The following is a 72,089-nucleotide window of genomic DNA, read 5'->3' as shown; positions in this document are numbered from 1 at the left end:
ACATTTTTGGGGAGTTTACGGCCAAGACTTGTTCTTAGGCCGTAAACTCCATTTAATCCATCCAAATGGTTGTTTTAATGGTACAACATGGTCTCATACACCTTAGATAAATCCTATAAGGCCTAAAAATGAGTTTTGGAACAATTTTGGCATGAAAATTGGGGAGTTTACGGCCCAAGAATATCCTTGGCTGTAAACTCTTCATTTGGTATCAAAATGAGATGTTTAATGGTACAACACACCTCCAAAGGCCTTAGCTAAATTCCTTACATGCATTTGAGTGGTTTAGGGACTTGTTTGACACAACTTTTTGGGTGTTTACGGCCCAAGCTTAAGCTAGGCCGTAAACTCCTCATTTTGTCCTCAAATGGTGTTGTTTGATGTACTTAAACGTTTACTAGTGTCAAGGCTAAAATACTAAACACCCTAGATGAGTTTTTGGGACTTAAATCCAATATTTTTGGGGTGTTTAAGGTGTTTACGGCCTAAGCACAAGCTTGGGCCGTAAACTCCTTTTTAAGCAACAAATCCTTGTGTTTTAGTGTCCAAACTCTTCTAGATATATGCCTTAATTAGTATACTAGCTTGAAAGGGGAAAAAACTTGATCTTTGGCATGATTTTGGGGGTTTACGGCCTAAGGAGCTTCTTAGGCCGTAAACTCCTTTTTGGTCCTTGATTTCTATGATTTTGGCTTCTAAATTCAGTAAAGTATGTCTAGATTAAGATAGGGGATGAGTACTTACGTTTGGAAGTCGGAAATTAGCGGAATTGGGGTCGATTTCGGGTCTAGAGAGAGAAAGTAGTGAGAGAGAGTGAATGTGTGGTAAAAGAGTGTTCAAATGTTGTGCACACTCATTTCATATGTCTCGGGTATCGCACCCGATACACGGCTACCCGATGCTTAAAGTTAACAGGGTTAAAACTTTTTACCCGGGTGAAGTGGTTGGAAAGGTAATACAACTCTATTAGGTTAAACGGGGTTAACACATACGAGTTATATTTCTTATGATAATATCAAGCCATGCATAAGTTTAGATATTCGGATATTGACGATCCCAAATATTACATAATATAACGTATAGTGACACGTTCCGTTAGTGAAAACGGGATTTGTAACGGGAATAGATTTGGGGTTGTCACATGGAGTCTCGTATTTACCTTTTTCTACTTTTGATATAGACGAATCTCATATCAAACAAATGTAAATATTCATATTATAATGTAATGGTTGTGTTTACTTTGATTACTATGATGCAATTGTTGTGATACTACATATGACGTCATCCACCTCCGAACGTTTCCGCCTTTTGTTTTACGGTTCGGGGGTGTGACAATATGCAATCTACTTATGATAATCCTTAGCGTATGACCCTTAATCAATAGTCCTAATTTTTATAATTTTGATTCTAAACCGCTTAAGGAATTATGGAGTTAAATAACATGATGTTATAAAATAAAATTAGACAAGAATTATTAGATCATCCTGTCGATAAAAATTTATAAAATTTTCAAAACTAAATTTGTATAATATGTCTAAACTAGCATCTTTGAATAATTATCTTTTAGTTATTAAGATAAATAAATGGTATGTTGATAAAGAATTTTTTTTCATTACACTATATATATATATATATATATATATATATATATATATATATATATATATATATATATATATATATATATATCATAACATTCATATATTTTGGTTTCTCTAATGAAATGAACAACAGTAGTGAATAATTACACACATATTTCTTAAGGATGAGGATGTTTCATAGAAAATACAAACTTCTGTCGATACATATATGGAACACACACGTAATTAAATTCTAGTTAGAGTTTGTCAAAATAATCATGCGAATATTATGAAGATAAAGTATATAATTACTTGACAATCTCAATTGTGTATATAAATATAATAATTGAATCACTAGTTTTTGAGTCGCGATTTTTGTCTCAAAAGTTTCCGCACTGTTTGGATCTGAAAATCAATACTGATCTTCAGTTTTGATTCGATTATGCAATCGAATTGTGTAATCGAGTAATCTACTTTGAATTTCTAATCAATTCATACATTCATCTGTGAATTTTATCAAGTTTTTCTGAAAATCATGTCCGTACTTTCATGGCGAACTTCAACATGAATACGATGACGTCATTTTCTCATCTATTATGATCTTCAACAAAGATTCCTATGCTAATTCCAGATTACTATGATCAGTAGGCTGATAGAATCTGAATGGATTGGATGAGGAGCTCTGGAATTTCATCACAAGAAATGTTCAACCTCCAACAAATGTTCAAAACATTGGTTCATCAGGTTCAACACAAGCTGTTACTGATCAAACTACGAGATTATAGAACAACGAGAAACAATGCATGAGGGAATTGAGAGGTGCTTTGCCAACTGTTGTTTACAATTACGTGCGTGGTTATAAATCATATAAAGAGATTTGGAACACACTTAAAGAAAAGTTTCAAGGAAGCGAGAAGACGAATATAAATTCGGTGAAACAATATCTAGTTGAGCTAAAGGAATTCAGACAAAAAGAGAATGAATCCATTGAAGGTTATTACGATCGTCTGAATGAACTCATTTACAGATGTAATCGTCATGGTATCACAAGGTCATCTATGGAGTTTAATCTCACTTTTGTGATGGGACTTCGTAAGGAGTGGCAAAATGTGAGCACGATGGTGAAAAGTTAGCAAAGTTTTAATACTTCGTCCTTGAATGATTTATGCAATCTATTGAAAACTCACGAAGGAGAGGTGAATGAGATGGTAGAGGAATCGAAACTAAGTTTGGGAGGTCCTTTGGCACTTGTTTCGAAAATTTTTGAGAAGGAGTTGATTGAAAAAGAAGATTCTGAAGAAAAAGGATTTATTATGAATTTGGATGATGAGGGTTTTGCCTTATACTCTAACAATAGAGTTAAAAAGTTTTTCAAGAAACCAATTAATCCAAAGATGAAGCAAAGTGATCTTAAGGGAAGTTTCATCAACAAGTCAGTGGGTGAGGAGAAGAAAAAGTTTGAGAAGAGTGATACGAAGTCAAATGAGTCCAAAATTAAGAAGAAACTCAAAGGAGATTCGGGAACTGATTTTCATTACTGCAATGGAGCAAATCATATGGCAAACTATTAAATGCTTCGTAAGAAGGACAAAAAGAAGAATAAAGTTAAAGACGGAGCGTATTATGTGGAACGCTTGGAAGAAGTCTGTGCTAAGGCTAAGGGAATGTATTTAGTTGCAAAGGGTAAATGCGAAGAAGATGTTACCTATCAAATCTGGTTGTCTGGATCAGATGATGAAGAAATGCTAAATCCAACTCATGATGCCATGTTTGCTGAGTTTACTAAAAGTGATGAAGATGTTGTAACTGGTAGATGTTTTATGACGAAGGCTGGGGACAAGTCACCAATGACTACCAAGGTACGTTTTATTCTTTAGTCTTTTAACATTCCTTTAAAAGCTTATGATTTTGAAATAACTGCTTTTGATGATATTGTTGCTTACTTTGATACTATTGTTGTGTCTGCTAGTAACGAAGCGAAAAAATTAAGTACTTAATTGCTAGAGACACAAAAGATATTGGATACGAAAAGAAGCAAAGTAGAATACTTAAAACTTCAAATAAAGAACATTAATAGTGATAGGAATATTTTGGAAACTGATGTAAACATGCTTTTAGCACAACAAAACATCTATTGTAACTCAACCGAACGACTTTATGCAAAATTAACTGCTTTACATCATTCATCAGATATAAGTAAAGAACAACATAGGAAGCTATTGCCTTTTCTAACTTTCGAAAGAGAAAAGATTGATAGCATATCTTATGACTATGAAAAGACCATAGCAGAATTTGATAGAGTCCCTGATAATCGATTTGCTTATGGTATTGTTAAGATAGACGAATATATGAATGCTGATGAACTTGTTGAGATTGTGAATGATACTTTGACCATGTGACAACCCAAGTTGTCCCGTTGCATTTCCCCGTTACCGTTAACGGAATATTCCACTGTATAAAAGTTCCGTTAATTAGAGGGCATCAATTTAATAAACATGACCATTGACTACCTTTAACATGCCGTTAAGTCGTGATAAAAGGGAATAAAAACACAGGACACACATTTTCATTCATTTAGAAAATGTCAAGTTTTATTATTGCGACCACTAAATCGGGTGCGACCAAAAGCCCCGTTTAACGGCAGTATCGGGTAAAATTCCACTGAGCCCCGACTGTGAAACCTATATATGGTTGAGTGGAGTCCATTGGAGACTTTTTACACTCTCTCTTTATACTCTCTCTTTAGGCTCGTTTTCGACTCAAAAATCGCGATTTACGACTCCTAAACGTAAGACTATTAACCCTAACTTGTTCTATGTCTACCTTATTGTCATTATAGCCTAAAAATCACAAGATTGAGATATGAAAAAGGAGTTTATGGCCTAAGTGCCTCCTTAGGCCGTAAACCCCCAAAAGATGGCCAAAATGACCCCCAAATGTCCTTAAAGGCTTGGAAATAAATTAAGGTATTAGCCTAGGGGTGTTTTAACACTAAAATGCATGGATTTAGGACTCAAAGAAGAGTTTACAGCCCAAGCACATGCTTAGGCCGTAAACTCCACAAGTTATGGTCCCAAATGTGCACCAAACTCATCCTAGGGCTTGTTACATAATTTAGGGACTTATTTCTATGAGTTTGAGACACTTGAACACTACAAAATGAATTAAAGAAAAGAGTTTATGGCCCATGAATAGTCAAGGCCGTAAACTCCCAAAAATCATGCCCAAAAGTGTGATTTTGCCCCCCTAATGGCCTTAGACATTTACCATAAACTACTAGGAGGGGATCTAAGGACTTAAACCCAAGAAAATGGGACATTTCTTGGAGTTTACGGCCCAAGCATTATCTAGGCCGTAAACTCCCCCAAAACCCCCTCAAATGTTGGTTTTAATCACCCAAAATGGCATCACACTTCATTAGAAATCACTAGAAAGGCATTAGAGGCTTAAAACTTCTCTAAACTCAAAGATTGAGAGTTTACGGCCGTAAACTCCCTTGGGAGAGTTCCTAGGCTGTAAACTCCTATAAAGTACCCTTAGAAGCCTCAAATCCAATCATGCCTTTGAGGAAAAGTGCTTAGAATAATTCTATGAACAAGCTAGAAGCATCAAACACCCAAGAAATTGACCTTGGGAGTTTACGGCCGTAAACTCCCTTAGGTTGGGTCGTAAACTTCTTGTTTGGTCCATATTGATGCTTTAAACCCCTTTACACACTAGATATGTGAGTATAGCAAAGTCCCACAACTAATAGGAGACCCATAGCACCCTAAAACGCTACCCGGGACCCCAAACACTCAACCAAAAGTGTTTTCCACTCCTTTGAGTGTGTATAATTGTTTAATTAGTATATTATATGCTAATTATATGTGAACATATGTTATCATATGTTTAAATAGGTCCTTGTGTGTGTTCAAGTCCTTGCGTGACCCCGAACGCCTAAACGGCACTACCGTCGGACCTACTTACACCAGGTGAGTTCATACCCATGAATGAACCTTTTAAATGCTTTTAAATGTTTTATAGGGGGGATTACAAGTTAAACATGCCAGTTATCATATCAATCACATGTGATTGATAACCCGCATGCACAAGATTTTACCACTGCACACTGTTTTACCAAGTAGGACACTGTAAATGGCTTTCAAAAAGGGTTGTTAAATTGTTCAAGTTCTTACTTTCATAACTTATCAAAGTTTCATTTCCAAACTGGTTTATAAAGATTCCCAAAGATTTCTAAGGGTTTTCACACCTATTTTATCAAAGAATACAAATGATATTTCCTGAGTAATAAAGTTTTTCAAAGGTTTCATGAATACTCTTAATTGTTAATTACTGCTGCTTCGCTTATACTTATTTTATACTCGTACTCTGTAATGCTTTCGCTTATACCTGAAGTCACTTATACCTGGTGACGCTTATACTTATTCACCCTTTTACTTAGTGATACGAGTCTACTTCACTTATACTTGATACGCTCTTACTTCACTAAGTGCCGTCTCCATTTCACGATGCACTTATACTCATTCGACACTTATACTTCACTTGCGACCGCTCTTACTTCACTTAGTGCCGCCTCTACTTCGCGATGCGCTTATACTTGTTCGACAATTATACTTCACTTGTGACCGCTCTTACTTCACTTGATAGACACTTCTACTTCACAAGGATCACTTCTACTTGAAACGCACTCAGTCTTAGTTAGATGTATGTCCGTATTTATATAAGTATATATAAGTAATGATTGAAAGACTTAGGAAGGCTCGGCTGCCCTATTTCCTTTTCTTCGTTGAGATGTGGTCTGGTGGGATCGGGTAGCCGTCCGAAGGTCGTTTGGTTCATTAGTTATATATTATGTATATGAGTATGGACATACAGGAAATTCTCTAGTCGAGTCAGTTAAGAGTCTCTACCTCTATTCTACACTTACTTAGAAACACACTACCCACTGTTGGAAGTCTCTACCTCTAGTATATCACTTTCATTAGAAACCCACTATTTGGGATGCATCTTCAGGACACGACCTTCTCCGTCGTCTAGTTGGTAACCAGAGTCTCCTGTAGGGAGAGCGGACATTGTGTGTATAGATCTATACGGGATTGACAACCCCGCACCCTGACTGCTAGCTACAGTCCACGGCCCACTAAGCCAAGGGGTGACAAATGTCACATTATATAGACGCTTGTAGGGCGTCTGGAACTCTAGTCAGTATGGTTACGAGTATCCTGGGTTGCCTTATAATTCATGGCTTTAAGGTAACGGTATGCCGTCAGCAATTCACACTGTATGCTGATGCCACTTTTCAGGTTCACACTGTTACGACCTTGCTAGCTGTATCCTTCATTTGATACTGTCTGGGGTCTATATTCTCTGTTTTGACCTTACTAGCTGTATCTTACATTTGATACTATCTAGGGTCAATAGTCTCTGTTTCGACCTTGCTAGCTGTATCTTTCATTTGACACTGTCTGGGGTCAATAGTCTCTGTTTCGACCTTACTAGCTGTATCTTTCATTTGATACTGTCTGGGGTCTGTAGTCTTGGTTTGACCCTGTGAGATGTACTTTTCATTCAGTATCGTCTCCGGTCTATATTCACTGTTTTGGACCTTACCTGTTGTACCTTTCATATGGTACCTTATGGGGTCTGTGTCTCCACTTTGTTAGACCGAACCAGGCGTGTCGTTAATTCGATACCCTCCTGGAGTCTATGACTCCTTGTCTTAGTCAGCAGTCCTCACATTGCTGAGGCATATGTTATTCCCTGATGTCACTTGCTTTCCTTAATAATCAAATACAGAATTTTGATAATAATAGCAAACAAGGGAAAACTACCTCTTACCTCAACACACTGACCAGTCTTGGTAGAAGGCTGCTTTATTTAAAGAAAATATAGGATTTTCTGGGAAAAGACTCTAATACACTGAAACCTCTTAAACTATTTCCTTATTAAGTTATTTGAATGAAATGTCACTAAATGCTTATGAACTCACCAGCATTTGTAAAAATATTGATACTCGCTTTTCAAATAACTTGTAATCTCAGGTCAGCAATTAGACAGGTACATCCCCCGGGAGCTGCTGATGAAGATAGCTTAAGTACCTTGTTACACTTTCTATATTATGTTGTATTACTTTGATACTATGTAATGTAACCATGTAAAATTAATACTATTAATGCAATGTTTTGTTGTACTTTGATTACTATATGCATGTGTTGTGATACTTGACATGACGTCATCCACCCCAGAACGTTTCCGCCGTTCCGGTTTTGGGGTGTGACAGACCAAAAGTGAACAAATAAAAATTTTAAAAAGAACCGAGAATTTGAAATTTGACTCTCAATCTAATTTTGCTGATATCGAAGATAATTCTGATAGTTTTAGCAAAATCAGTGAAATTTATGAGGAGGAAAGTGTCGATTGTGATGGGTTTTGGCTATAAGAACATCCTATGTGCTCATACAAGCCCTAATGCTTGGATCTAGGTTTCTCTATTGTACATGCAAGTTATCCAAGACTATAAACCCTAGATCTAGCATATGATAATCAATATAACATATAATTAGGGTTTAGATCATACCTTGATTGTTATGTAGCAATAACAATCTCAAATCCTTCTTGTATTGACTTTAGAAAGCTTAGAGTCACAAATGTCACTCCTCTAATGGCTCACAAACACCAAGAGCAAGAGGATGAAGAAGAGAAGAGAAGGAGGCTGCCCAAAACATGTGAAAACCCTAGAAGGAAGCTTGTCCACGTTTTTGGGGCATAAGGGCTCTATATATAGTGAGGCTATTAGGGTTATCTAACAAGGAAACCCTAATTTGGATGCTTAAGCCCTAAGCAACCCATGGACTCCTTTCCTTAAAGGCCTTGGACGATTTCTAATGGGTTTCCCCATAGAATTCGTCCACTCCTTAATATAAGGCAATCCATAGCCCAAATTGCAATTATCTTATAATTACAATTCCAGTCCCTTGAGTTTAATTAATCTCTTTTAGTCACAAACTTAATTCTTATTAATTCTTGACTAATATTAATTAAACAATATGATTTCTCCTTTAATATATTATTCTCATAATATATTAATAAATCATATTTAATCCTTTCTCTCCATAATTCATCCTATCAAGTTGCTTTGGTAAAGGTAACCCAATAGGACCTAGCACCATCGGGTCAAGTACATACCAAAATAGTTATGGACTTAGACACTAATCCAACAGATTGTTCTCAGTTATCTATCATTAATGTCACATCTAATTCAAAAGGTAAATAAATTTGTAATGATTCGACGGTTAAGGATGAAGCTGATAGACCCTCTACTTCGAAAGTCTGTGACTTTCATCATGTGAGCGTTAGAGACAGTCAAATTGATAGTAGTGATGACGAGGATGAAGAAGAAGTTTCGAACAATTATGAAACATAACAAAATGTTTCGAATGAAACAACCATTCCAAGAATTGTTGTTAATCAAGTGTATGGAGATACTGAACATTTCGACAAAGTGTTATCTGAAAAAGGTGCTCATTATCTGGAAACAAATACTGTTGTGTATCCAAATTTTAAGTGCACAGATGATGTTATCTTTCCGAATCAAGTGTTTGTCACAGCTGGGAATGTTGATAACATCAAACCTGAGTTCAACAAAATGGTTGAAGAAGATAACACAAAATTCATATGTTTTTCAAAGACAAAAACCACAACGAAAATGGGTTGAAAAAAGGGAAAATTCAAAATAGATTTCAAAACAAGCTTTTATTGAAACAAATCAAAGTGTGAAACTCAATTCACAAGATTTTAAGGATTTTGTTGAAAAATTTTCGAAAGAAAATGGAATTTCGAAAAGACAGGCAAGAAAGAAAATTTTCTGGCAAGTTGTGGAAAATGAAAAGAAATCAACTGAAACAACAAAGAAAAAGTCTGAAAAAGTGATGTCTAAATCTGTTCAAACAAAGTTTTTAACTCACTCAGATATGAAGAAAAATCCCACTCAATCAACCACATATGATTCTCAAAGTTCAAATCAAATAGATCATACAAAGAAGTTTTCAAAATCAACATCATCAAGGACTTTTAAAACAAATAATCAACAATGGTTTTCAACTCCAAATTCATTCTCTCAAAAAACAACAAATTTTTAAAATAGATTTTCTTCAAAAAGCAATTTTTATTCAAATGCATCATATCGAAATTTTGAAAATGTTCATCAGTTTGCAAATGTTCGAAAATTTGATAATGTTCGAAAACTTGACAAGGTTCGAAAATTTGAGAATGTTCGAAAATCTGCGAATAATCAAAAATTTGAGAATGTTAAATCAAATCCAACTGCTAAATTTACTCCACAAAAACCAAACTTTCCAAATCCATCCGAACACAAATCTACTAAAGTTTCATACACAAAGGGTTCTTCTGAAGTGCACACCATTAATCATTGGTTTGAGGGTAAAGGGAAAAAGTATCAATCGGGAAAGTTCTCTCAACATCAAATCAAGAAAGCCTATGAACAGTATTTGAATGAATCTTCATCTGGAAGTTCATCTTTGAAAGAATCAAATACTCCTGTTCAAAAATGGAAACCGATCCCAAAAGTCAAACACGTTGAGAAGCACGAGGTGAAAGTTAGTGAAATTCCAAAACTATCGAACAATTATGTTTCAATATCTTTAACCGATGATGTGGATTTAATTGATACTCTCAAATCCAAAGTTCGAAATTAGGTTTTAGGATCTAAATTTCATTTACTTTTTCAAGCTAATGACCAAGGACCCAAACAGCCTTGGGTAACTAAATTCTTTTAATGATTGCAGGTAATGTGTGATGAGCAATATGATGAGAAATGGTATATTGATAGTGGTTGCTCATGTCACATGACTGGAAGGAAGGAAAACTTGAGAGATTTTCGAAGTTCGGACAATGCAGGAGTAGTGAAGTTTAGAAACAATCATAAGTGTCAAGTGAGATACGGAAAAGTAACGAATGGACAATTTACTATAAACCGTGTTGCTTATGTCGAAGGTCTTCAACATAATTTGATAAGTGTTTCGCAACTTGTTGTGGGCACTGGCAATCAAGTTGTGTTTAACGAAGAAGGAAGCATCATTTCGAATCTTGAAACGAAAGAAGTTTTGTTGAAATCCAAAAGATATGGAGATATGTTTACTCTCGACATCAAACCTATTGTTGGGAAACCCTCGGTTTGTTTTCGAAAGCTCCAACTGATGTTAGCTGGTTATGGCATCGGCAACTTTCTCATTTAAACTTTCGAAATCTGAATAAATTGGTGATAGATGATCTTGTTCGAGGGTTACCTGTTTTAAAGTTTGACAATGATACTTTATGTGCAGCTTGCGAACAAGGAAAACAGCATCGCAAAGGGCATCCAATTGTCATAGATTCGAAAATTGTTGAACCGTTGGAACTTCTTCATATTGACCTTTGTGGACCATCAACTGTTGAGACACTCAACAAGAAATGATACATCTTGGTTATTATTGATGATTTCTCACGGTTTACTTGGGTGTATTTTCTCAGGTTAAATCCTGAAGTCGCTCAAATAATGATTGAATTTATCAAGAAAATTGAGATAAGCCTAAAGAGGAAAGTTCATAAAATCAAAAGTGATAATGGTTCAGAGTTTCAAAACATTGCCCTTGATTCATTCTTAACAGAGAAAGGAATTTCGCATAATTTCTCTTCGCCATATACGCCACAACAAAATGGTGTGGTTGAAATAAGGAATAGGTCTCTTTGTGAAGCAGCAAGAACTATGTTGACATATGCAAATCTTCCTCAATATCTTTGGGCAGAAGCAGTTTCGACAGCATGTTTTACTCAAAATCAATCCTTTATTCATCGTCGTTTCAACATAACTTCGTATGAAATTATAAATAACCAAAAACCTAATGTCAAATTCTTTCATGTTTTTGGTTGTAGGTGTTTTATTATGAATATCAAAGATAATCTTTTGAATTTTCAAGCTAAGGCTGATGAAGGAATATTTTTGGGATACTCAAATAACTCGGTTGCATATAGAGTGTTGAATAATTGAATGAGAAAAAGTTGAAGAAACATTTAATCTCACTTTTGATGATTATCACGAGAAACAAGTTGAAAAACATTTTGAACAAAAACCAATTCTTAATGAATCAAATGATGAGTCTGAAAGTTATAATTCATCTGATTTTGATTATGATTTAATTTTTGGTATTCCAGACAGGCCTGATGATGCTGAATTTCATGCAGATAATGAAACTCTTGAATCTTCGAAACATTCTGATGATTTGATAATCACAACTAATACAACTGCTAATGGCGAAAGTATTCTAGATGCACAAGTGGAAGCGGAGCACTTTAATATACCTTCAAATGTTGACGGGGGCATCCTTTCGAGGGGGAAGAGAAGTATGGATGGTGTTTTCAAGGGGGAGCATCAGAATGATAATTTTGTCGAGGGGGAGCATAATGATCTTAATATTGCAAATTTTGATCAAAATGATGAATTTCATGAACTAAATGATAATATTTCTGTTAGAAGATCAGAAAATGAAGAAATTTACGAAGATGCACCATTGGATTTTGATCCAACATATCCTCCAATGGAAAAATGGACAAGAGATCATCCAAAAGAGCAGGTCATTAGAAATCCTCAAGATGGAGTATTGAAAAGAGCTCAAATTCGTGCAAAGAATGAGGAACTTAATGCTCATCAAGAGTTTTGCATGTTTAATGTTTTTATTTCCAAAATAGATCCTAAGACAGTCAAGGTTGCAATGGAACACTCAGATTAGGTTGTAGGAATTCAATCTGAACTTGCTGAGTTTGAAAGAAACAAAGTTTGGAGGTTAATTCCCAAACCTGAAAATGTTTCGATTTTCGGATTAAAATGGATTTTCAAAAACAAAGCCGAAAAAGATGGAAACATTGTTCAAAATAAAGCAAGACTAGTTGTTAAAGGATATTCACAACAAGAAGGTATTGATTACGAAGAAACCTTTTCCCCTATCGCAAGACTTGAGGTTGCTCGAATATTTTTGTCTTATGTAGCTCATAAAGATTTTGATGTCTATCAAATGGATGTGAAGTGTGTTTTTCTCAACAGTGAACTCGAAGAAACAGTTTATGTTGAACAACCTCCAGGTTTCATAAATGAAAGATATCCTAATCATGTTTATATATTAGATAAAGTTGTTTATGGGTTAAAACAAGCACCAAGATCCTGGTATGCAACTTTTACCAATTTCTTAAAACAGTCGAAATTTAAACAAGGATCAGTTGACCCCACGTTATTTTGAAAGAAAGTTGGGAATCATCTAATGCTTGTTCAAATTTATGTTGATGATATTATTTTTGGCTCTATTGACCCTGCTTTGTCTAGTGAATTCGAAAATTTGATGAAAAGCCAGTTTGAAATGAGTATGATGGGCAAAATAAATAACTTTTTGGGCGTAAATATTCGTCTAAGCAGGGAAGGCATTTTCGTCAATCAAGAGAAATATACCAATAATTTGCTCGAAAAAATTGGAATGTCAAATAGCACGAAGTTAAGAGTACCAACGTCGGTTGGAACAAGGCTAACACATTCGTTAGATAAACCTGCTGTTGATCTTACTTTATAAAGGAGCATGATAAGTTCATTTCTTTATCTTACTACAAGTCGACCTGGTATTATGTTTTATGTATGTAATTATGCTAGGTATCAAGAAAATCCAAGAGAACCACATTTAACTGTTGTGAAAAATATTTTTCAATATTTTAAGGGAACAATTTCGTTAGGATTGTCATATCCTTTGAAATCAGGATTTTTCATTCAAGCATTTTCAGATGCAGATCTGGGAGGATGTAATCTTGATCGAAAAAGTACAAGTGGGGGATGTCAATTGTTGGATGGGAAGCTTGTGAGTTGGCAGTCGAAAAAGCAAACTTGTGCTGCAATTTCAACTGCTGAAGAAGAGTATGTTGCAGTTGCTGCTGGCACTTCGCAAATCATATGGATCCAAAGTCAATTGCATGATTATGCAATCAATATGAAAAAAATTCCATTGTATTGTGATTCACAAAGTGCTATACGCATTTTTCATAATCCAGTAACATTTGAAAACCAAACATATTGCACTTCGTTATCATTTCATTAAAGATCATGTGGAAGATGGAAATATCGAAGTACATTTTTTAAAGACAACTAATCAGCTTGCTGATATCTTTACAAAACTATTGGATGAATAATCGTTTGTTATAATTTTGACAGGATTGGGAATGATTGAAGCAAGTTCTGTTCCAGGATTAATTTCGAAAGAATGACAAAGTGGTGTTAAGAACATGTGTCAATTCAGAAGAAATGATTAACAGTTGAGAGGCAACTAGTATTAACCATTCAGAGGTTACTATTCACACTAAGCGCTTCGACACGCTTCGTTTTCGACATCTAAAATGAAAATTTTTTGTTAGTTGGTAAATTTTAGTTTTCATTTTTTTTGTTGGTCATTTATTTTCGAAAAATTTGAAACACCCAAAAATATTTTCGTTACTTAGCTTTCTTTTTCGAAAAATCAAAAATACTAAAAATAATTTTGTTATTTGTTTCTCTTTTCGAAAAATTCAAAATCACAAAAATAATTTTCTTCTTTTCTAAAATATAAAATCCAAAAAGATTTTTTGTTATTTTGTACTTTGTTTTTTCTCAGATCATACAGATTGAAAGGAGGTTCTTCAAGAATCATGCTTGCAGTTCTAGGATCAGGTATTCTTTCGAAACTTTACACTAGTTAGGATGTCCCTAGAAGCATGCTACAACATGTCAACCCAAGCCTCCATTGACTCAATGTGTGATTTCGAAAGCCTTAACGAAATCTTTCATCACGAAAATTTCTTCCCAATCAGGCTTGTATTCACATTAGTCCACTGAGCTACGTTACTCTTCTCAAATGAGTTAGGATGTCACGAAACATTTGTTTCTGTACCAATTTTTTGATACTCCAAATCATATTCTTTCGTTATGTGTGGTATTGATCAAATGTTCGAAACCCACGAAATTTGTTTCCCAACAGGATCCAGCTGAAGTTTTTTTTGAATATGATTTCCGTGTGAATATCAAATCTTACCTTTTGTCACTTTAAAATTCATCCAAAGCATACTTGTCACTGACTACACCGGTCAAACAAGTAATTTCAGTTACAATTACTCACCTTATGTTTAGTGCTGATATGTAACGAAATTTCGAAGCCACCCACGTAGCCATATAAAAGAAGCCCTTCGATACTTCTCAACAAGTATTTGATTTTAATTCACGGGAAACCACACAAGATGTTGATTATCTCTCTTGATAACTAGCGAAGCAACCTTTGCCTGAGGTTTAACTGCCTTTATGTCGAAATTTTATTTTTCGACATCATAGATCCCAAATTTTTGTTATTTTGCTTCTTATCTTATTTTGTTGGCACACTGCACTCACGAAATCCTTGAGGTTCTGAGTACTACCAACTCAGGCTGAAGATTTCGAAAGTATGGCATATGATCTCGTTTTTAAACCCAAAAACGAAAGAGACCAACCTCCATGTCAAAGGTTTTCGATCTTATCCATATGGTACTCACGAATAGTCTGATGTAACCGTTGTAAATGGTGCGAGTTTCAAGGTACTTTATCTAACGTGGCGTTTAAAACGGCTAGTGGTGCGAGTTTCAAGGACAGGCGTGGCTAATTTTAAGTAAAAACGTTTGGAATTCAGTTGATGGAACATATACAAGGAAATTGATTTCTCCTTTACTAATTACGAGTTCTAATTCTTAGACGATCAAAGCCCTAATTTTCTCAGTTCATCAAGAATTTCTTCAAACCCTAAATCATGGCTGCTGCTCAAACCAACACCATTGAAGATGTTGCATCTCAACCAATTATGAAGCTTCAGAGTACTAACTACCAAGTCGAGGCTGATGTTTCATTATACCCTGAAGCTTAAGATGCTGATTGTTGCTCTTCAACATTCAGGCCTTGCCACTATTATGTTCAACGCATTTGATGTACCGATGTCTTGGTTATCGATGGCTGGTTCAACTGCTGTGTATAGCAAAGCCATGGATGTTGTCACGTTTAATCTAGTGAATGATAGAAGGTTCCGTCTCATGAGGAAATTGTTTGCTCAGATTCTGGAAATCCCCAATTCATCTTCGTTTTACAAAGTTTCTACTACTCAGATAATCCACATATTCAATGAGATGGGTCATCAGCCAACACTCACCAAGATCAGTGACTTCAAGAAGTCAGGTCTTCCTTGTATCTGGAATTTTTTGTTTGGAATTTACCTTCGTTGCTTAACTGAACGAAGTGTAGGGTTAGATAAGGGAAGATTAGAGGTTTACGCAATGGTTGTAGGTCTATATTATGATCTTAATGTAGACTATGCTACACAGATATGGAAGGAGTTCATCAAGAGTGTGGAAAACACAAATGTTGTGCAGGGGATTTCGTGTGCTCGTTATTGGAGTTTAATACTTCAGTATGCCTATGCGAAGGAAGGTATACAAGTTCCTAATGAAGAATCTAAAGTAGAGTTCATGAAATATCATTTTCCAAAGTCCGTAGAAGATGATTCGGAGGTCTTTCCAAATGTTTCTAGAATTCCAGATAGTATGCTAAAGAAAATAGATCCATCAAACTCTGTATTGGTGGCATATTTGAAGAATGTTAATCCTTCTGTGGAAACTAGAGTTCTATTTCCCAGAAGTGATGAAGGGTCCTCAAAGAAGCCTACGAAGTCCAAGAAATGATGAAGTTGTTGAACAAGAAAATCCAAATAAAGTTAAGTCTAAGTCTCCAAAGAAACGAGTTGAAAAGGAGAAGACTTCAAATAAAAATGAGAAGCCTAAGGAAAAGATAACTACTGATTTTGTGAAGGAATTAATCCCTTCGAAATCAGGAGTTTTCAAGCATTTAAAGAAGATGTCTCAAAAATCACAAGCCTCATCAGATGATCAATCTCCTACTATTTGTAAAGCTCAACTTAATAGGAGAAGGGTCATTGTTCGCGAAATTCCAGCACCAGTCTCACCAACCTCGAAATGAGGATATGACAAAGCATATTACCGAAAAGAGAGAGAAGAGGAAGTTGGTTGTTCGAGAAGAGTCCTCTAAAAGTGAAATCATTCCAGAAACTCCTATGGGAATGAAGTCTCCTATTATTACGTCCACTTCACCAACAACATCAACCAGTCCACTCGAAATTGTTCTTACCAAATCAGTTACCGATGAGGTTCCAGTTTCAGAAGTTCGTGCAAACGTATCTGATACGGGTGCAGAAGTCATTATGAGTGTGGCACAAATGAAGCAGGAGTCTCAAGGTATTATAATTACATCTTCTTTCGAACCTATTCCCAATACATTTGTTTCACTTCCACCATTTCTTTCGCAAGTCTCAACCACCACAACATCAAGTACTTTTGAACAAGTCTTACAACAACCATTTACTACACTTTTCCAATCCCAATCTACTGAACCATCCAAGCCTCATTCCGATGATGAAACAGGTGGAGGAGGTTTTGGAGGAACATTTGCTGATCTTGAATTTGATTTGGGAGAAGAGAATATTCCAGATCACATGCTGATGTATGGAAAAACAATTCAAGATTCTCAACCATAAACTCAATTCTATTTTGCAATCACAAGTTGATTCTGGTGCAAAGAATTCAGTCTCGGGGATTGAGGTTGATGTTATGCTTAAAGCTCTGGAGCTACGTATGCACAAACAAATGGATAATCTGGATAAGAATAATGAACTACGAGTTAAAGCTTAGGCTAAATCCTTCGATGGTGAACTTCGAAAATTGAAGGATGTAGCGGAAGAACGTCATGTTCTGTTCGTTAAGGATGTCAAAACAGTACGAGAAGATGTTAACAGAAACTTGAGGAGATGAAGGTTAATGTTTCGAAAGAGCTTCAAGAGCTAAGTATGAATTATTCTTCTCTTCAAAGTAAAGTCATTACAATAGCAGCTGCGGTTAAAAAGATTGTTGAATGTTATCAATCTTTGGTACCGAAGGTAGAAGCAAAGGCAAGTGAAGATATTTTGAATTTTGAGAATTTGGGTGTATTGCTTGGAGAAATTAAGGAGATTGTGTCGAAGTCTGCTCAGTCATCATTTCTCACTCCTAAGTTTTTAACTCAGAAGTTACAAATTCTTAATCAAGCCTTTCAAAAGGCATGTTAATAACTAGTGCCCCACCTGTTGTCACAAGGGTGTAAGGGGGAGAAAAGGAGGTTGTTGGTAAATCTATGAAGGTGAGAAAAGTAGAAGAATAGGTTATAAAGCCTGTTGGTAAGGTTTTCTCAACACAAATTCCAACTCCATTAATTCCAGTAGTTTCTATTGTGATGTCTATGAAGACAACAACAAGGCCCATTCAAAAGGGAATTGTTATCGGATCAACTGTTGGAGGAGGAAGCTCAAGTACAAAGAAACCAAAACCCTCTGAAGCAAACAAGGGTAAAGGAAAAGGGGTTGTTACTGAGAAGACAAAGGAAGAAAAGAAATCCGAGATTGAGGCTGAAATGGAGAAACAAAGACAGATTCAGAGCATAATGAGGCTTCATGAGAATGATCCTCCAAACATGGATAAGGGAGATCCGAAAAAGCTGTATAGTTACAAAAATATCAAAGCCATGAGTGTCATACAATCAAACGTATGCATTCGAGAAGAAACCACAAAAAAGCTATTTTATCCTAAACACTAATATGAATCAGCTTCACTTTCCAATTAATGAAATGATGTTTATAACAGCTCAGTACAAGGTGATAGAGAAGTTCAAGAATGAAGATGATTTTCTTCATATGAAACCGAGGTTTCATGCTGTTGTTGGAAAGGAACAGGAAGATGTGTGGTCACTTATCAAGATTACAAGAGTGATAAGTATAACAAGAGATGTAATGTTCGATAACATGATACAAAACTTTCGTTATCATGTTGTGAGGGCGAACAACAAGGCTTGTGATTTCTCAAATGTAGATTTCCCTCTTAATAACTTGAATGGTCTAATACAAGTTGCACTGATTTTGAAAGACATGGATGGTTCGCAACTCCAAGGAACTAATAAAGAAGTTTTGAGACTTGGTTTGGGTCATATCAAAATCTTCATAGACAATTATTATGATTGTCTAACACTAACTAATGTGGAGTTGGCTTCAGCTTTACGGAAAAAGGTCAAAGTCGAAATGGAAGCAACAAAGCCTCAAGCAGTTCTCAAGAAGTATTCAGATGGTGAGATTTGCTTAAAACTGATGGGGTTAGTATTTTTGGGAAAAGATAAGAAGGGGAAAGCAAAGAGATTTTTGTTTCAGGTTTCTAAGATTGAGAGATACAGAACATCTCAATATACGAACTTTATTGTTTGTATGAACAACTGCAAGAAGAATACTGAAGGTGATAAGTCGAGTTGAAGAAAGTGATGACTTGGTACTCTGAGATTCGAAGAATGATGCATTTTGATGTACAGATTCTCACCAACAGAGAAGTTCGACATTTTTACAAAGGGGGAGATTGTAGAGTCGAATTAGCTGTAATATGTCGAAGTCTGTGTATTGTATGTTTTTGTTAGTCTTATCTATTTACTAAGGCATCTTGTGTAACGAAGTCTAAATGTAAAGCCCTTAGTATTTTTTGTACATTGAGGGAGCTGTACTTAGAGTTTAGGCATGAGTTTTTCCAATATTCTCTGTCTTTATTTCTCTTCATACATTGAAAGTAATGAGAGCTAAAACAAGATCATATTTAGATCTCGTGTTCTTTACTTATTTACTCTGATTTTCATTTCAATACTCAATTAAACTCTTTTACAAAACTAACCTAAATAGTACTCCACACAATGGTCAATCTCTTTGAAACACGTATAATGATTTTTTGTATAAGCTTTTTGGTATTGTTTCCTTTCCATCAATGTAAGTTCCTATCATGTATTTACTTTTCATGTGTTGCATCATTTTAAATGGATAATTATTCTAGTATTGGTATTTTTGCATTTATAGGTAATGGTCATATATTAAGTAATGTTGGTGCTAGGAAACCACCAAAGTGTATTATATAATGTAAGAAGGTTGATGAGGATTACTATTGTTGTGGTTTCGAAGATACCCCGTGCAGCGGAAGCCTTGATATTTGTATTAAAAATTGAGCAGCGGCTAAATATTGTTGTATTTACACAAAGTAAATGTTATGGCATTATAATTGTTGTAACTCATAATATATGAATGGCTTACATAGCCTTTTTCTCTATATAATCGGTGGTTTATGTATTTGTAAACACGTGAAACACAAACATACAAAAACACATATGCACACACACACACACACACACACATATATATATATATATATATATATATATATATATATATATATATATACATATATATATATATATGTATATGTATATTTATATATATAGGGTTAGGATTAAATGTGAACTATAAATATTGTGTGAATGTATGCCCATATTTTCACCATTAGATTAAAAAAAATGAATGATTGTAATACGAAGGTACACATTATTATCATGGGACAACATGTACTCTATAATTACATTTAATTAAATACAAGAATATTTTAGTCTTTTAACCTATATTTAAAAATAGAAGATCCCTTATTCATCTCCTAATTTGATGATCATTTTATTAAATACTCATTTATCTTATTTAAAAAAAATTAAACATAAATAATTTTATCAGTTTTTTTTAGCAAAACACAGGTCTATTTTGTATTATGATGAACATGTGTCTCATTTCATTCTTATAGAATATGATTTTATTCAAATGATTTTTTTTGAAAATTAACATTCTTAAGGTGCCTGCATATATTTCCAAAATTAATAATTTGCATCAAAAATAATAATCATTTGATTGCAACGTTTGACACAGTATTCCAAAAAACATATAAAAAATAACATAAATAAGAATTTCACATAGCACAGTGTATTCTTTGATAATATGATCATTCTAAAAAAATATAAACAAAGTGCATTCTTTTAGAATTTTAATTCTCGCATAATGGTTGATAATGATAATGAGTAAGAAGACATAATAAAGAATAGGAATGGGTGAAAATGGCGAACAATTTTGTCAGAATTTAACATGTTCACATTAACAAAACATACCTACATTTTGAGTGATTCTAATAGAATACATGAACATAAAATAAAAGATGGAAAAATGAGTTACAAATACATGAAATATTTTTGATATAAAAAATGTCGATCTGCAACTTCATTTAATAATTAGTTTTCATCCCATATTTCATTCCTCTACGTTCTATTCTTCAAGAATAAGTTCCAAAAATGTTATTGTTGCAATCTTCAAGAATTACTTCTCCATTCTTCAAGAATCACTTCTTGACCTGATACCATCAAAAGGCACCATCAGACCATGATTTGTATTTCTGTTTCTTCACTTCATCATCACGGCCCCATATAAGAATCATAATTGCCACCTTTGAGACTTCATCAACGCAAACTACCACTGTTAATTCATTAGTAATAACTTTAATTTAAAAAATAATTGGTTAATATAAAAATAAACATTTCAAGAAATACTAACGTGTCGCTAACAAAGATGAGTACATTGAATTTATACAACCCCAACAATACTAGTTCCACTCCTTTGAATGTTTTCCCTCTCATATCTTGCAGCTAAAAGAGATTCCTTCAAGAAAACAAAATTTATGACGATAAAGAAACTTAAAAAGATTTTAGAATTCAGACATCATTTAGGTCTTTGTTGTTTGATAATCCAATGTTTATATTCGTCCTTTTATGTAGATTGCTTTGCAACAACAAACATCAAGAATTACATTCCATTAACCATTAACAATGGATAGAGAAAGAAAGTAATAAGGCGGTGGTTTAGACACTTACATGCTCTAATGGTCGAGGCATTTCTTCCATTTCTATATTTTTTATGTTTAGAAAACAGCACACATGTACTAATTCCAAAAATGGAACTCTAGTGGGATCAATTGTCCCTCTCAGTAGATTAGGATCGTGTATTTGTATGATGTTATACTCCCAACAATATCTTCAAATAGAAGAAGCATGACTTGGTGACTCTCTATACCAAAGTATGTAAATTGACATAAAACTCCATAAATCCCACTTCATCTCCTATAGTTTTCAAAAGGGGAAACAAGTAAAACATCAACCAATCTCCAAACTCAAATTGCACTCATAACATGAACTAATTACAAGCACCAGATTATAATCATCAAACTAAACAAAACATTTAATATCTATGATACAGAGAATGCGATTAATTAAAGCTCACCAATTAAGATAAGCAAGGTAATATAATTATGAGACCCAAATTAAGTATCAAAGTTTTTTTGGCCAAGTAAAGTTAATATACCAATCAAGGAGAAGCAATAATTGAATCAGAATAGTGAGGCTTAATATTACTTGGATTCATTTATAGAATAAAGAGGAATGAGGATTGCATGATGGTCAACGGTGTATAAGTACAACGGTCAGAGGAGGGGGCTAGGTAGATAGGTGAGTGAAATTAACCAGAAAAATACCTTCATTTGGGGTGTCGCTTGAAGAAATGGAGATATATCATTTCAATTGGGAATGAGACAGAAAAAGGGGTATCAATGGTGGTAGAAAGATGAAGGGAAGGACAAGAATCAAGAGGATAAAAGGAAGAAACCTAAGCAGCAGGAAAAAAAAAAAGAACTCCGATTAGGCCGCACATCAGAAAAAAAAATCCAAAATTCAAAATCAGCCCTAGCCTTTTTTTGCGTGTGATGCAATGCAGTAACTGATGGTTGAAGGACACATACGGGTTATTTGAGATGGAGGTATAAGGATAGTATAAAGATGGTGGTGGCTGTAATTATAGCCGATGAAGATGATAACGGTTGATGAAGATGATGTCGGTTGCGATGAAGACGATTGCAACCCATGGTTTAGGTTGCAGGTTCCTGGAGATGAAAAAAGAGGAATATGGAAGTAATGGTGAGATGTGGACGGAAGGGTTTGGCCGGCGTATGGGTTCTAGAGATCTTAATTTTAACAAAACACTAATCGGTTACTATAATATTAGGAAATTAGTATAAGATAATAATTAATTTACTTAATAAAAGTATTACCCTTTATCAAATGTCGCGTCCAGTCGATTTACAAGTTTCTTTTTTAATTTCATTTTATATGTTTAATGATATTGATCGCTTGCTTGGGATTAAAGAAATCGATAATAACCATCCGAAACGAAAATAATAATTCCGCAACCAGAAACCCTAAAATTGAAAAACCATAATTTAAACAAAAAAGATTCAAATCAATTTAGAATAGCAATGTAAGTAATAATGTACTAAGCTCTGATACCTACAAGTGTTAGGTTACAGAGCATTCTAAGCAAATGAATATTGCAGCAAGAGAATAAAAAAATTCTTATGTTGCATACAACCTATAAGGATCTCAGCTACCAATATACATTTTTATCGTTTAAAGCTTATATTTGTATATAATATATCTAAAACTCACTTTCTTTAAACATTTGAAGGCTATTTAACCTTTGAGGAATAGGCTAAAACAAACTATTAATTCCAAATCTTACGTGAAAACATAATAACATATATAAGTTTTAAATTCTAGATTAAATCATGAATGAAATGTGTTTCTATGTGGTAGAATTTATTACAATTACTTAATTCGAAAGCTCTCATAAACTTTCAATCATCAAAATAGTGTGTTTCTATATTTTGCTAAAGCGAATTGACATGTTAAGGACGTGTTTTGTATCAATTTGTATCCATGTTGCTTTATATACATGTATGCATAAGTGTCTATATATATATATATATATATATATATATATATATATATATATATATATATATATATTTTCAAATCTCTAAAATATACATTCGCACAAAGCAAATGTAATATATATATATATATATATATATATATATATATATATATATATATATATATATATATATATATATATATATATTACATTTGCTTTGTGCGAATGTATATCGAAGAGATTTGAAAAAAAACTATATACATGTTCGTATTAAAATACTTTTTAATGTGCATATAAACAAAAACAAATATGAATATGCATGAAAAATACATTTTTTTAATGAAAAATTCATTTTTTAAATATTAATATATAAATATAAAATATTTATTCGTTGAATTAAGAAAACTATTTTTGCATATTATTCAAAATATTTTATACAAAATAAAAACTTTTTTTTTATTTCAACGAAATTTTTTAAAATATTTCTAAATCAATATTTAAAAGAAGAATTTTTCATAATGATGCATTATATATATATATATATATATATATATATATATATATATATATATATATATATATATATAAAAGCGCGCACACACATACACACACACACACACACACACACACATATATATATATATATATATATATATATATATATATATATATATCAAGGTTGTAAAAATCCTTCGACGCTAGCTCGACGATCGACTGGTGTTAACAGATTAATATATCTTTAGAAAAATTAAAATTAATCAAATATTAATATATCTTTAGAAAAAGTAGTTCGAAATTAAAAAATAAGAAACTTTGTAATTTGAAAAAACGAAAATATGAACATTTTGCTATAATATTTGAAATTTTGAAATTTTGAAAATTTTAGATTAGAAAAAAGGTTGTTTTTTGAGTTTTTATTTTTTTTGCTTTTGTTGACTGATTAATCACGTCAAACCCGATTAATCCTAAATTTCCGATTAATACCCTAGTCATCGACTGTTGGCTAACGTCAATTGATTAATCCACGATTTAGCACCAATTAATCCTGATTTTTGCAACCATGATGTATATATATATATATATATATATATATATATATATATATATATATATATATATATATATATATATATATATATATATATATTGTAGGAACCCAGATTCACACAATACGAGATGACAATGCGGAAATTAAGAACAGTAGATGAATCAATCTCAAATAAACAAAAAATTAGTGAAATATTTCTTCATTCATATGATCATCATATCTGATTGCAATGGAGAAACCTCACGTGAAAAAGATGAACTCTCACTTTCTTTGTCAATCAGAAAAACAAAAATAAATAAGGGAAAATGAGGCTCACACAAAATAAAAAATGACCTAAACTATTTTTAGTCTTAGGGTATAAAATCTGTAAAACCCTAAAACAACTAGGCCAAGAAAAATAAAAATTCATCTGTCAAACATTTTTATATCTAACAGATGTTTTATAGAAAATACAAACTTTTGTCGATACATATATGGAACACACATCATGCGAATATTAAGAACATAAAATAAATGACTACTTCGCAATCTCATTTGTGCGTAAAAATATAAGATTTGTTTCAGTTATGGTTCGTTAAATCATTTTGAAATTCTGAAAAGATAAACTAACCTAAATAGTACTCCAAACAATGGTCAATCTCTTCGAAACACATATAACGATGTTTTGTGTAACCTTTTTGGTATAAGTTCCTATCATGTATTTAGTTTTCATGTATTGCATCATTTTAAATGGATAATTTTTCCAATATTGATATTTTTTGGATTTATAAGTAATGATCATATATTAAGTACTGTTGGTGCTGGGAAACCACCAAGGAGTAATATAGAATGTAAGAAGGTTAAAGATGAGGATTATTGTTGTTGTAGTTTCGAAGATACCCCGTGCAGCAGAAGCCTCAGTGTTTGCATTAAAATGTTTACAACGGCTAAGTATTGTTGTATTTACTCAAAGTAGTTGTTATCACATTATAATTGTTGTAACTCATAATATACGAATGGCTTACCTAGCCTTTTTCTATATTTCGTTTGTGGGTTATTGTCACACCCCCAAACCAAAAAGGTGGAAACCTTCGGGGCTGGAGGACGTCATCTACAGTATCACAACAATTGCATCATAGTATTCCAAGTAAACACAACCAAAACATTGAATATATATGTATTTACATTTGTTTGATACATAGTTTGTTTACACCAAAAGTATAGCAAAATATAAAATACGTGACTCTATACGCTCCGTCTTCTCAAAAGCTGCAGAAGTACCTGTCTACTGATTTCCTGAGAATACAAGCGATTTTTGCAAGAGTGTCAGCATTAAAGCTGGTGAGTTCATAATCATGTTTTTGTAATGAAACGTGTTAATGAGTCAATGAAAATGTTTGTATGTTTCCAAGGAAATCTAATATTTTCTAACATCGGTGTTCATTACTGTGTTCCATAAAGTATTAGTTCGTATGCCTGGTTACCACCAGATGTATTGTAAAATGTTGTTTTGAATGAAAACCCCTTTTGTATGAAAACTCTGGCAATCACTAATATGTATAGAGTATTCTGTTTAAAAACCCTGGTTGCCACCAGTATGTATAGTAGTTTCATTTCTTAAAATAAAACTATGTATTTTATCCCCTGGAAGTCCTCCAGTATAATGTGTAGTAGTTTTATTGATTAATATAAAACTAATGAAGAATGAAGTCTCGTAAACAAAGGTTAGTTTATACTATTGTGAGTCGTATAACCATGCTTGATATGACTGATGACCTCTACGACATTCTTCAGGCATTGAACGATATGATATTTGTCATCATAGGCATGCCTGCCTAACTGTAGCTAGCAGCTTAGATGTGGGATTGTCAGTCCCAAATAGATCTATTCACAAATCTCACGCTCTCCCTCCAGGAGACTCTGGTTACACTAATGATAGGATTTAGTAGCACCCTGAAGGGTACAATTGAAGTGATGTCTCACAATCCTGTATTAACTTGTTTACGTGTAATTTTGTATCGTTCTCTTATACTTGAAATCGTATGTATGCTTTACAGATTAATAACAATTATATTTAAATAATTATTAGTATGGTACTCTTGTATTCAGAAAGTAGTAATGTATACTATAAACTATATCTGCCATAGTTTATACGATTGTTAATGTAAAATCCTGAGATGGTAAAATTGTGTATTGAAATCCCAAACTATACCTATTATAGTTTGCTTGTGTTTTAAGTACTTGGTACGTGTATTGTTATGAAAACTATGCGATTATAGTTGTGATTTGAAAACTTCCCTTACGCTCAGCATGTTAAAAAAGGGATAAGATATCTAAATACTTTATAAAATATGGTAATCTTTTGGTTGTATCAATTGAATAAGTTTTAAGTCTTGTTGTAATTTTGTGTATAAGTTCACAAAAACTATTTGTGTGTGGCTTGTATCCCACCCTTAAAACGTTAAAATAGTAAAATCATAGGGGTATGAACTCACTGTTGGATACGTGTATGTGCCAGACAACTAGAGACAGGAAATGAAACTACAAGAAAAACAGCCTTTAACGACGCGCAATCAATGACATGCGCTAATAGAGGATACGCATTTGTGTGTGCCCTAAAAATTGATGTCAGTTTTCCAAAATTTGAAGGATAGAGGACACGCATTTGTGCGTGCCCTACGTTTAGTGTTAGACAAAACAAAATTAAAAACACGGAGGGCGCTTATTTTAAGTGTGTGTCGTCTACAAATGTTGCTTTATATTTTTTTTAACAAAACGCGCGTTTTTGAAGAGGGATCTAAAATTCTAAAATTTTGAATACCCCGCTTCTCACTCTGATCCTATGGGTCGCCTTATCTCTCGCACAGATCCATTCTCTCCATCCTCTCTCTCTCTCTCTCTCTCTCTCTCTCTCTAACCCTATACACAACCACTAGCCATTCACGTTCCTTCTTGCTCCATATTTTTTACCTTCGTCGGATCTATCTTCTTCTCCCCCGACGCTATCTTCTTCTTGCTCCATAAAATAAAATCGGCGACCAAAGAATCAGGCTCGCTTCTTATTTTTCTTTTCCGTCTCCCACAAAAACCCTAGTTTCTATCACCGCTTCTTGTCCCTCACAAAATCTTCCATAGAACCGGCGATTGGGGGTCTGCGACTCTTCACGTTGACAACGCCCTGCTGCAACTCACGATGGGGCCCAAAGGTGAAGCAATTACATAACATGGTTGACTGCTCTGGCATATTTACTTTCGTATTCATCTTCTTCCTCTATAGCTTCCCCTAAATACAAAATTAATCACACTGTTGAATTAGTGAATTAGGGGTTAGGGTTTTGAGTGATTTGGGGAGAAGATGGTTAGCTCTAATGACCAAAAACTTCTCGGAATTGGGATTGAGAAAATAAGATTGTGTGGAAGGAAGTTGGATTGACTACGTACTTTACTGGGCCTACTTCAACAACACAACCGAAGACACAGTTTTACTAACAAAAATACTTGAACATGCAGATTGGGAGACTTTTGGGTCCTAGATACTGGTAATTTATTAACTATAAACTTTTTTTACTCAACAACTATTAATTCCAACTTACTTTTCACCAAAGATCAAGATGCATACTTCATTCACATCGAATTCCATGTCCAGATATATGGCAATGGTCTGAACTTACCAGCTTTGGTGATTTACCTTCACCAAGAGATTTTACTGTTGCTTCAGCCATTGGGAACCATAAAATAGTAATGTCAGAATTGCTACTCACAATTATTCCCTATTTGTTACCCATATGTACATACATACCTTAATAATAATGGTCCCTTACATGCTTATTATAGGTATGGTGGATGGGATGGTAAAAAGTGGTTATCATATGTATTTGTCTTGGATACAAGTAATGTTTCTGTCTTAAAAATCTTATCCTTTTACTTTTATTTATGCGTTTACTATTATGATGATGAATATTATCTTTATGTTTTATGATTTTTAAATAGTGTCATTGGAGTGGAGAGAGTTAGCAGTTACAGGAACATTGCCACCACCAAGGTGTGGTCATACAGCCACTATGGTTGAGAAATGGTTGCTTGTATATGGTGGCAGAGGTGACCTCAAATTCAATGCCTGTTTTTTTTTTCTATTCTTTTTCATAATGTTTAATTATTTAATAATGATTCTAATCATTCTATTGATCTTTTGGCAGGAGGTGGAGGACCAATCATGGGTGATTTATGGGCTTTAAAGGGTCTCATTGAAGAAGGTATGGGTAATGATGTCTGGATAAAATGCTATATACATAAAGTCTGTTACTTTTATAGACCGAATAAACCTTCTGAACGTGACTAAATGACCATTTTACCCTTACTTCCCGTAAAACTATGTTGTCTTAATACTAACGAAGTATCTGTTTGAATTGTTTGTGTAAGGAAGATAACGAAGCGCCTGGATGGACACAGTTAAAGCTGCCGGGGCAAGCTCCAGCTGCCCGATGCAGGCATACTGTCACCTCTGGAGGCCACTATGTTAGTCTCCTTTTCTTCAAATTTCAACTTTTATTAACATTATTATTATTATTATTTAAAAAAAATTATATCTTTTTCAGCTTCTCATGTTTGGAGGCCATGGAACCGGTGGTTGGTTGAGTCGCTATGATGTTTACTACAATGACTGTGTTGTTTTAGACAGGGGTGAGTCAGTGTCAGTCATTTTCACATAAGATTTAAAAAAAATAGTTTATGTTCTTTTGTTATATTTTTTTTATTGTGTGTTGTGTTATTGTGTTTTATTATCAGTGTCTGTGCAGTGGAAACGCCTTGCAACTAATACTGAAGCTCCTGCTGCGCGTGCTTACCACTCCATGACATGTATTGGCTCACGTTATCTCATATTTGGTGGCTTTGATGGAAAACTCACATTTGGTGATCTATGGTGGTTAGTTCCTGAAGGTATTTAATATTTATTATTTATTTACTTTTCATATTTTCAAATTATCCATAATCCATAAAGTTTTAGTTTATCTCATTCACATGAACTTTATTTATTAAATCTTAGATGATCCTATTTCAAAGCGATCAGAAGTAATTCAAGAGACCCGGAATGACTTCCAATCTGAAACAAAGGTATCAGTTCAGCAACAAACTTTCACTTTTTAACTCATTTAGTCCCTAATTGGTTTTTTGAATTCAATTAGAGTACACATAAAAACAAAGTTAGTGGTGTACTGAGTCCAAAAAACGATTAGGTACTTGTAAGGAAGTTGGAGGAACTGAATAGTCGCAGGTATTCAAGGAGAAAAATGAATGATACTGCTGATCTTGTTGTGGGTTTGCCTTCATTTGCAACATGTAAACACAAATGATGGAAAGTTTTATGAAAATATTGTATCATCTTCTGAAATTGGTGTGTTAAGTTATGTGTTTGGTCATTTCTTCAGGTATAACTGATGACGATCTTCGTGAATCTGCCTATGAAATCCTTCTGGCTGCTACAGGAGCTTCGGGGTACCTTCTCTCTCCGTTTTGTTTCGTAGCCTTATCATATTATTCATGGGCATGTGTAAGTAAATTTCCAACTTTAACTAATATTGATGTAAGATGTTTGATCCAATGTTGTGTTAGTTCAGTTGAATATGTTGGAGGAAGGACTTGTGAATCACCCAGTTGTGGGATTTGGAGAATCTGGTCGCAAAGCAAGTGAAATGAGGATTCTATTGGCAAGAATTGAAGAATCTGAGGTTAAAATGAGATCTTTTTAGTTTTTACATATGCTATGCTCTATTGCTCTTACTTTATCATTTTTTAAATTTGTCTTATTTCAGTCATTTGCACCTTCTGTGGGTGAACTTCAACGCATAGAATGTTTGAGATCTTTGAGGGAGATTGCCATTGCACTTGCAGAGAGGCCAGCTCGTGGTGATTTAACTGGTGAAGTATGTCATTGGGCAGATGGGTATCATTTGAATGTCAGATTATATGAGAAACTTCTTTCCAGCATTTTTGATGTTCTAGATGAGGGGAAACTAACTGAGGTATGTAAATTTTATATCCAATGTTAAGCATGATTTTGTTATAAATTGATTAAATTCCCTCCCTCCACCTGTACCCTTACACCATGGTAGCATGATTAACATTAAACTTCTAATGTTGTATTTACTAGTGGAGTTAAATGCAAGAAGTGGCAACATTATTGGGTAGCTTTAACAAGCCTTAAGAAAGAAATGGAAGTAGCATATATGATGATGATGCATAACAAACAACTATATTTTATGAATGTATGCATGAAGTGGAAGAAATACTTGAACTTCTAAAGTCAACGTGGCGTATCTTGGGAATAACAGAGACTATTCACCACACCGGTTATGCATGGGTGCTATTCCGCCAGGTAATAACAAATCATAAATTAGTTTATTATAGTAATTTCAAGAGCTATAAATTTAAGTTTTTTTTTCTTTTTGCAGTTTGTGAAAGCAAAATTGCTAGCTGGTAATAATGTACTTTATTTAATTAAAGTCATGTTGCTTATTATTTGTCTATTTTAAATTCTTCTGTTGGTTGGTTATTCCTAGCAACTGGTTATGTTTAATAATCTTTAAAATTTTAATCCGACTCACTCAGAAACATTTGATTTCATTCCATTATTTCAAGACATACATAGAGTTATCGAAGGAGATAAATGAATGAATCTTTCAAGAAATTATCTCAGGTTCCATCTTTTTCTACAAATCACCCAATATTTCTACATATGACGATAATACCCCTATATAAATATAACATATTTATCTTTTTTTTCTTCTTATAGAGAACAACTTGGTTGGGAATATTTTACATGTGCATACCTACAGGAATTGCCCTTGGTTATGTTTATGGTGGATGGGTAAATTTGGCAAGAGAACAGGTTGGTTTATGAAATCCTTCATTTATTTTCATGATATTATCCAAACAATTTAATTTCCAATTCCAAAAATTTATTTATTGCTAACTTATTTACAAATTTTTCTTCCTTATTCTCAAGGAATTGGGCCCACACAAGGTTGGAGAACTTATATAGGAAGGTTAATTCATGTAAATTTTAAGTTTTGTTTTATGATTTTCAAGGTTCTGTTCGTTACATTTTTATTTTTGATTTAAATATTGTGTCTGATATGGTGTTAGTTTGGTTTTGGGTTTTGGTTAGGAAGTTTGTGCTCAGTAAGTTCGAGCAACATCTATGGTGGCCCGAGCAGCATCTATTTCAATATTGATTGTGTGAAAGTCATCTACTAAAGCAAGGTTGGTGTAAGAGTTGATGATGCGAACATTGTTCCAAGACCTTCAGTGAGTTATGATGATGTCCCTTAATAGCAACGTAGTATTAGGTTATGTAGTTAGCCATGATTATTTGTATTTGCATTTTAGTGCAATGAATTATCTTTCTTATTTATTGTATTTTATTATTTATTTTGTATGACATTAACTTTTATGCAATGGATTGTATTTTTTGTATATGGTATTTTATTTTCTATTATGAGACATGAAATGCAAATTTAATTTGAAAATTAGTAAACCTATAAATAATTTTTTCTTAAAAAATAAAAATAAAAATTACGATACGCAAAAATGTGTGTCATCTTCATTTATGACATGGCCTTTCTTGATAGCGGCTTTAATGATACGCATTGCGTGTCATAAATGTGCGTCGTAAATGCGCGTCGTCTCTCGTTATGACAGGGTCTTCCTTGATGCGCATTTGCGCGTCGTCTGAGCGTTTTACGACGCGCAATGAGCGTCGTAAAAGGCCTTTTTTCTAGTAGTGTGAGGACCCTCAAGTTGTTCTACGCGAAGTTAACGGAATCCTATTAATATTTAAACACATAATTGTATTTAAATTAGCGAATACATTAGTTAAAGTGTTAGAAAAACACTTGCTTTTGGTTAAGGAATGTTACCAAGACTCGATCGAAGAGGAAAAGTGGGTTTGCAACCAAGATTCTGACTGGGGCTGATTGCGGCCGTGAAGGGTTTTCGGCCTAGAATGGTTCTCTGCCCTTAAAGGGTTCACAACTCTTGAATGGTTTGTGGCCGTGAACTCAAGAACGAAGAATGCTTTATTTGATGAAAGGATGAATTCTTGATGCTCCACAACGAGTTCCAATGTGAATTTGGATGATTTTCAGAGGATAGATTGAGTTTTCGGTTGGAGGTTTTAGAGAGGGAAAGTAGTGTTTTCAGCCAGCAGAGTAGAAATGAGGGTAAGAACACATATATATAGGTTGGGTTCATGGTCGGTGGTGGGGTCCCCACGTCGTGAACGATTTATGGTCGTGAACCGTTTGCGGCCGTAAACACCGGAATGCACGAGACTTTGTTGATTTTCGATGAAAAACTTCATTTTTCACACGATTTTAGTCTCGATACTTATATAAGTTTAATTAATTTATATAACCTAACTTGTTTTCAATCCTTATGAGCTTGACAAAATTGACAAAATAGATAAAATTCGAAATTTTTATTTAACGGGATTTGACTTTCGTTGACTGAAAAAGGTTCGGGTTATCACAGTCATGAATTTGTTAACACATGAAACACACACACACACACACACACACACACACACACACATATATATATATATATATATATATATATATATATATATATATATATATATATATACACACACACACCAAGGTTCTAAATGGCGTGAGGCGTGGCATGTCGTCAAGGACAAGCCTCAAGCTTGACGAGCCATGGTGTTTTTCAATGCGTGATGTAAGGTGAATTTTTTTTTATTAATTTATAATTATATTACCGATTAGAGAAGACATAACAAATAGCAAAAGAACATGTCTCAAACGAAAAGACACGCACCTTAACACGCCATAACGTGCCATGGCATGCCATATCACGCCATGTCAGGCGCCACGCCTAACAGCAACGTTATGAGGCATTTCGTAACGGTGAAGCCACGCCTCACACCATGGCATGCCGTGGCGCGACTTTTAGAACATTGATAAACACACACACACACACACACACACATATATATATATATATATATATATATATATATATATATATATCTTTATATACTTATAAAGGAAGCATTTTTCATTTCACCACATTCATTTGAAACTCCTATGATGCATTTTACTCAAACCATATTCATTTGAAACCTCTTATTTGAATGAATACCACTCAAAAGTCTCTTAATAATGATTAACCATTCAAAGGGTTTATAACTTATATAATATGTTTAATAAGTATATAATGGATAGTCTACTATAAAAGGCCAATCTATTTGAGTAGACACACAAATACCAATAACATATAATATTCACAAAGAAAACAAGTCTAAAGGTTTTTGTGTTGGTTTAAGGGCTTTGGACCATTTTTCGAGCTATTTATTATGTTAAAGTTTTTAACTTATAAGTTTGTTATATACTAATTTTTTTTCTTGGTTTAAGTATTCTTTTAAGACAATCATTGTATGTTGTGTATGAAATTTTAATGTATATTAGATTAGATTCATGTTATCAATCATATGTTATGGAATGTGTAACAACAGGTAAAAATTGGTCAGAGTTCGACGGTCAAACCACCGCGGACCGTTACGCAATAAAGACCAATTGCGTGAAAAATTTATGCTTATAATATATATTAAATATGTTATATTCATAATTGTTTTTAGAACATCTTAAAACGGCTCAAAACCCTTATCGTTGAGATTGAATCGGATCCTATAAATCGTGAAACTTTAAACGGATTTTCCCATAGTTCTACTTATCGGAATTAAGATCTGTTTGACTTTTTAGAAACCTTATAACCGAGATTATCAGTTGTCATTTTCAGAAAAATTATTTCATATCCGGATCAAAGGCACACAAATTGAGAAAGTTAAGAAAATATTATCATTTTTAAGATGTCCAAATATGACATTGTACTTTTGACACGTTGAATCATACATAATTGAATTTAAACTTTTAACAATATAACTATAGAATCTATATTTATATTTTCTATCACATCACTCAATACATGTTTATACATATAGAAAATACATGTTAATACATACATAAATACATGTAAAGTAGTTTGCTTCTAAGGCTCTCTAAAAGTACAACAATAAATGAAGTATTTCTCTTATACACTTCATCTAACCCAAAACTATACACAATTGTGTTATACAAAAACACACTCAAAAGCAAGACTCTTGTAGTCTTGTAAACTCTTCAAACTATGAAAACCACAAACCCACATAAGAAGGTTCTTCATCTTCTTCTTTCTTTTCTTCTTTGATCGTGGGTGGCTGCCAAGAAAACAACAAGAGGCCATCAACCTCTTCTTTTGGTTCTTTTCTTACTCATTCCCTATTAATCAAAACAAACCCTATATATCCAATCTTTCATTAGTTCCTATCTAAACAATCAAAGAAGAAGAAGTTTTTGTGTTCTTCCTTAACCTGTTGGTTGAAACAATCCAAACACCCCTGAATGTTTTTGTATTCCCTCTGTGATTGTACCATTGGTTCAGAAAGAAGAAAACATGAGGGAGCTGCCGATTGCAGCCCCCACTGGCCGATGAAGCACCATCCAAACCCACCGTCTTCTTCCTTCTTCTTCTGCCAATCGGAGCCATTAAACCCCGCCCATGGATGTCGATTGTTGCTGTTCTGTTCACCGATTCCATCCGAACACCCCAAACCCGATCGTTGTTGCTTGTTGTTCTGATTTCTTTTCCGAGTTGTTGCTGTTGGCAACGGAATCACGAAGACCCAGGGATGAATCGTCGTTTTTGACGGACTTCTTCTTCCCTCCTCCCTGCGATTGAAATCCACCACCGAACCACCCCCATCGCGTTTTCTAAACCACCGGTGCCCCTTGGTTTCCTGATTTCAATCGAGTTCCTCTTCTCCGACCTGCCTTCGATCCGTTCTTCTTCCCCTTGGTTGCTGTCGCCGACGATGAGAGAAGGATTGCAGTAGGGCGTCGGAGCTGGGTGGCTAACCCTCGTCGCTGCTTGGTTCCGTTCGTTCTAATCAGACGCACAAAAGAAAAGAAGACACGTCCCTTTGTATAATTGTAGAATGTGGCGAAATCAGCCCCTTCGTTTATAACTTCAAATTAAAACTAACCCCTTTGTCATAAATCCTTTCAAGGCAAATCCTATTGGACTTAGTCTTTACAAAATGGTCCTTATGCTGTTTTAAAAGATCAAAAATAGTCCCTTTTGGTTTATTTCATTACAAAAAGAAATTCTTTGAGTTTGATATTTTACAAAACAAACCCATAAATGTTTTAAAGCCCAAGAATGGTTACTTTGTGGTTATTCCCGACAAGATTCACGAAGCAAGCCTATATCAAGATCACGCATCGAATGTGAGTTTCTACGGCCCCTCTTTTACATTTTTCATTTTGGGGGGAGAATACATGAGTGTCTATTTAAAGCTTTGATGATTTTCAAGTTTTATACATAAAATAACATCATAATTTATTATTAGTTAAGATTTTATGAAAATAACAATCTAAAAGGTATAAAGCATTAATAAATTATATAAGTATTAGTAAAATGCTATAAATGATATAATTATACCTTGTTGTGATATATTAATTAATATTAAGAAAAATCACAAGATTATAAGTATTTTGATACGAAGATATAAGTTATTCGACGAATCATAAACTATAATACTCGTCGTATACACAAAAAAATATTGAGAAATCATAATAAGACATTATATACATAACAAAATATGTTATTCGATATATTCATGTACAAAGTAAAGGTACATTTTCTTAAAAGACTATAAATGAAGATTTGACAAATATATAATAATTAATTGAAATTATTATAAAATATGATCAAATAACAAGATACATTATAGATAAAGAAAGACATGAGAATAAAAAGAACTTTTATTCCAATATTTGTGATGAAATCATCAAACTTTATAATACATAATATTCACTATTTATACTAGACAAAGAAGATGAAAGGTCGTGTATGATATGAATGCACATTATGGTGGTGCATAACTACACTCATAAAACTCATAATAATGTTTGCTATAATGCTCACTAATTATGGAGAGTAATGAGGGAATATGGAGAATCCAATAGTCATTCACTAAATAATAATTCATAACACTCCCCCTTGAATGACGATTGTATCATGCCTCGTTAAAACCTTAATCGGTAAAACCTCATGGGAAAAACCATTTATTAAGGAAAAAGAGTACATGATTAATAATAGATATTGGAAACAATTGCCTCGTTAAAAACCTTGCTAAGAAAACCCGGTGGGAAAAACATAGCTAAGGAAAAGAGTACAATATGTTTCCAACTCCCCCTGATTAGCACATCACTTGATTTTCTTGAAGCACCGCATATCAATGTTTCGTACCATCGTTTCAAATTTCGATGTAGGAAGTGCTTTAGTAAGCCAGTCAGGAAAGTTGTTACTGGATTGAATTTTCTAGATGTTGATGGCACGTTCTTTTTGAAGATCATGAGTGAAAAAAAAACATTGGTGATATATGTTTGGTTATGTCTCCTTTGATAAATCTTTCCTTGAATGGAGCTATACAAGTTGTATTATCTTCATATAGTATGGTTGGAACATCCCTGTTAGAAGTTAGACCACAATTCTTGCAAATGTGTTGAGTTAAATTTCTTAACCAAATACATTCATGACTTGCCTTATAAATTGTTATAATCTCTACATGGTTAGAATAAGAAGCAACTAAATTTTGTTTAACAAAATGACAAGAAATTACGTTACCTCTACAAGTGAATAAATAACATGTTTGGGATCGAGCTTTGTGTGGATTAGATAAATATCCCGCATCTGCATAACTAATTAACTTTGCATTTTATAAATTTGATTAGTATAAATTCATATCTATTGTACCCCCGAAGATATCAAAGAATGTGTTTGACTCTATTCCAGTATCTTCTTGCTGGACAAGAACTATATCTTGCTACTAAGTTTACGACAAAAGATTTATCAGGTCTTGTATTAATAGTAAGATATATTAGTGCATCAATAGCACTAGGATATAGTTCTTCGGGAACAAGAAGATTTTCATGTTTTTTATGATGCTAAAGTTGGTCCTTATTTGGCATCTAATTGCCTTACCACCTTCGGGTTACTCATGGATGTGAGTTATTCATATAAAACCTTTTTAGCACCTTTTCTAGATATTAACGTACAAAAACTTCATTTTTGTGTGCTTAATTTGAAGACCCAAATAGAATTTCATCTTACCAAGATCATTCATTTCAAAAATTTCTTTCAAACAAGAAGTGACCTTTTCCAATTCCCTAGGAGTTCCAATTATGTTCAAATCATCTACAATAATATCAATTATAATAAATTCTAATCTGGATGTTTTTATGAATACACATGGGCTTAATGGATCATTTTTATAGCACTCTTTTAACATAAATGTACTAAAACAATTGAAGCATATACGACCAGATTGTTTCAATCTATACAAAAATTTATTTAATTTTACCAAATATACTTCATGAGAATTAGAAGTTTGTGTTTCTGGCACCTTAAACCCTTCTGGGATTTTCATATAATAATCATTTTGAAGTGAACCATATAAATAGGCGGTAAATATATCCATTAGACACATCTCCAGTTTTGCATATATTATTATACTTATAAAATAACTGAATGTAATTGTATCAACTATCGGAGAATACTTTTCTTCATAATCAATGTCGGGCCTTTGGGTAAAACCTTGTGCAACAAGTATTGTTTTATATCTCACAACTTCATTTTTCTCATTTCTTTTGCGCACATATACCCATTCGTGTCCCACTGTTCTTACTCTGTTTGGTGTACGGATTACAGGTCCAATAACTTTTCGTTGAGTAAGAGAATTGAGCTCTTTATTTATTTCATCTTTCCATTTTGGCCAATATTTTCTATTCATACATTTCTCAATAGATTTAGGTTCAAGATCCTCATTTTCTTTATAATCACATGCGGAACATGATATGAAAAATTATCGTCGACTTCTGTCTTATGTTGGTCCCGTCTTATTTCTGTCATGACATAATTTATTGAGATCTCATCATTTTCATTTTTTTCAGATACCTTATATTCTTTTGTTATGTCATTGGCTCTTCTAGAGCTTCATTAATCTTTTCAAGAGATATTGTTTTCTCTTTTTGACCATCAATTATATTTTTTCTCATTCCTTTTCAAGGATTTTTATCTTTAGAACAGGTTGTTCTTTCACGCTTCAGGCGTGACTTAGATTCATTTGTAGTTGTATTTTTCCTTCTGGGATATCAATTCTAACTGGATCATTATAGCTAGTACATGAGATTTCATTTTCCAACTTCTTTATTTCTTCCCCTAATGTTGGAAAATATGATTCATCAAAATAATAATCATCAAATATAGCTATAAATAAATCTCCGATTGATGATTTTAAATATTTTACTATAGATGGAGATTCATATCCAACATAAATTCTCATTCTTCTTTGAGGTAGAGAAATGAGTACATTAATTGCACATCTAAACGTCCTTAGATGGAAATATTTGGTTCCTGGCCGCAAACCATTTGAATAGAGGATAACTAATGATAACTGGTTGGCTTGATGTGTATAAGTGATGTTGCATATAAAATTGCATGCTCCATGTCAATGTAGGAAGTTTAGAATGCATTAGTAATGGTCTTGCAATTAATTAAATGTGTTTGATTAACGACTCAGCTAAACCATTTTGTGTATAAACATATACAACATGATGTTCAATAGTTATCTAAATCAACATGCAATAATCATTAAAAGCTTATGATGTAAATTCTCCAACATTATCAAGTCGAATTTTCATAATTGGGTAATCGGGAAAATGTGCCCTTAGGCTGATTATTTATGAAAGTAATCTTGCAAAAACCAAATTACAACTAGACAACAAGCACACATGTGACCATCTAGTTGACTCATCAATTAAAACCATAAAATATCAAAATGGTCCACATGGTGGTTGAATTGGTCTACATATATCCCTTTGAAATCTTTCTTAAAACTATGACTTTCATACCCAACTTTGTTCAATGATGGATGAGAAATTAATTTTCCTTAAGAGCATGTAGCACAAGAGAATTCATTAGCTTGAAAAATCTTCTGGTTTTTCAAGGATTGATCACTTGAAGTTTCAATTTTTTGCGCATAGTAATTTATCCGGGATGGCCCAATCGGTCATGTCAAACTTTGAAGGTATTATCATACCTTTTTATTTCCAATAGCATGAATCATTGTAATATTTGTATAGTACAATCCAGAGGACAATACATATAATTTTTCCAAAAAACTTTTCTTACCCGATATCATTTTTGTAATGTTGAGATAATTTGTATTACCATCATTAGTTGTTTCAATATGATATCCGTTAGACCGAATATCCTTAAAACTTAATAAATTTCTTGGTGATTTTAATGAAAATAATGCATCACCGATTGTAATTATTGTCCCTTGTTGTAATATTATATTCGCTCTTCCGGAGCCTTCAATCATTTTTGCATTACATATTATTATATTAACGTTTGCTTCTCTAATTGATAAGTAAGCAAAATACTTTTCATTATTAAAAATATTATGTGTTATTGCATTGTCTGTAAGAAATATATCTTCCTTATTTCTGTTGCGAATATCCATATTTCTTTTCAATAAATAAATAAAACACAAGAAACATTCGACTTAGAGAAATAAAGTCATATTTTATTAATTTGGGAAGATTGTGATGACATCATTTCTCATGAAATGAATATGACATAAAAACATAATAAATGTCATAAAACCAAACTATTATATATTATTTTTTCATCACCATCAATAGCACCACTTGTTCCTTCTGGTAGACAAGATAATTCGCAACATTTATATTTTAGAGAATCTTGATAAAGATCAACAAAATGTTTTGGTAAGCGGCATGTACAAGACCAATGATCGATCATTCCACATTAGTGACAAACATTTTCAACTTTTTTTTTTGCCTTGACCACTTTTATCATTAGGATGTGGATTTTTGTTATTTTCCAACTTCTGGTGGTTACTTGTAATCTTGTTATTTTTATGATAATAACCTCCACGACCTCGATTATACCCATGACTATTATGATTATATGATATTGCATTCACTTCAGGGAATGCACTAGAACTGGTCGGGATTGATTGGTGATTTTTCATCAATAACTCATTGTTTTGTTTAGCCACAAGAAGACATGAGATTAATTCATATTTATTTTAAACCTTTCTCATGATATTGCTACTACAGGAGCATGTTAGTAGCATGAAAAGTAGAGAATGTTTTCTCTAGCATGGTCTTCCATAATAAAAATAATAATCAAATAAAGACTTGTATGTTAATGAATTGTTAGTTCAAAAATTCCATAAAATAAGTTGTAAGCATTGTACATGTAAACTTATAAAAAATACATACCAGAAAATAATAAAAGCTCTCTATGGTAGAATCGTGTTGATAACGTGTTATAAAATATGATCAAATAACAAGATACATTATAGATAAACAAAGACATGAGAATAAAAGGAACTTTTATTCCAATATTTGTGATGAAATCATCAAACTTTATATACATAATATTCACTATTTATACTAGACAAAGAAGATGAAAGGTCATGTATGATATGAATGCACATTATGGTGGTGCATAACTACACTCATAAAACTCATAATAATGTTTGCTATAATGCTCACTAATTATGGAGAGTAATGAGGGAATATGGAGAATCCAATAGTCATTCACTAAATAATAATTCATAACAGAAACTATACCAAAAATAAATTATTATGATCATACTCCCGATCATAATGTGGAGACAATTAATAGGTAAACGATATAATTTATCTTTATAATTATTATAAAAATATAAATCATTTAGTTGTGATACAAAGCTCATCACATATGATAATATAATTAATTCTTGGATTTTTGGGGATTATTACCTATTAAATTATATATCATATTAATTATGCAACTTATCGAACATCGACATAAGTGAGTATTCGGCTACGCGAACGAACATCCTCCTTATCGGCTGAAGTAAGGAACTACTCAAATTATTATCGCCACAATAGTCGAACACTACGTTAATTTCACTATTTAACTAATTTCACTAAGCTTCGAAAATCTTAATAATCTAAGATTTGCGTTAGTGACCCTAGTGAACGACGAATTTTATGCGTTGAAGAATTATCGTCATGGATTTTGTGGATTGTGTATCCCGTGTGTGTTTGTGGGAGGAATGTATCGAAAGGGGTGAAAGAGAGAGTTTTATGATGGTGTATTTTTCCTTTGTAGGGATCAAATCCTGGAATCGACACCTAGCTCTATAACCGTTAATCCAGGAGGAATCATATACTATAGGTCTATGTACACGGCATAGATTTATAATAAAGAACCTTGGTGTAGATCTATTTCTTATGGAAAAATTTATGCGAATGGTTATTTTCTGTCTGTGGTTGCTAGCTACAACTTCGTCTAACGAGGCAACAGGCGTCAAGTGTTTCTTTCTTCGTTATTGTACGACTGTTTTTAAACATTAGTACTGATCTCGATTCCTCCATTTATATTTATATTGTGTCTGTGTGGCTTGTTTATTGTGCCTTTTTGGCTTGTGGCGGAGCGACGAATAGTGTCGGTTATAGACAAATTGATATATTGAAGATTTTATTCGAAGAAGTATAGATCTAGATTGAGTCAATCCTCCCAATTTGGGTCGAGTGTGTAAGAGTGTTTAGGTATTTAACTACCTCTCCCTACGACACAATTCTCCGTAAGCAGAGACGTTTGAAAGAATAGAATTGTAAAGATAATGGTTAATATTTGTCGTTGAAATTATACGAGTGGTAAAAATATGCATTTATAATTTACCGGTTATTGAAAAGTATTTTGGGATGAGTTTGCCCCACTGGTTAAGTGTTGATTTCCAAATTAAGTAAGATAATGCTTAATTAATAATATGACACGGATTTACAAAGTTTATAAAATTCAAAATTTTGAGTTTTACATATAAACTATACGAACGTTTGTACAAAGTTTTAAGAGTAAACTCGGCTATTTTATGTTTACACAAAGTGTGATATGACTTTATTTATATAAATTGGTTTTCAAAATCTTTATATAAAGAGCATTTCGGTCATGAGAACCGTAAGAATTTGTTATAAGTTTGGTTTACTTATATATATTTTACAAATGGTGCATTTTTGAATTTGAGCAAATGACATTTCTAAATAAGTTTATATATACTTTTATGACTCAATTATGTTATACTTTCGATAGAAAAGTACGTGTTTATAAATGTCGGCTAACTAGATTAAATTTTATAAAACATTTTTTAGTGTAAAAATACTTTGTGTCAAAACCTGTAGAACTCACCAACAATTTTGTTGACGTATCTTAATGCATGTATTCTCAGGTTATTTATAAGGTCAGAAGAGTTTGTACAGAAGATTCTCCGATATTCTTATCATACAAATGTGAACGCCGGATTATTAGGCGTGTGTAGCGTTTCAACAATAACTACTGTCAATGTAATTTCCATTTCGGTAATAATAAAAGATTAAATTTGTGATGTTCAATGTATGTTCAATAACTGTGATTACTGGTTACGTCGCGCACCTCGGCGTTTCCGCCGTCGACCTAGGGTGTGACAGAATGTAATATAGATAATATTTCATTAAATATTGTATATATGTTTGTATGTTTGTGTTGCTTCAAAGCAATAATTAATTAAAAATCATGGATATGTCATATTATCTATATTATCTATTTAAGTCTCTTTTAAAATGCAAATTGTCTATCTTTATCATTTTATATTGGAGTATATGTTTAACATTTTAAGTATAATAATAAGTGTTTTTTAAAAGTTTTCTTTCACTTATTAATAATAATAATTGGTTTTAAAACTAACGAACAATAGATGTAAATAATAAAATCAAATTATAAAAATCATAGATATGTCATATTATCCATGCAAGTCTCTTTTGAAATGAAAATTACCAGTCTTATCACTTTACTATTTAATATATGTTTCAATAATAATATTAAGTGTTTCTTAAAAGTCTTCTTTAACTTATTAATAATAATAAGTGGTTTTAAATTAGTGAACAATAATTTGAAATGATAATAACATTAAATTATAAATTATATAACATTAGCTACAAATAAATTGTATTTTAAATGAACATCATTAATGAAACTAGAAAATAATTGCATAAGTAAAAATTTAAATTAAAAATTGTTAAAAATAATACTAAATAGATAATTATATTCAATTCTATTAATGAGGAAGGTGGATTGATGTCAATGAATATTATTGTTCAAAATAGTTGAGATTATATATATATATATATATATATATATATATATATATATATATATATATATATATATATATATATTAGTGAAAAAAATATTATGTCAGAGTTAATTTCAATAACATAACCATTATAAACATATACTTTTCAATATTCTAACAATATATTTTTAACCTACGTTGCGCAACGCGTGAGGATTCGACTAATATATATATATATATATATATATATATATATATATATATATATATATATATATATATATATATAATGAAAACATAACAACACATCACTTTAGAGTAACTACATTAATTACTTTTATAATATATTACTTATAAGTAAAGAAATACACACGTGTCACTTGATCATTGGTTCCACCATATGTTGCCCTAGTTATTCATTTTCCAATGAACCTAATTCTCTCTCTCTCTCTCTCTATATATATATATATATATATAATAAATAATAAAAGGGTATAAGAGTAATCTACACTATAATTAATTATGGTAAAAGAAAACAAAATCAATCAATATCCCACTAATTTAGGTTATCAGTTTCATATAACACCACCACCGATTCCCACTACTTCTTTAAAAATCATCATTCTCTCTTCACAGACCCAGAAACCCTTATCCCCTCCTAAATCAGTTTCGACACCACCAGAGCAGTAGCACCACCCCACAGCACCGTAGAACCACCAACTTTATGGATTGGAGAAGAGAACGGGTGGAGCTGGGCCCTTTCGTCGACGATGGAGCCGACCACCGAGGGTACATCAAACAGAGACGTTCGCCAAGGACACGATGATCTCTCAGGTATGCTGATTTTAATTTCCAAGGCTTTTGTATTTCATCGATTTTGAAATTAAGTAACAATGATTTTTATCTCATCTTGTTATATGATATTGATGGATTTATGATGAATGAAACAACAGGGAGTAGTGAATAACTTGGAAGATGCACATGAACAAATTGACACTGCAATTTCAATTGCATTGAAAGAAAGCAAACAGTGTACATCAGTATAAGTTGTAATCTGCCTAGTATTCCTCATTTTCATCCATCAATGTAAGTCTTATGAGTTATGATCCATTACCATATTTGCAATTTTTGTTTACAAACAACATTCTGTCATGGCCTCCATGTGTTCGATAAAATGTCTCAATGAAAAAATAGTTAAAAGTCTTTAACTTCACTTTGTTCCTTATTCTTTTCAGAACTATATAACTCAATTTAGATTAGGTTGGATGCCATTTTCATAACAATAGGTTGATGCTAGTTCCTTATTCTGTCAGAATTTGCAGTTAAATACATTGAGCATATCGAGAAGAAACACAGGGAACCCGAATAATGTTAGTTTTTATTCTGTCAGAATAGGTTGATGCTAGTTCCTTATTTTGTTTGTTGGGTATATTCTTGATAATGCAAATTCTTAAAGAATATTCTTGCAGAATAGTTTATTTGTAAGAATATTATTGTTGTATTCTGGTAGAATTGTAGTTAATTATTTGTATGTTTAATGTGCAGGGTTTACAAGTGTATAACTACAAATGAGTTGGCAATGAATTTATGGTAGAAATAGCTTCAAGAATGGCTTGAAGACCTACAAATTACTTGGCAATGAATTTCTGGTAGAAATGGCTTCAATAATGGCTTGAAGACCTGATGGGAAAGGGTTGAAAAATGAATTAAAGAATGATCACATTCATTGTTTAAGAATGTTGTTATTTTTTAAGAATTATACTTGTTATTCTTTCAGAATGTTTGTTATTATTCAATGAATCACAATCATACAATGTAATGTTTTGATATATTATTAGTTCAAGAATCGATTTTTTGTAGTCTTTCAAAATGTATTTATTAGTTTATGGTTGACATTCTGTCATTCTAACAAAATAAAATCAAAAAATATATTTACAAGTTTATGGTTGGCATTCTATCATTCTGACAGAATAAAATCGCATTTTTAAATTTGAATTAATTTAAAATATTCAGATTTTTAAAAAATAAAGAAATTAATCATCCCTAAAAATCCAAAAATTTCATTTTTTAATATAGGTTAATTGACTAAAATGCCCTTATGTTGAAATTTGTGTGATTATATGGTACGTGTTATCATATTCTACTATCATAGACCCTCAGATCATGACCTTTGATTATATTCAATCCGATGGTTCAGATCTGTGCATTCTGGCACACAGTAGTTAGTAAAAACAAAATAACCTAACTATATATATATATATATATATATATATATATATATATATATATATATATATATATATATATATATATATATATGTGTGTGTGTGTGTGTGTGTGTGTGTGTTAAACATTTCAAATTTAAATGTATAACGTGTAAGGACGCAATGCAAATAACTAATATTAATTTAAGATTCTAATTTGTAACTCACTATTATAAATTATTCTAAATTAATCGAAATATTCAAATTTATAATAAATATCTAAATAATATTTAAATAAAGAGGTAATATCCTAATTTCGAAATACTTCATATTTTTTCTTGCTAAACAAGTTAGAAACTTGTGGAGCAAGATAGGGTTTTAATGAACTCAATCGGCCAGGGTTCACCATGTCGTACAAATGGCACGTCACGTACAATTGATTTACAAGTTTCTTTTTTAACTTTATTTTATGGGTTTATGGTTATTAAACCCTAGCTTGGGGAATAAAGAAAATTGATAATCAATCCAAAACAAAAACTATAATACCGCACCGGAAAACCCTAAAATCGAAAAAGCATAATTTGAACAAAAAAGATTCAAATCAATTTTGAATAGCAGTGTAGTGTTAGGTAATAGGGCATTCTAAACATTTGAAGGCAATCAAACTTTTGAGGAATATGCTAAAACAAACTGGTTGATATTAATTCCAAATCATACATGAAAACTTGATAATAGATATAAGTTTTAAGTTCTATGCTTTTGCTCAATATGAAATCATGCATGATATGTGTTTCTATGTGGTAGATTTTATTACGATTACTTCACACTACGATTACTTCACACTGAAGGACACATAAACTTTCAATCGTTAAAATAGTGAGTTTTAGTATTTTACTAAAGCGAATGGACATGTTAATTATGTGTTTTTGTATCAACAATGGTGGTTTAGATACGTGTATGCGTAAGTGACTATATATATATATATATATATATATATATATATATATATATATATATATATATATATATATATATATATATATATATATATATATATATATATATATATATATATATATATATATATCACATGTGTGTGCCTATTTATATCAAAGAGATTTGAAAAAAAAAATGTATACATGTACGTTTGAAAATATTTTTTCATGTGCATATAAACAAAAACAAATAGGAATATGCATAAAAAATACAATCTTTTTATTGAAAAACTCATTTTTAGAAAAATATTATTTTATAAATATATAATATATTTATTTGTTGAACTTAAAAAACTGTTTTTCGTTTACTTTTGAAAATATTTTATACAAAAAAAATCATTTTTTATTTCAGCAATTTTTTTTAATATTACAAAATCAACATTTGGAAGAAGTTTCAAAATAATGCTTTTTTTTATATATTTTTATATTTATTTTTCCATTTTCATATTTAAAAATTTTCGCATGTGCACATTCATACAATTTTTTTCTTATTTTTTTTAGCAATCTTTTTTATATGCATATACACATGCACATGTAAATTTGATGTCAAAATTGCATGTAGATAAAAAGTTTATTGGCCAACTCCCTCAAATTTAGTTATCAAATAATCATATATATATATATATATATATATATATATATATATATATATATATATATATATATATATATATATAGAGAGAGAGAGAGAGAGAGAGAGAGCTAGGTTCAAATGTGGATTGACATATATTGTGCATGCGTGTGGACAATGCTATTATGTGAGAATGACAAAGAAAATATATAGTTTGATAATAAGAATACGTTCAATATTATTTAATTATTGTAATTGTTACGTATTTTCAATAATTAAATTGTCTATAAGGTTATTATAGACTTTTTTAATTATTCTCATTCTGTCATAATGTTATCAGGATGTTTCTTGAGTCGTATTTTGTAAGAACGAAAATAAATGAAAACGATGCATGAGAATAAAAATGAATTAGAATTAGTGACAATCCGTTAAAATAACAATAGTTCTATAAGATTGAACATATTCACATTAGTAAACAACATATTCTCTCAGTAATTCTTATAAAATAGCATTATTCATACGTCTGCATAATAGTTGTCCATCCACATTATAACCTAGCCCTATATATATATATATATATATATATATATATATATATATATATATATATATATATATATATATATATATTGAGGATGTTTTATCACGTTCTCAACCTTTTGGAAAACGTATTGCTAACTTTTATTAGGGATAATGACTTGAAAGGGTAACGAACTTTCGATTTTTGTCACATTTAGTCACTAAATTTTTTTTTGTTATCTATTTGCCATTGAACTATTGAAATTGTTCACATTTTACCCTTATGACCGGCTGTTGCCGGTCATAAGGGTAAAATGTGAACAATTTCAATAGTTCAATGGCAAATAGATAACGAAAAAAAGTTTAGTGACTAAATATGAACAAAATCGAAAGTTCGTGTCCCTCTAAAAAGTTCAATGACTAAATGTGAACAAACTTTCTCTTGTATTATGTTTTAGCAAATTATTTATTTTTGTTAAATTGTAGCAACATTTGTTGATGAAGAAATCTATGAAAAAAAAAACAGAACCCTGAAAATATATTTAAAAAAAAAATCAAAAAACCAATGGTTTGACATTTTCCAAAATAAAAAATCAAAATTTCCAATCTGATTTTGGTTTTACAAAAAAATGAACCATTCTCACTGATGTGAATTATGACCATTAGTTTGACATGCGAAATTTGTGACATCCCATGAATATGTAGTTACAACATCGTCTGAACTCATAATTCATAGTAAGGGGTTAGAGTATCATCGCATGAATACGTAGTTACAACATCGCCTGAACTCGTAATTCATCACCTACAGGTTATGGCCCTGCTGGTGTTTCCACTGGGTTGTCTAGAATAGTCCGTGGTCGCCATCTATACTCTGGTAGATGACTACATCGCCACATTGTCGGTTAGGGTTATGGTATCTCCTTTCATCCTACATCACATATTCATCATCATCGATTTACCTAATTATCATCACCTTTCTATCATCACCTATCTCTCATCATTTTATTTCATCACACACCAACTATTTCATCTACCCATGTTTCATCCGCAACATATTTGTAGATATAAAATAAATATACCGTTTAAATCTTTTAAAACATGTATAAAATCGTTCATCCAACATAGACAGCAAGTATTCAAATAATATGCACACATAGCACGTAATTTATATAAAATACTTCATATCTATGTGTAAGATGAAAATAACTATATATACCATAAAAATCCCATAAATGCTTCCTAACTTCGAACCCCAAGGTTTACTCTACTAAAGCTTCATATTCTTGGCTCTCTGGACCTAGAAGGGTCCAGATCTATCACACCAAAAAGCTCAAGATAGCTCTTCCTTTCACTCTACACACTCAAGCTCGCTAGGGTTCTCACTTATGGGAAATGTAGTCGCAATTGAAGGCCATAAGTGCCTTTAAATATGGCTCGGGCCCAAAGATTTAGGGTTTCTGCCAACAACGCGGACTTGTCGAGTCCATTCATTAATCCGAGTCATCAGTCGCGACCTTACTCGACGAGTTGAGGCGTCAACTCGTCGAGTCTCTCTTCTTAACTCAAAAGAAAAATACTTAAATTATGATACCTGGAAATCCGGATGTTACATTTTGTTTTTTTATTTCATAGATTTCTTCATCAACAAATGTTGCTACAATTAAACAAAAATAAATAATTTGCTAAAACATAATACAATAGGAAGTTTGTTCACATTTAGTCATTGAACTTTTTAGAGGGAAACGAACTTTCGATTTTGTTCACGTTTAGTCACTAAACTTTTTTTCGTTATCTATTTGCCACTAAACTATTGAAACTGTTCACATTTTACCCTTATGACCGGTAATAGCCGGTCATAAGGGTAAAATATGAACAGTTTCAATAGTTCAATGGCAAATAGATAACGAAAAAAAGTTTAGTGACTAAATGTGACAAAAGTCGAAAGTTCGTTACCCTTTCAAGTCATTAACCATTCAAGGATACATACTTGAAGTGAACTTACCTATACACAATCTACTTATGATAAGCCTTAGCGTATGACCCTTAACCAATATTCCTAATTTTTATAATTTTGATTCTAAACCGCTTAAGGAATTATGGATTTAAATAATTTGATGTTATAAAATAAAATAAAATAAGAATGATTAGATCATCCTGTCAAAAAATATTTATAAAATTTCAAAACTAAATGTTTATAATATGTCTAAACTAGCATCTCTGAATAATTATCTTTTAGTTATTAAGATAAATAAATAGTATGTTGGTAAAGATTTTTTTTTTCATTACAGTATATATATATATATATATATATATATATATATATATATATATATATATATATATTAATCATAACATTCATATATTTTGGTTTCTCTAATGAAATTAACACAAGTAGTGAATAATTATAGACATATTTCTTAAGGATGAGGATGTTTCGTAAAAAATATAAACTTTTGTCGATACATATATGGAACACACACGTAATTAAATTCTATTTAGAGTTTGCTAAAATAATCATGAGAATATTATGATGAGAAAGTATATAACTACTTGACAATCTCAATTGTGTATATAAATATAATATTTGTTTCATTTATGGTGCATTAAATCATTTCAAATTTCCAAAAAGATAAACTAACTTAAATAGTACTCCACACGATGGTTAATCTCTTTGAAACACGTATATTGATGTTTTGCATAAGCTTTTTGGTATTGTTTCCTTGCCATCAATGTAAGTTCCTATCATGTATTTACTTTTCATGTATTGCATCATTTTAAATGGATAATTATTCTAGTATTGGTATTTTTTGCATTTATAGGTAATGGTCGTATATTAAGTAATGTTGGTGCTGGGAAACCACCAAAATGTAATATAGAATGTAAGAAGGTTGATGAGGATTACTGTTGTTGTGGTTTCGAAGATACCCCATGCAGCGGAAGACTCGATATTTGTATTAAAAATTGTGCTGCGGCTAAATATTGTTGTATTTACACAAAGTAATTGTTATGGCATTATACATGTTGTTGTAACAATTGGTAAAAATATGAACGATCGTATGATGATATGTCTTGGTTATTAAGCAATATGAGTATTTTATCCAAAATGGTTGCAAGAATTTAGCCTCCTTTATTTAGATAAGTTCTTGTGAAATATAAAACACGTAACTATTGATAAATTTCGTTATGATGTATGACTACGAACCATCACCGGTTTGTGAAAATTAGCATATAACATCATTTGAACGCAACAAACTTAATTTCTGTATCAACATGTCTCTATTTGATAAGTAAGTTAAGTTTTATGTAAAACGTGTGCATAATAGTTGTGAAGGATCTAATTTGACAAATATACGAACCAAAGTGACAAAATATGTTTAACGATATAGTTAACCGGTTAAATGTCACGAATTTATACCTTGGTCAATAAATTTTATTCTTAAATAACCAAATATATAAAATGGATTATTATAAGGCATGATTAGAAGGTATTTAAGTGTTTTTGAATAAAAAGAATAAAACATAAACATTTAAGTTCAAATACACAAAAACTACATTGTTATTTTGTACTAACAATACATGTATGTATTTGTACATATGTATTATTATCTAGTTGATAACTAGTTATGGGTCATGACTTAAAGTGATTTTATGTAAGGAATATGGTGTCTAAATCAATTAAGATAAGAGAAATGGTTGAGATAAGTGCCAATTTAACTAATAAGTGCTTAATCACTTAAGACATTTTACTAAGAATGCTTCTTAATCCCTCTTCTAATTTTCGATATTGAGACCTTCCCTCTTCATAACTAGAACTTCTAACTAACTAACTAACAAGTAGTTAGTTAATTAACTAACCCTATCTCTAAGCAACCACCCAAGCAAGTGGCTAGGCAAGATCACATCACATAACTTCCCATCCCATCACAAGCTAGACTAGGTTTTGTCCCCTTATACTCTTCCACTATGTCCTCCTTCATATCCATGAAATTTCCTCTTCATTTTACCCTCATTTAACCAGCCAATGCTCCAGGGAATTACTCTCAACCTTCATCTCATTTTCAGCCACAAGAACTTCCTTCCAAAGCCATCAAAACTGTGAACTAAAGGGTTGTTGTCCCTTTTCTGTTTCAGCCACCATTTCACCCATCTACACCTTCCTTTTGCTTGATATTTTTACCACCAAATACCCCTGAAAGTTAGTTGTTATGCTACTCCAAAATTGAGATTCAAAAAAGTGAGTAAACTACCTTTTCTTACCCTTTTGATGTGAAGATTTCGTGACAGCAACATAGCTAAAACATCGGTTGTTTTGGAGCATCAAACAAACACCCAAAAGTTCTTCATCTTTTTGCCTATTTTCGAGATTTAAAGTATACCATATGTAGCTACTTTCAAATAGTTCAAACCCCTGAGAAAGTTACCCTTTACCTCTCAAAAAGCTTGTGTTATCCCACCTCCTTCTGGCAACATACATTTGATCCAAGTTGAAGCTAGGTATATTCTTGATTTCTACTCTTTCTTTTTATCAAAACCACTGATTTTAAATGATTTAATACATGATAGAAGTCTAACATACATGTAAATATATGTCTTTATGTGTTAATACATCCAAAAGAATACTCAAATCGCAAACTTGAGTGGAACCGTAAACCACACAAACCATTCTCAACCCGAATAACTCTACGCGACAAAAGTGAGTTTTCTACGGCCCCTCTTTTATGTTTTACAATTTTTGGGGGAGAATACACACTAAAAAAATTATAGTTGAAAGATTTAAAGGCTTTGCTAACTAGAAATGCAAGTTATGTCACTAAACATATCTAAGCTTAAATTTCAACTTTTCACAGAAAAATGTTATGGTCTGTTCATGGACTATTTTGCCCTTCTTAAACTTAATGGATTTCAAAAATGTACAATATAAAAATATTTCAGGTTTATACCTTTCCAAGGACTACTCTCATGCGTTCATATGATTTTTTTCTACAATTTATAATGATTTTTACAAAACTTTTTATCATTTCAGAACAATTCCGGACCAGTCTGTAAAAATGAACATTTTCACTCTGGTTACGAACCACTTAAGGTCAGGGTAAACATTATGGACTAAGTAGACTCATTTTCTAAACTTTGAGAGTTTACGAATCTAGATTTCGACTTACGATGATTTTTCTATGATTTTCTAAAAACACTGACATAATTTCCCTTTTGATTTATCTTGCTGTTTGGTCTTTCAAATGCATATACAAAGTTTTGTTGTAAATGAGAAATACACAAATAATGATATTGTTTAATTCACACATACTTTAATAGTTACAAAATGTCACAACTAGCATTTTTTCTAGGAAAATTCTATTCTCATGAAAACATCATCTATTGTAAGGCTTGTACTCTTAAGTGAATATTGTACCCTATGTTCAATAAACGTCATCCATTTGAATGCAAACTCTTGGATGAAGGTCAAAACCTAATACAATACATCTCATATGTTCAACTATATGGACCAATAAACCTTCAACTTGACTATCTTGGGCCTATAAACCCTAATTGGGCTCTAATTAAACCCACATTCATAAACCTTAACATTTTGGGCCATGTGGACCTAGAATGGTTCATTCTATTCCTAATGGGCCAAATTGGGCCATAAGTGATTTTAAATTTCCTAATGGGCCGTAAACCCTTTTCAATTGGACTTCATTGGGCTGTGACCACTAATGAGGGCCCAATGGACAGAAAATTATATGTTTAGGTTCCAAAAATCCTAACTAAATGTTAATGGGCTCAAACTATTCCATTCCCACTCCTTAGCCCAAAGATCTCGGCCCAACATCAATTAAACAAAAAAAAGGGAAATGTAATAAGAGTTGACTTAGGAGGTGCCACCTTCATAATGTTCATATCCATGCAAGGACCCCATACTTCCAATCAAGTCACCTCGCCAACTCTCTCCCCTATCCTCTTGATATCTCGGCCAAGAACTAAAACACACACACACACTCTTTCAAACACTTCCTCAATCACTCTCAAGCATCATTCTCCTCCTTCCTCCAAGATCTCGAAAACTTGCTAGAGATTTAAGGATCTTCATCAAGTCATTCCAATTTTTGGTAAGTTATTGTCAAACACAAGTATCTTCTTTCATCTTAACATGAAAAACTCCTTCTTACATGGTTTTATTCCATGATCACACCTTAGAAGCTTCATAAACTTGAGATCCACAATAAAGGTGTGCTAAGACCAAAAATCTCTTCCACTTCTTCTCCAAAAACCGAAACATCAAGCAAAGGTGAGCTCATACCCCTTATTTTTTATTTTTACTTGGTTTTGGGGGAGAATACAAGTTGCTTTATGTAGATCTATGTGTATATGCATGAATATGTGTGTTTTTCATAACTTATTTGTTGATTATGTGCTATTTACTTCATTAATCTAAAAATATGAGAAGAATATTAAGTTTATCACTTGGATCTTGTAACATCCCAAAATTCAAGACCAAAAATTTCTTTTTAATAAAACATTACTTTAAACAAAGACATCATTCCAAAACATCATCTGAGTATAAGTTTTCAAAACACTTGTTTGTTATCAGAGTAAACATTCCCAGGCTGACTAATCTATGGTGTGTGTCATGCGATCACTCCGAGCTCCTCCCTCCGCTACCGGAAGTACCTGAAAACAAAACTGAAAACCGTAAGCACGAAGCTTAGTGAGTTCCCCACCTTACCACATACCATGCATAACCACATACTGCACATACTGGGCCACGCCCGCTATCCGGGGCCTCGCCCCCTACTTCGGGCCTCGCCCGCTACAACGGCCCCGCCGCTCCAGGCCCCGCCTGGCTTCGAGCCTCGCTTGGATACAGATCTGTTTCACTTAGGCCTCGCCTGTCACAGGGTCTCGCCCACTAACATATAATAGCACATAAACGTATCACATAACATTACATAAGCTAAACATATACTAACAACCCTTGCTCTAAGGCCTCGCCTATCTCTGGGCCCCGCCCGAGTTCTGCTACTGATGAGTCATGGAACCTCGTCCATACTCCTGCTGATAGTGAGGTTCGGGCCCAACCCACCCTCACTCCTTTCCTAACTTGGGCCTCGCCCCTGCTCTGCTGCTACTGAGATGTGGAACACCATCCACACTCTGCTATTGGTGAGATACGGGACCTCGCCCTCTCTCACCTCCCTACCAGGCACATACAAGAATCACACAGACAACAAGTATAGACTATCACATAAACTGCTCCTTGGGCACCCGCCCTCTGTCATTGGATCTCGTCCAAATATCATACTAGCATACTGTGCCTAGGGCTAACCCCCGGGTCTTCTACTCATAACTACATGGGCCGGCATTGTGGCCGTAGACCCATTCATACAAAGGGAAACTCACATGATATTGCCGAACTGCCGCTGCTAACCCCTTTGACCGCTACCTGACCGCTAACTCCGAACTGCTGCTCCGCTAGCTCCCCGAGCTACCAACAACAACCCAACACTTAGTCTAACTGACCTCCAAAGGTTAACCAAGTCAACTCTGGTCAAAGTCAACCTTCCAGGTCAACCCTACTCGCCGAGTCACCCCACTGACTCGCCGAGTTCATAAATCCAGAGTCCTTCCACTCGCGACTCTACTCGCCGAGTCAGCCCCTGACTCGCCGAGTTTACTGATTCCCGATTCCTGTCCTGACCAACTCACTGAGTCCTGGCTCGACTCGCTGACTCGAGTCTTAACTCGAAGGGTTTGGGACCACTCTACCTGACTCGCCGAGTCTAAGAACAGACTCGCCGAGCACACGACAAACTTCATCCAACTCGACGAGCTGTTCATCCAACTCGCCGAGTTCATGCCCATCTTCATCCGACTCGACGAGCTGTTCATCCCACTCGTCGAGTTCCTCCTCATCTTCAAGCTACTCGCCGAGTCCACTCGAAGGACTCGTCGAGTCCACTAAGATCCACTTACATGCAGAGGACTTCCGAGTCATGCATGAGCTCCAAACTATAGATCTACCCTCCCCAAGCCTATTTCCCACGTAAAGTTGCAAACTTTACGTGTAGAGAGTGAGATCTAGGCAAAATACACCCATAGCTAGGGTTTAGGACCAAGAGACTCCAATTTCCACCCAATGGCTGATACTTTATGGGATTACATACCAAAATAAACATGGATCTGAGGTAGCAACCTCAGATCTGGACCTCAAGCTCAAGATTGGTCTTAAACATGGCTTAAAAGCCCCAAAACTCATAACCAAGGAAAAATATGGAGGAGAGAAACGAATTGATACCTTCCAATGCTCTGAAATGCTTCCCAAACTTCAGATCCAAAGCCACTCCCTGATGCTTCAAGGATTCCCACTCCTTCTTCTTCCTTAAACCCACTCAAAAATGGCTAGAAGCTTGAATGAACACAATGGGGGCTTAAGGTGCGGCGTTCTGGGTGTAAGAGGCTGTAAAGGAGCCCTAGGAAGAAGATTGAGATGTTTAAATAGGCTCCAATCCCCGGATTTAGGGTTTTCCTCGCACAGACCAGACTCGCCGAGTCTACTTGGCCGACTCGTCGAGTTGGTCACTTCCTTATTGACCCGGATCCCGCTCCGACTCGCCGAGTCCTTCCTTGGACTCGTCGAGTCCCTCTTAAATTTAGGGTTTCCTTTTACTTTCTTGGCTTTCAAAATCCTGGGTGTTACAGATCTACATGAAAACCTTGAGAAAAGTATGTGTTATCACATATAATACATGTAAACTTGTAGATCTGGGATTTATACGCTTAAAATAGCAAAAAGGAGTGTGGTGTTCAAAGATCTATAAACTAGACTCATAATTCAGCCCTTGACAGAAAAGTTTTTGTCCAATCTCGGACCGTTTTGATCAACTTAATGATAATATTTTTCAAAACTGTTTTACATGCAAAGATTTCAGGTTTATACCTTTAAAATGATTACTCTCACGTTCTCATACGATTTTTCTACAATTTTTGGCAAATTTTACAAAACTACCTATCATATTTGAAATAATTTCGGACCAGCTTGTGAAGGTGAGCAATTTCACACTTGTTAGAGGCCATTAAAAATTATGAGAAAAATTTTGAACAAAGTAGACAAAATTTCCAAACTTCCAAAATTACGGATCTAAATTTCGACTTACGATGATTTTTCTACAAATTTTTCAACAACTAGGTCATAAAAGCCAAAAACCAGAAAAATGTGTGTTTCCACAAAAATAAGCCATAAATGATATTTTTGACAAAAATGGGTTTAAAATGTTATTTTTACCACAAAATAGCCATAAACACAAGTTTTGAACAAAATGGGGACTAAAGTGTTATTTTTACAAAAAAAAAAATTGGGCCTTAATTGTAAATTTTTGGCTTATTGGGACAAAAACGTCATTTTTACAAAAAGTTGGCCTTTTATGCTATTTTAGTGAATACTTGAACCAAAACCAACAATAAACTAGCAAACGGATTAATTTTGATCATTTTTAGGTTATTGGGCCTTAGTGGCCCATTTATATGTTTGATAGGTTTTGTATACTAATTGCGTGCTATTTGGGCCTATAAATACCTTACATGTGAAATGGGCCTTAGCTGTCTTTTTACATATATTTTGGGCCCATGTTATATAATCTCATTCATATTAGGTTTTGAAATAACTCACATGTTTAGTGATGCCCTAGTGGCTCACTTACATGGTTCGTTGGGCCTGGAATGAGTTTTATACGTTTATCTTTGCGTAAATTCAATTAAGGATCTAGTGAGTTTTTGTCGGTTGACACCTATTAAGTGTTCAATCGTAGCCTATAGTCATAATCAGTGTCTCTTGGAAGGAGAGCGGAGTTTTGTGTATAGACCTATACGGGGATGACACCCACACCTGAGTTGTTCGCTACAGTTAGACTATATCGGTCTAGGGTGACTATAACCTTATTCTATTTTTCAATTGGCGTTCACAAACGCCAAGGCAGACGAAATTGTCATTATTTAGTATGGTTATAACGGCTCACTTAGATAAATTAACGTTATGAAGTTTGCGGAAGACCATTTTCTATTATGTTGGATTGCTAGGAAACTTACTCACACTGGTACCCCACCTCGGTGTTGGTACGACAACATTATCTATTTTCTTTTATGATTGGATTGCTCGGTAACTTACTCATACCGGTACCCCACCTCGGTGTTGGTACGACAACATTAACTATTCTTCTTTTACGGGCAACATCGGGTTGTCCGGGGATATTCTATTTACACCTTCTTCAATCGCTTTTGACAATCTATTAAACAATAACACACATGCATTAATACAAGATCGGACATAACATACCAAACTATTTTAAGAAAATACATGATTTTCTTGTGATTACAAAGTTATACAAATCATTTTATCAAATATCCTTATGAACTCACCAACATTATATATGTTGACGTTTTCAAAATAACTTGTATTCTCAGGGACTCGTTAAGCAGAAGAATCAACAAGAATAGGGGATTTTGTTTTGTGTACTGTTAAACATCATACATTGAATGTTTTGGTCATGTTATTTAAAAGATTGTACTTGATGTAAACAATGACAGTTGTATTATATTATGCATGGTAATGATGATGTTATGTTTCATTTATATTCACTGTAATGATATTTCAAGATGATGTCATACACAAGCCCCCGGACGTTTCCGCCGTCTGATTCGGGGGTGTAACACAAAAGTGTAAATTATAACAAGTATTTCTAATATGATCATGTTGACAACCTCATAAGATAAGATGATTTGGACTATGTCGATTTTGGTCACTCACAGTCGGGGTGTTGTATAAACTTTGTTGGTCACTTACAGTTGGAATACTGTCTAAACATATATATGGTCACTTACAGTCGGAGTACTGTCTAAACATTTGTTATGGTTACCTACAGTCGGAATACTGTCTAAACATGTATATAGTCACTTATAGTCGACGTACTGTATAAACTCATATAGGGACACATACGACTGTTGTCTAGTTAGAACTTTGGTAGTTTTACATTATTAAGCATTACAACCAAAAGTCTTCAAACTCAAATAATCGGGAATTATAACAAAGTCCCGAATACAAATACACTAATACAAACTAGGTGTAACAATTGACAAAATTGGGTCAATTATTGACGATCAGTTAATGTAAGTGTTGCTATAATCTAGATCAAATGTACGATATGCTAATGTTTATTAAATAAGTTTAAACGGTACTACGATTAATTGCTCAAAATTTATATATTATGAACTGAAAGAGTTATGATTTTTCATCCGAGTTCATTTTAAGCACTAATTTACAATCAAGAATCAGTGGCATGAAAACCATAGAATTGTACCAGATTGAGCATGAAACCTTAAAATTTTGACTTCGACATAGTTTCTATTATTGGTAATTCATGTCGAAAATAGTTTGGAAATCGAATTCGGTGGTGACGAATCTTAACGATAAAATAGTTCAATATTTCAAAAATCATGTAAATTTATATACATATATGTATGAAGAGTGTATTTTTCAAACAATATAATATGTAGTGGCTAAAGCTCTTATAAAATCCATATTGCATATGTCAAATAGACAATTATGTTAAACACAATGTGTATATGTTATGTAATTAAAAGTCTATAAAACACTAAATATATACATATTTATTCATATGTTTTGTATCATTTCAAATACCAATTAATTGAATAATATATGGCAATTCGGGCATTTACTATATACAAATCCTGAACTCTTTATATGCCTTACCATCATAAATGCTAAACCTTGATATAGGAGTGTATAAGTATTGTAAATATACATTATTGCCTTCAAAATCTAAAACGAATACACACATAAATACACACATGTATATGACTAAGGAAACTATTAATACATATGAAGACTAATAGAAATTCAACAAAATACATAACTAGGTACATTTATGTTACCAGTTTTCTTAATCACCAAAACACCTACATGTACAAATAAAAGCCAATAATATGCAATGCAATCTACACAAGATCATTCCCAAAACTTGTTGTACACAAGTTTATCATCAAAGTCAACTGAAAATCTGAACTAGATCACTAAACGTTACTATATCAATGACAATAAACACAAACCCTCTCACACATGGGCAAATTAGTGATGTACCTCCACAATCCTCCAAGAGATTTCCAAGTACTTCCAATATCTCAAGAACTTCTAGATATCTGCTTTTGATCACATAGGAAAGTCACAAACTCACTCTTTCTCTCCCTTCTTTCTGTTTCTATGCAAAGCCAAGAGCACCTCCATTGGAGGTGGTTTTCTTGTGGTTTCCCGGTGAGCTAAGGAGCAGCAGCCCCTCCTCCAGTCAAAGAAGCTCAAACCCAAACATCCTTCTCCTATATCAATTTCTGTCAAAAGCAAACCCAAACAACCATTTTGTTCATTCCATAGATTCCTGTTAAAACAAACAAAATCCCAAAAGAAACTTCTTACCTATTGTTGATCGGAACTGCCAAAGCAATGGGGAAACATCGTGATTGTCGATCGGGCCAGAAAAGAAGAAACACGAGGATCTCCGGAGACGCCTACTGCCGCCCTCGGCTTACCATTTTCGGCATCGCAAACCACCACCTTCATCACCTCCTTCCATCTATCCTTCGCCCTTCGCCAGTTTCTTCGATTGGAACCACCCAAGCCCCCTGAATGTCGATGTGCTTTCCTTTTCTCGAGCTGTGGCTGCCGACGAACCAAACGCACCAAGGAAGGCTCGTCGGAGACTGATCGCTGCTACGGTTCATCACCGGAACAGCCCCCTCGCAATCACAGCTGTTGACGACAACCATCACCGAACCACCTCAGTTTGCTTCTTCAACCGTTCGATCCTTTCCCCTTCCTTGATCTGTGGAGAAGACGACGAAGGACTCACCGGAGATCGACCTCCCCGTCCCTCCTCGCGATTTGAATGACCACCATTGGAACTCCTTCATCGCTTCCGATTCGTTCGTTCCTCCCGATCCCCAAAACAGATGAAGAAGATGATGCGTCGACCCCTTTGTATACTTGATGAAGTTGTCGAAATCAGTCCCTGCAATTGTATAGCCAAAACTTAAAATCAGCCATTTGATAAAACCCTTACAAACCTACTCCCATGTGATTTAGTCTTTTCAAAAATAGTCCCTAAACAATTTTAAAAGATCAAAAATAGTCCCTTTGTGTAAAATAAATTACAAACTAACCTTTTCTTTTAAATATGAAATATTTGAAAACAAGTCCCTTTAGTTAAAATATTACAAAAATAGTCATGCGCTTTGTTTTAACTCAAAAGACGTCAAGATGTGGTTTTTCACGAAAAGCTTCACCAAAATGAACCGGGATCGAGATCACGCTTCGAATGTGAGTTTTTACAGCCCCTCTTTTACAGTTTTAATATTTGGGGGAGAATGCATGTGTGTCTATTAAAGTTTAGATAATTTTCATATTTTATACACAAATTAGCAACATATTTTATTATTGGTCAAAAACTTATTAAATAGCAAATCTAAAATGCTATAAATCATTTATAAACTACATAAGTAAAGTAGATTGCTATAATAACAAATGTTGATATTATAAGTCACATGAATGATGATTGGATATGTATAAGTTAAAGTATCTCATGGAAGCATGGAAAGATATAAAAATGACCAAAATTAGTATTCGTGTATAAAGCGAAAGTACATTGTCATAATCGATGGAATGATTAAACCCATGAAATTATATAATTATTTAGTTAAAATTTTAAGAATTCCAGTTATCGTTTTCCTAAACGATGAATAATTTTACATATCTAGTGAATTTATAATGGAATATATAGGTTCATCATACCTATTCCATGTAGGTTCATCACACCTACTTTGTATATTCCATATAGGTTCATCATACCTATTCCATGTAGGTTCATCATACCTACTATATATATTCCATATAGGTTCATCATACATATTCCGCATACCATATCCAATACGTTTGAGTTTCCATTATAAACTATTATGGGTTTCGCGAAAGCTAAGATCTCAATACTTAGTAGAAACCATACAATATATAACCATTAATCCTCGAGGGAACGACTAACGTCGGGTGTAAGTGTCATATTATTGATCTTATATGGTTCGCCCGCCCGCCTGGAGTTGCTAGCTACAACTACGTCTGATGATATTAATTTTGGCGTTGGCGTTAGAATTACCGAACATTACCACGTGTTACAACGGGGTGAATGACTTTAGCACGCCCTATTTATGGTGTCGGTGCAATAATAAAGTATAGTGTCGCGATTTTCGGTTATGATTTCATATAAAATCCTAGTTTTGTTTCGTTGCCGTATAAAATTGATATTGGGTTTATACGGGGTTTTTGTTCAGTGATACTAATTGAAAGAGACTATATGTAATGGGAGAGCTTGAGACTCAAAATGATAAGTGTCAATACAAGAAATTAAGTTGTATAACACTAAATTATTATCATGATACGACTGAACAAGATTAATTAACTTACATAGAATAAGTTATTTATATAAACTATTTGTTTTTATAAGAAAACACAATATGTACGTGGGAGGAGTTTGCCCCACCGGTTAAGTGACGGTTTTCAAATTAAGTCAAATAATACTTAATTATTTTCAATTACTTATATGTATTTTCCAACTTTTATACATTTGGATTTGAACAAATGGTATTTATAAATGATTCATAACACATTATTATAACTCTATTATTTTAAACTTTTAATAGAAAAGTAAATATTGATAAAAGTTGGTCAACCGGCTAAATCTTATCAAACACTTTTGGTTATAAAAATACTTTGTGTCAAAACCTGTAGAACTCACCAACAATTTTGTGGACGTATTTTAATGCATGTATTCTCAGGTTATTTAGCAGGTCGGAAGTGTTCGCTCAGAAGACTCTCCGTTAGTTATATTATACCTTTGTAAACGCCGGATTTTTAGGCGTGTGTCACGATTTAGTAATAGTCATTGTCAATGTAATTTCTATTTTGGTAATAATAGAAGATTATATTTGTACTATTCAATTTATGTTTGATAATTGTGATTACTGATTTACGCCGCGCACCTCGGCGTTTCCGCCGGCGGCCGAGGGTGAGTCACTAGGATGAGGTTGTATGTAGTATAAATATTGTTTGGAGATTGTTAAACCGATTGTTAGTATCTATTTATACAAATACTAAATATTTTGATTCACAAAAATATGTTCACATTTACTTTTATCGTAAGTATGTTAACATGGATACTCATATTGGATTTCAAGTATCGGGTCTCACACGAAGCATATCGGTAACATTATCGACCATGTTTTGCACAAATCTACTTATGATAAGCCTTAGTGTATGACCCTTAACCAATAGTTCTAATTTTTATAATTTTAATTCTAAACCGCTTAAGGAATTATGGATTAAATAATATAATGTTATAAAATAAAATTTAACAAGAATTATTAGATCATCCATTCAATAAAAATTTATAAAATTTTCAAAACTAAACGTGTATCATATGTCTAACCTAGCATCTCCGAATAATGATCTTTTAGTTATTAAGATAAATAAAGGGTATGTTGATAAAGAATTTTTTCCTTACACTATATATATATATATATATATATATATATATATATATATATATATATATATATATATATATATATATATATATATATATATATATATATATATATATATATATATATATATATATATTAATCATAACATTCATATATTTTAGTTTGTCAAATGAAATGAACAAAAGTAGTGAATAATTACACACATATTTCTTAAGGACGATGATTTTTCGTAGAAAATACAAACTTTTGTCGATACATATATGGAACACACGTAATTAAATTTTATTTAGAGTTTGCCAAAATAATCATGCGAATATTATGAAGATAAAGTATATAATTACTTGACAATCTCAATTGTGTATATAAATATAAGATTTGTTTCATTTATTGTTCATTAAATCATTTCAAAATTCCAAAAAGATAAACTAACCTAAATAGTACTCCACACAATGGTTAATCTCTATGAAACACGTATAATGATGTTTTGTATAAGCTTTTAGGCAGGCCCGGCCTTACATAGTTTTAAACTAAGCCCTTGCTCAGGGCTTCCAATTCTAAGGGGCCCACTTAACCCAAAATTCAATTAGGGATTGACGGTTCGATTTTTTGCTGAACGCAGGCATGCAAAAACCAATCTCGCACGCTGAAATTGAATGCGACTCAGGTACTCAGCGACTGTTCTTCTTCATCTCTGCCCTTTGATTCTATTCTTTAACGAAGCAAAAACCATTACCACTACTAGTCTTCTTATGATTCTCAGTTCTTTGTTCCTAGATTTGATGATTTAAAAGGCTAAATTCTAAAAAGTTAAAAGGTATGTTCTTATTCAGTTCCTTCTCTGATTCTCTACTTCTCCATAACTGATAATTGTCTATTTTTGAATGCTGATTATCTATGATTATCTATGATTGTGAATTTGTGTCTTATGAATTGTGATATTCTAATAATTTATGATAAATTTTGTTATGTTGATTAATCATTAAGTTGAATATGTTTAAACTTTGATGTAGAAAGTAGAATAGTCAGGACTGATTCTTCATTCTCGATTAGGCTATTAGGGTTAAATTTTTTATCAGGTTTTTTGTATTGCGAATTTTGTATCAGATTTTTGAGTTATGTTTTCTGAAAAGTTTGGACTATTACTCTTATTATCGCCGGTCTCAAGCCCCGGATAAAGGAGGAGGGTTTATAACATTAAATATAGTAAATGCCAAAGGGCCCTAAATTTTTGGTTCGCTTAGAGCCCCAAAACTGGTTGAGTCAACATCCTTTTGGAGAAGGAGGCACATCGGTCGCGTGATCTTCGAGAAATATTTGATAAATCTTCTATAGAATCTCGCATGGCCCAAGAAAGATCGCACTTCTCTAGCACATGTTGGGTAAGGAAGGGTTTGGATGACATAAATTTTGGCTTTATCAACTTCAATTCCCTTTTTAGAGACAATATGAACCAAGATGATGCCTTGATTGACCATAAAGTGACGCTTCTCAAAGTTTAACACTAACTTTTTTCTCAATGCACCTTTTTAAAATCTTCTTAAGATTATCCAAGCATTCATCAAATGAATTGCCATACACCGTGAAGTTGTCCATAAATACCTTAATTATATTCTCTACATACTCGGAAAAAATGCTCACCATGCATCTTTGGAATGTGGCAGGGGCATTGCATAATCCAAATGGCATCCACTTGTAGGCAAACGTACCAAAGGGGCATGTGAAGGTCGTCTTGTCTTGATCTTCGGGTGCAACGGGTATTTGATGAAAACCCGAGTATCCATCGAGGCAACAATAGTGCGATTTTCCCGCCAATCTCTTTAGCATTTGGTTGATGAAAGGAAGAGGGAAATGATCTTTTCGTGTGCTTGAATTTAACTTTCTATAATCAATGCATACCCTCCATCCATTTTGAACTCGAGTGGGTACCATTACGCCCTTGTTATTCTGTACAACTGTGATTCCCGTTTTCTTGGGAACCACTTGGACCAGACTAACCCATTTGGAGTCGGAAATCAGGTAAATTATGTCTGCATCAAGGAGTTTGATGATTTCTTTCTTAACAACTTCCATCATGGGAGGATTTAATCGTCGTTGAGCTTCTCTTCTAGGTTTACAATCATCTTCAATGAGGATCTTGTGAGTGCAAATATTAGGACTTATCCCCTTGATATCCGCTATCGTCCATCCCATTTCTTCTTTATGTTCCTTCAATACTTCAACCAATTGATTTTCTTCAAAGTCTTTCAATTGAGAGGAGATGATCACCGGAAGAGATTTGTCTTGACCTAGATAAACGTACTTCAAATGGCTAGGAAAAACTTTCAATTCAAGTGTGGGTGGTTGGATTATTGAAGGGGGCATCTTGTTTGGAGAATGAGATAAGGAAACTTGAGAAATATCCTTCTTTGTGGAATTGTTAACTTCTAAAATCTTCACAATCTCTTCAACTTCGGAGTCCAATGTGTACATATCCAATGTTTTCTTCAAACTTTCACAATCAAGACTCAAGTTGAGCACCATCTTCAAAATATCTCCATATGATAACTCGAATAGTTGTTGGGTGATTGGTTTAATCACATCGACCCGATACAATGGAGAAATATTGCTAGGATACCTCATGGCTTCAAAGATGTTGAAGTGAATGGTCTCGCCATCGAACTGCATGGTGATCTTCCCATTATGAACATCAATAATCGTGTGAGCGGTATTCATGAAGGGTCTTCAAAGGAGAATCATAGATGACTTGGAAGGAGTCTTCTCTTAAAGGTCAATGACATAGAAGTCCGCTGGAAATACTAGTTGATTGACTTGCACTAGTACATCTTCTAACACGCCTCTTGGAAATACACTTGACTTGTCCGCTAATTGAATTATCACTCCGGTTTCTTCGAAATGTCCAACATTGAGAGATTGAAAAACCTAGTAGGGCATCACATTTATTGAAGCTCCAAGATCTAGTATTGCACTTTCAACATGTAAATCACCAATTGTGCATGGAATAGCGAACATTCCCGGGTCCTTACATTTGGGTGGTAACTTCTTTTGGATAACCGCGAACACATTTGCATTGACTTGAATCTTTTCATCCGCCTTAAATGTCCTCTTATTGGTGCATAAATCCTTAAGGAATTTGGCATAGCGTGGTATTTGCTTGATTGCATCCAATAAGGGAATGTTGATTTGGACTTTGCGGAAGGTTTCAAGAAATTCCTTTTCATCCTCCTTTTTCTTCGATGAAGCCAAACGGGATGGGAATGGTGGTGGTATAACCAATGGCTTGACATTCTTGTTGGAAGAGTCGGGTTGATCAACATTTGGCACAACCGGTTCCTTTGGAGGAGTTACAACTTTCGAAGGTTCCACTATCATAACTTCATATTCGTCTTCTCTTGAGACTCTCTTAGGGTTACTTTCTCCAAGTGTTTTCCCACTTCGCAAAGTTATTGCACTCACATTGGGGTTCTTCTCGGTTTGAGATGGAAGTTTACCCCTTTGTTCCATCTTGTTGAGAGCGGTGGCCAAGTCTCCAGTTTGTGCTTGAATGTTGGAGAAGGTGTTCTTGGTTTCTTGTTGAAATTGTGTTTGACTTTGAGCAAGAGAAGTAACAAGTTCTTGAAGGCTCATTTGATGGTTACCACTTGATTGGCCTTGTTGTGGAGGTTGTTGGTAGTTTGGAGGGTGAAAAGAAGGTTGTGGATATGGAGGTTTTTGAGAGGGGTATTACGGATGTTGAGGTCTCATCAAAATATTTGGTGGGTTTTGCTTTGGTGGATATGGATTGTGTGGGTTGTTCCTCCAATTTGGGTTGAAATTGTTTTGAAATCCCATGGGTCTTGGTTGAACTTGATATCCTCCTATTGCATTCACATCTTCCGGTTCGTTACTAAGTGAGGGACACTTATCCGTACAATGCCCCGTCATTGCACAAATGCCACACACCATCAATTGTTGGCCACTTCCCACCACCATTTGACTTAGCACATTAGTCAAATCCAAGAGCTTTGATTCCAAGTGTTGAGTGTTGCTAACTTCACCAACCACTTGTGGAGAATTTCTCTTCATTCCATTTCGGGTTCCAAAGTTTCGTTGATTTTGAGAAATGGTTCCAAAAAGGGATCTTATCTCTTGGGGTGTCTTGTTGAAGATGTCACCACCACTTGAAGCATCAATCATCCTCCTATCTTTGTCATTCATTCCCTCATAAAATTGTTGAAGAAGTAGTTGTTTGGGAATGTTGTGTTGAGGGCAACTTGTACACAAGTTGTTGAATCGCTCCCAAAAATCATGAAAAGTCTCATTCTCCTCTTGACGAATCCCCAAAATGTCACTTCGTTGACTTGATATTCGGTAGGTAGGATAGAACTTGCTATTGAAGGCCTTGAGTAACTCTTCCCATGTGTGAATAGATCCCGATGGCAAGTTGAATAACCATTCTCTAGCTTTATCTTCCAAGGTGAGTGGGAAGGCGGTTAACTTGAAATCATCCAATGTCACATTTTCGGGCAACATGCTAACACATATCATGTGAAAGGACTTCAAATGCCTTTGAGGATCTTCTCTATCCAAACCATGGAATTTGGTAAGTTGATGTATGAAACTTGACTTCAATTCAATTCCCCGGCGGTTTGCGGGATAAACAATATCAAGAGGTGTGTGAGTAACATCTGTCTCCATCATTTGTCTAAGTGTCAACTCTTGAGGGGGATTGGGTGGGTTGGGGTGATTGGGATATTGTTGCATGTAATTGGGATATTGTTGGTAGGGTGGGTATTGGTGGTTCATTTGTGGTGGATAAGGTTGGTAGTTAGGGTATTGGTGATAAGGGAGTTGTTGTGGTGGATACATTGGGGGTTGATGCATTGGAGGGTGTTGGTAATTAGGTGGATTTGGGTAATGTACTTGTTGTTGAACTTGAAAGGCATTGTTTTGAGGTTGGTTTTTTTGGTGGAAGTTTTGGTTTTGTGGTTGGTAATTGGGTTGGTTTTGAGGAGGGGCTTGATTCCAAGGTGGCATATCAATGAGATGTTCTTGTTGTTGTTGTCTTGGTGGTTGGGGTGGGGTATTGGTGCCTTGATTGTTTGGGTTTGGATTTGGGTTAGGATTGTGAGGTGGAGTGTGATTCATGGCTATGTAGTTTTCAAAAGGAATGTCTTCAAAGGATGGACCAATAATTGGAGAACTCAGTTCGGTGTCGGTATCACTTGAAGTATGAACTTGATCTTCTATGTTGATTAGTGGAGCTGATGAAGAAGCTTGGACAAGTTTTTGCTGCTTTGCTTGTTTTGCTAACTTTTTCAACCTTTTTGCTTCTTTTTCAATTTCCGGATTGTAGAGTAGTTCACCGGTTCTTGTAGACCTAGGCATAAACAATCAAATAACAATAACCAATTTCGCCGACAACGGTGCCAAAACTTGGTGGGATGTCCAGTCCACCAAGAAAATTACACCCTTTGTTTGCAAATAAAACGTAATATAATGGTAAAAAGGGTATCGATCCTCGGGGAAATGGTTGTATTCAATCACCAATGCAATCCAAAAGAACTAGTGTAATTAAACTAATTAACTACAATTAGACTAAAAAAAGGGGGGGGGGTGTTTGATTCCTTGAAAACTAAAAAAAATTGAATAATTAAAAATCTTGCAATTAAGCAAGTTGATGAGATGCTCAAAGGTTGGGAATAATTGGTTAACTATGGCAATTCAACACAATGAACATTTATGTGTTTATCATTAGGATCTAATACAAAGCTTATCCTTCATCCCAAATTGGTTATAGCAATCATGAAGCATGAGATGCCAAGATTCCTCATAGATAGTATGGAGGTAGGGGAAGCCCACAATACACCTTCTTAATTAAGATCAAGGGTCAATTGAAGCAATTGATCCCAAGAAATCAATTAGCCTTAAGAATGAAGGAATCCCCAATTCCTAAAGGATGTCAAATGCTTACACATCCATAAAGGAGTTATGATTCATAAGCTAGAGATGATTTCTACCATCATAAAGCTTTTGTTTTAGATAAATTCAATGATCCAATGCAAAATCAAAGAAACAAATCAACAATTGCTCATTCAATTACTAATCTCATGATCAAAGCATCAAATAAGCATAAGAATTGCAAACTAGAATCATAAACATGGAATAAATTGATAATTAACATAAATCCTTCAAAACCCACAAACATTCATTGGTTTTCAGCCAAAGTCAACCAAATAAGAGTATTAGCCACTCATGGCAACAAAGTAACAAGAACAATAATCTAATTGCATAAAGAAACTACCTAAGATTTGGAAAGATGAAAGGAAATGGTTTCTAGCTCCCAAAATCGCCTCTTGCAGGTCTCCAATGGTGAAAAATCGTCAATGTAGCTAATAGATCTGATCCCCCAAGGTTATGGTGTGCCAAATGACCAAAATGCCCAAATTGGGCAGTTGCGCGGGTACCCGCGCGACGAAAATTCCACCCGTACAAACGCTGCTGTGTTGCCATTGGTCCACCATTCCACTACTCCACCCTTCCACTACCAAAGATTCCTTTGCCCCCCCCCCCCAATTGTCCATGTAATTTGAATCCACCAATCATCATTTAGCTACCAAATGGATGCTCCAAACCCAAAATTAGAAATTTATGATCCATCGTCACAAGCCCAAATAATCCAAGCCATCAACATTAAAAGCCCAATTCTTCTTCTTTGATTCCGCCTAGCCCAACAATGCCTCGGGAGCCCACTAAGCCGTCTTCACTCTAATCCACAATCACAAAAAGCTCCAAAACCATGCAAAATTCCTCATGCAACATAACAAGTCCCCGATACGATCCATGATAAAGAAATTAATTAAAATACAATGTAATACTAATAAAAAAAACTAAAAATCTAAAATAAACTAATAAAAAGAAAGAAATAAAATAAGCTATCAAAAATGCAAATTAAATGGAAATTTTCAATAATCTTTTTTCTTAAATAATAGTTTTGTCATTTATTTTATCCAAAAAAACAAAATTTTTCTTACCATTTTTTATGTATGTATGTGAATTTTCTAATATAATTGTACGTTCAATAGTAGATTTGAATATATTAGAATAACTCTAGAATGGTTTTAGAATCATTATGTGTGTCATATTCTATTAAAATAATATGATATAGTCTAGAAAATTTATAATGTATTATTCAACAAAAATATTAGAATATTTTGAAAATTCTAAAAAATTTACAGGTAAGGTAAAAAGCAGTATTTTTTCTTTAATTTTTTTGGATAAAAAAACTAATGAAAATAATATTTATAGACAAAGTCGGAACTTTTCATTTATTTTGTATTTCGTATTATTTTTTGTTGACACATGAAATGATTGGTTAAAAATGTGTCTTCAAAAGTGCTTATTTCTTCAATTTGTTACATTTGATATAAAGAATAAAACGATTGTAACTAATTTATTATATAAGAAATAAACAAATGAAAAAAAACATATTTGTCTACTATGTCTAATGAATAAATAAATATCAACCAAACACAAAACAATGATAGTAATGGTTTGTTTACACAAAACATCATATAAAATATACAAACAAACACTTTGTTTTTCAAAAGAAACTTTATACAACCAAATACATGAAAAAATTGGTCATGTAAAAAATACTAATTATATAAACTACGAGTTGCCAAAGAAAATATATTTGGTGATGTTTTTCCAGAATAAGTACCTAACATATTATCCAAAACAAAAGGTTATCAAATTTGATAATAAATGTTTCTAACATATAAAAGAGGCTTTCGTACTACTAATGGGTTTGGGAAACAAAAAACAATCTTTTTTTATTGCATTAAGTTGTGAATTTTGTGTACATAAATTTAAAGTGATTGTATAAAGCTATGAAATAACTATTTTAAGTTATGGTATTTTTATAAATTTTATGTTAAAATATTAATGATTTATGTATGTATGTTTGTATTAATTTTCTGGTGAATATATTTATTTTATGTGTTGCACAAATATGTAAGAATGTATTAGTTTTTATGATAATTTTGCATTAAAGTTTAATTTAGTGAATTAATTGGTTTCTTAAACTGTGAATATATTATTTAAACATGCAATTTATGATATATATATATATATATATATATATATATATATATATATATATATATATCATATTTGGAAAGAATAATGATTGTGACGGTGGCATAGGTGGTAGTTGGCGGTGTGTGGTATAGTTGGGGTTTGACTTCTTTGAATATATAAATTAGTGTATAATTGATTGTGTTATTTTATCACTTTTATGTATAAAGCTTAAAATAAACTTTATTAAGTTGTGTATTATATATATATATATATATATATATATATATATATATATATATATATATATATATATATATATATATATATATATATATATATTCTTTTACAATATGACTGAATGTATGCATTAAAATATTAGACTGTGAATTGATGAATTAATATGTTCATTAAACTATAAATATGGTATTTTGAAATGTGAATATGTATTATAAATGA

At 33.2% G+C, this 72,089-nt stretch overlaps 3 protein-coding genes and 4 long non-coding RNA genes across 8 annotated transcripts; 3 read left to right on the top strand and 4 right to left on the bottom strand.

Annotated features, from left to right (window-relative positions):
• Positions 1–20,661: 20,661 nt before the first annotated feature.
• LOC122197656 (uncharacterized) lies at positions 20,662–22,585 on the bottom strand. 2 transcript variants are annotated; one of them, XR_006191278.1, is made up of 4 exons: positions 22,125–22,585; positions 21,469–21,714; positions 21,152–21,256; positions 20,662–21,073 (listed from the first exon to the last, which is right to left on the bottom strand). It is a non-coding gene; the product is annotated as an uncharacterized LOC122197656 (long non-coding RNA). The 2 variants fall into 2 exon arrangements; XR_006191277.1 differs by having other exon boundaries at positions 20,662–21,256.
• Positions 22,586–28,195: 5,610 nt separating this feature from the next.
• LOC111886792 (protein GLUTELIN PRECURSOR ACCUMULATION 3-like) lies at positions 28,196–29,531 on the top strand. The gene is made up of 7 exons (XM_052770909.1): positions 28,196–28,220; positions 28,377–28,484; positions 28,583–28,639; positions 28,810–28,901; positions 28,982–29,066; positions 29,172–29,324; positions 29,431–29,531. The coding sequence occupies exons 1-7, from the start codon at positions 28,196–28,198 to the stop codon at positions 29,529–29,531; spliced, it is 621 nt and encodes a 206-aa protein (XP_052626869.1).
• Positions 29,532–29,886: 355 nt separating this feature from the next.
• LOC111886758 (protein unc-13 homolog) lies at positions 29,887–31,640 on the top strand. The gene is made up of 5 exons (XM_052770908.1): positions 29,887–30,112; positions 30,197–30,406; positions 30,836–30,868; positions 31,177–31,272; positions 31,530–31,640. The coding sequence occupies exons 1-5, from the start codon at positions 30,008–30,010 to the stop codon at positions 31,638–31,640; spliced, it is 555 nt and encodes a 184-aa protein (XP_052626868.1). The 5' UTR covers positions 29,887–30,007.
• Positions 31,641–34,334: 2,694 nt separating this feature from the next.
• LOC111886821 (uncharacterized) lies at positions 34,335–34,953 on the bottom strand. Its single transcript, XR_002848558.3, has 2 exons — positions 34,816–34,953; positions 34,335–34,742 (listed from the first exon to the last, which is right to left on the bottom strand). It is a non-coding gene; the product is annotated as an uncharacterized LOC111886821 (long non-coding RNA).
• A 456-nt stretch (positions 34,954–35,409) lies between these two features.
• LOC122197314 (uncharacterized) lies at positions 35,410–43,121 on the top strand. The gene is made up of 2 exons (XR_006190432.2): positions 35,410–35,731; positions 42,814–43,121. It is a non-coding gene; the product is annotated as an uncharacterized LOC122197314 (long non-coding RNA).
• Positions 43,122–59,845: 16,724 nt separating this feature from the next.
• On the bottom strand, positions 59,846–61,031 carry LOC111886805 (uncharacterized). Its single transcript, XR_002848552.2, has 2 exons — positions 60,460–61,031; positions 59,846–60,374 (listed from the first exon to the last, which is right to left on the bottom strand). It is a non-coding gene; the product is annotated as an uncharacterized LOC111886805 (long non-coding RNA).
• Positions 61,032–65,063: 4,032 nt separating this feature from the next.
• Positions 65,064–66,287, bottom strand: LOC111886759 (uncharacterized). Its single transcript, XM_023883004.1, has one exon. The coding sequence runs from the start codon at positions 66,285–66,287 to the stop codon at positions 65,064–65,066; it is 1,224 nt and encodes a 407-aa protein (XP_023738772.1).
• Positions 66,288–72,089: the final 5,802 nt, after the last annotated feature.

This window comes from Lactuca sativa, chromosome 4, assembly GCF_002870075.4.
Source record: "Lactuca sativa cultivar Salinas chromosome 4, Lsat_Salinas_v11, whole genome shotgun sequence".
Classification (NCBI taxonomy): Eukaryota; Viridiplantae; Streptophyta; class Magnoliopsida; order Asterales; family Asteraceae; genus Lactuca; species Lactuca sativa.
The sequence above is the reverse complement of the archived record's forward strand: the minus strand, read 5'-3'. Positions and strand labels throughout refer to the sequence as shown.

Coding starts and splice junctions, on each gene's coding strand:
- LOC111886759 (XM_023883004.1), bottom strand. CDS start 66,287: ATGAATACCGCTCACACGATTATTGATGTTCATAATGGGAAGATCACC.
- LOC111886758 (XM_052770908.1), top strand. CDS start 30,008: ATGTTGGAGGAAGGACTTGTGAATCACCCAGTTGTGGGATTTGGAGAA. Junction 30,407..30,835: donor ATGAGGGGAAACTAACTGAG/GTATGTAAATTT, acceptor TTCTTTTTGCAG/TTTGTGAAAGCAAAATTGCT. Junction 31,273..31,529: donor TAAATTTGGCAAGAGAACAG/GTTGGTTTATGA, acceptor ATATGGTGTTAG/TTTGGTTTTGGGTTTTGGTT.
- LOC111886792 (XM_052770909.1), top strand. CDS start 28,196: ATGGTCCCTTACATGCTTATTATAG. Junction 28,640..28,809: donor AAAGGGTCTCATTGAAGAAG/GTATGGGTAATG, acceptor TGTGTAAGGAAG/ATAACGAAGCGCCTGGATGG. Junction 29,067..29,171: donor CTGTGTTGTTTTAGACAGGG/GTGAGTCAGTGT, acceptor TTTTATTATCAG/TGTCTGTGCAGTGGAAACGC.